Source organism: Vigna unguiculata, chromosome 5 (genome assembly GCF_004118075.2).
Source record: "Vigna unguiculata cultivar IT97K-499-35 chromosome 5, ASM411807v1, whole genome shotgun sequence".
In the NCBI taxonomy this organism is placed as follows: domain Eukaryota; kingdom Viridiplantae; phylum Streptophyta; class Magnoliopsida; order Fabales; family Fabaceae; genus Vigna; species Vigna unguiculata.
In genome coordinates, this window is record NC_040283.1 from 45,377,014 (window position 1) to 45,444,714 (window position 67,701).

At 32.5% G+C, this 67,701-nt stretch overlaps 14 protein-coding genes and 1 non-coding gene across 18 annotated transcripts in view; 8 read left to right on the forward strand and 7 right to left on the reverse strand.

Moving 5' to 3' along the window:
* Window positions 1–1,011: 1,011 nt before the first annotated feature.
* Window positions 1,012–2,080, reverse strand: LOC114183899. Its single transcript, XM_028071075.1, has 2 exons — window positions 1,530–2,080; window positions 1,012–1,428 (listed from the first exon to the last, which is right to left on the reverse strand). The coding sequence occupies exons 1-2, from the start codon at window positions 1,899–1,901 to the stop codon at window positions 1,252–1,254; spliced, it is 549 nt and encodes a 182-aa protein (XP_027926876.1). The 5' UTR covers window positions 1,902–2,080; the 3' UTR covers window positions 1,012–1,251.
* Window positions 2,081–3,586: 1,506 nt separating this feature from the next.
* Window positions 3,587–6,955, forward strand: LOC114183622 (dnaJ homolog subfamily B member 8). Of its 2 annotated transcripts, XM_028070704.1 has the most exons (5): window positions 3,587–4,018; window positions 5,313–5,472; window positions 5,967–5,999; window positions 6,206–6,300; window positions 6,448–6,955. In XM_028070704.1, exons 1-5 carry the CDS (start codon window positions 3,671–3,673, stop codon window positions 6,676–6,678), a joined length of 867 nt encoding a protein of 288 aa, XP_027926505.1. In that variant the 5' UTR covers window positions 3,587–3,670; the 3' UTR covers window positions 6,679–6,955. The 2 variants fall into 2 exon arrangements, with proteins under 2 accessions (XP_027926505.1, XP_027926506.1); XM_028070705.1 differs by lacking the exon at window positions 5,967–5,999 and having other exon boundaries at window positions 3,641–4,018.
* Window positions 6,956–7,558: 603 nt separating this feature from the next.
* On the reverse strand, window positions 7,559–12,382 carry LOC114184957 (protein TOC75-3, chloroplastic). Its single transcript, XM_028072382.1, has 7 exons — window positions 11,153–12,382; window positions 10,356–10,577; window positions 10,151–10,258; window positions 9,851–10,042; window positions 9,505–9,753; window positions 8,172–8,426; window positions 7,559–8,069 (listed from the first exon to the last, which is right to left on the reverse strand). The coding sequence occupies exons 1-7, from the start codon at window positions 12,272–12,274 to the stop codon at window positions 7,830–7,832; spliced, it is 2,388 nt and encodes a 795-aa protein (XP_027928183.1). The 5' UTR covers window positions 12,275–12,382; the 3' UTR covers window positions 7,559–7,829.
* A 4,600-nt stretch (window positions 12,383–16,982) lies between these two features.
* LOC114184202 (myb-like protein V) lies at window positions 16,983–19,585 on the forward strand. The gene is made up of 4 exons (XM_028071479.1): window positions 16,983–17,146; window positions 17,493–17,804; window positions 17,909–18,763; window positions 18,911–19,585. The coding sequence occupies exons 1-4, from the start codon at window positions 17,065–17,067 to the stop codon at window positions 18,952–18,954; spliced, it is 1,293 nt and encodes a 430-aa protein (XP_027927280.1). The 5' UTR covers window positions 16,983–17,064; the 3' UTR covers window positions 18,955–19,585.
* Window positions 19,586–19,749: 164 nt separating this feature from the next.
* Window positions 19,750–20,312, reverse strand: LOC114184203. The gene is made up of 2 exons (XM_028071480.1): window positions 20,101–20,312; window positions 19,750–19,994 (listed from the first exon to the last, which is right to left on the reverse strand). Exons 1-2 carry the CDS (start codon window positions 20,236–20,238, stop codon window positions 19,923–19,925), a joined length of 210 nt encoding a protein of 69 aa, XP_027927281.1. The 5' UTR covers window positions 20,239–20,312; the 3' UTR covers window positions 19,750–19,922.
* Window positions 20,313–24,103: 3,791 nt separating this feature from the next.
* LOC114185475 (transcription initiation factor IIA large subunit-like) lies at window positions 24,104–30,474 on the reverse strand. Its single transcript, XM_028073211.1, has 11 exons — window positions 30,084–30,474; window positions 29,627–29,797; window positions 29,367–29,519; window positions 27,737–27,788; window positions 27,605–27,663; window positions 27,285–27,410; window positions 25,812–25,955; window positions 25,041–25,104; window positions 24,765–24,934; window positions 24,560–24,643; window positions 24,104–24,476 (listed from the first exon to the last, which is right to left on the reverse strand). Exons 1-11 carry the CDS (start codon window positions 30,201–30,203, stop codon window positions 24,453–24,455), a joined length of 1,167 nt encoding a protein of 388 aa, XP_027929012.1. The 5' UTR covers window positions 30,204–30,474; the 3' UTR covers window positions 24,104–24,452.
* Window positions 30,475–32,572: 2,098 nt separating this feature from the next.
* LOC114183046 (protein CROWDED NUCLEI 1) lies at window positions 32,573–37,576 on the reverse strand. Its single transcript, XM_028069879.1, has 15 exons — window positions 37,447–37,576; window positions 37,233–37,320; window positions 37,064–37,110; window positions 36,825–36,914; window positions 36,665–36,718; window positions 36,374–36,451; window positions 36,210–36,278; window positions 35,962–36,123; window positions 35,750–35,876; window positions 35,303–35,340; window positions 34,756–34,845; window positions 34,539–34,643; window positions 33,402–33,551; window positions 33,044–33,153; window positions 32,573–32,929 (listed from the first exon to the last, which is right to left on the reverse strand). Exons 1-15 carry the CDS (start codon window positions 37,480–37,482, stop codon window positions 32,854–32,856), a joined length of 1,320 nt encoding a protein of 439 aa, XP_027925680.1. The 5' UTR covers window positions 37,483–37,576; the 3' UTR covers window positions 32,573–32,853.
* A 44-nt stretch (window positions 37,577–37,620) lies between these two features.
* On the forward strand, window positions 37,621–37,694 carry TRNAV-CAC. Its single transcript has one exon. It is a non-coding gene; the product is annotated as a tRNA-Val (tRNA).
* A 175-nt stretch (window positions 37,695–37,869) lies between these two features.
* LOC114183563 (elongin-C) lies at window positions 37,870–40,169 on the forward strand. The gene is made up of 4 exons (XM_028070633.1): window positions 37,870–38,105; window positions 38,195–38,300; window positions 39,739–39,858; window positions 39,943–40,169. Exons 1-3 carry the CDS (start codon window positions 37,994–37,996, stop codon window positions 39,815–39,817), a joined length of 297 nt encoding a protein of 98 aa, XP_027926434.1. The 5' UTR covers window positions 37,870–37,993; the 3' UTR covers window positions 39,818–39,858; window positions 39,943–40,169.
* Window positions 40,170–40,906: 737 nt separating this feature from the next.
* On the reverse strand, window positions 40,907–43,454 carry LOC114183738 (N-acetyl-alpha-D-glucosaminyl L-malate synthase). The gene has a single exon (XM_028070864.1). It carries the CDS (start codon window positions 42,931–42,933, stop codon window positions 41,476–41,478), a length of 1,458 nt encoding a protein of 485 aa, XP_027926665.1. The 5' UTR covers window positions 42,934–43,454; the 3' UTR covers window positions 40,907–41,475.
* A 1,802-nt stretch (window positions 43,455–45,256) lies between these two features.
* On the forward strand, window positions 45,257–47,910 carry LOC114183545. Its single transcript, XM_028070600.1, has 5 exons — window positions 45,257–45,507; window positions 45,607–45,774; window positions 45,882–46,149; window positions 46,960–47,076; window positions 47,443–47,910. Exons 1-5 carry the CDS (start codon window positions 45,403–45,405, stop codon window positions 47,556–47,558), a joined length of 774 nt encoding a protein of 257 aa, XP_027926401.1. The 5' UTR covers window positions 45,257–45,402; the 3' UTR covers window positions 47,559–47,910.
* Window positions 47,911–51,543: 3,633 nt separating this feature from the next.
* Window positions 51,544–52,454, forward strand: LOC114184773. Its single transcript, XM_028072083.1, has 3 exons — window positions 51,544–51,624; window positions 51,871–51,904; window positions 52,153–52,454. Exons 1-3 carry the CDS (start codon window positions 51,574–51,576, stop codon window positions 52,452–52,454), a joined length of 387 nt encoding a protein of 128 aa, XP_027927884.1. The 5' UTR covers window positions 51,544–51,573.
* A 5,952-nt stretch (window positions 52,455–58,406) lies between these two features.
* On the forward strand, window positions 58,407–63,000 carry LOC114185883. Of its 2 annotated transcripts, none has more exons than XM_028073823.1 (3): window positions 58,407–58,689; window positions 59,798–62,261; window positions 62,390–63,000. In XM_028073823.1, the coding sequence occupies exons 2-3, from the start codon at window positions 59,946–59,948 to the stop codon at window positions 62,687–62,689; spliced, it is 2,616 nt and encodes an 871-aa protein (XP_027929624.1). In that variant the 5' UTR covers window positions 58,407–58,689; window positions 59,798–59,945; the 3' UTR covers window positions 62,690–63,000. The 2 variants fall into 2 exon arrangements, with proteins under 2 accessions (XP_027929624.1, XP_027929625.1); XM_028073824.1 differs by having other exon boundaries at window positions 59,806–62,261.
* A 2,596-nt stretch (window positions 63,001–65,596) lies between these two features.
* Window positions 65,597–67,208, forward strand: LOC114185198 (mitochondrial import inner membrane translocase subunit TIM10-like). Of its 2 annotated transcripts, none has more exons than XM_028072784.1 (6): window positions 65,597–65,728; window positions 65,988–66,035; window positions 66,201–66,253; window positions 66,397–66,435; window positions 66,547–66,616; window positions 66,820–67,208. In XM_028072784.1, exons 2-6 carry the CDS (start codon window positions 65,994–65,996, stop codon window positions 66,961–66,963), a joined length of 348 nt encoding a protein of 115 aa, XP_027928585.1. In that variant the 5' UTR covers window positions 65,597–65,728; window positions 65,988–65,993; the 3' UTR covers window positions 66,964–67,208. The 2 variants fall into 2 exon arrangements, with proteins under 2 accessions (XP_027928585.1, XP_027928586.1); XM_028072785.1 differs by having other exon boundaries at window positions 66,956–67,208.
* Window positions 67,209–67,228: 20 nt separating this feature from the next.
* The window catches only part of LOC114185197 (protein DETOXIFICATION 42-like), a 4,674-nt gene continuing 4,201 nt past the window's right edge, over window positions 67,229–67,701 (reverse strand). The window contains exons 12-13 of the mRNA XM_028072783.1: window positions 67,572–67,693; window positions 67,229–67,495 (exon numbers count right to left, since the gene is read on the reverse strand). Coding sequence (XP_027928584.1) covers window positions 67,450–67,495; window positions 67,572–67,693 — 168 coding nt within the window. The 3' untranslated portion in view covers window positions 67,229–67,449. The remainder of the gene's footprint in view (window positions 67,496–67,571; window positions 67,694–67,701) is intronic.

Consider the following 67,701-nt stretch of genomic DNA (forward strand, 5'->3'; position numbering starts at 1 on the left):
CTTTTAGATAGACAATGTTAAAATGCAATCGTCATCCTTATACATTTGCCTGTGTCTCAGCATTTGATACCTTCAAATTAATATGTCAACGTAGCTAATATATATCATGTTCATATTACGATATTTATTAAATTTTAAATACCAAAATTACTAATTTTCTTTTGGAGATAATAAGTTCAATAAAGGTTAATTTTGAAGTCGGGAAAAATTTATTTAACCCCTAAAAGTACTAATAAGTATATATGCGATTCCAATTTATAACAAATGAATACAATACAAACATTTAATTGATAATTTAAAAATCTCTCCCTCTCCCTCTCTTTGTCGTACGTGTGAGATAAATTATTTTTAAACCACTAATCAGCCATATTTTTTTAATTTATAATTTGTGAGTGTTTTTCTTAGCTGTAAGTTCTAAAATATATAAACATTTTATTTTTTCAAAATTAAGTTTGTCAAAATAATTACATCAGAATTCATTACATCAATTTTAATGGTTTTCCAAACATGTTAACACTGGTCAACTGAAATAAAAGTTAACCTTAATAACTATAAACAATACAGTAAAACTATAAAAGGTATAAAAGAATATTCGGTAACAATATAATAAACACATAATTGTAAAATAATGTTACAACAAGTTGTAACAAAGGAATTTGCTAATCCCTATCTTCCATTTTTTTACAAAGACCTTTATAATATTACATTTTGAGTGTTTTAAAACAATTATACCTATAGGTCACTAAAGTTTTATTCCCAATCAAATAATTGAATGCATTAACAAAATTTATAAATGCATGATCACATACACTTATTCTGTTTTTATAAAGAATATAAGGTGACAAACCACACCTTATCCAACAGTTTTATATTTCTAGCCAAACATTTTTTTAATCTATTATTTGTCCAGTAATAGTATGATTAGGATATGACATCAAAATTTTGATGATTAATAGCTATAAAAACATGATAAACAAAAACATGTTTTGATGGTGTCTTCTGCTCTGGATCTTCATCGAATTAAATTCAAATAAAAGCCAATAATGAACAATAAGGACAAATGAAAGGCCAATCCAATCCAACATTTCCTATGTTGCAATGAATTTCTTTAACTAATAATCCGACAACATCGTAAATTACTCACTATCCACTGTTAAAACATGTCTGGTTTGAAAACAGTGAAAACTTAAAAAGGTGACAGTAAAATTGGATTTGAAAGCAAGGAAAGATGACCTGAAATTGGTTCTTATCTTAATCATCTTTCTCTTCATCCTCTTCCACAACCTTTTGCCCAAATCCTCTGGGTCCAGCTCTGGCTCTTCCCACCACCTTCTTTTTCTTCTTCTTCCCCTTTTTACTTGCTTCTTCCTTCTCAAACTTCTCCTTCTCTCTCTTCTGCAGGAAATCCACCACTGCTAGATAAATCACCTGCAAATGCAACACAAACACAGTACAAGCTTTCAGAACATGACTACCTCACTTCAAACAAATTAAGATTTTTTGGTTTTTTTTTGCAGAATTTTACTTACCCCAATAGTGATGGCGGATAGGCCAAGGAAAGCCAAAAAGAAAAGCGCGGATACGACAGTGGCCACCCCTTGATCGGTGGTTGGGTACAACTTCTCCACAGCAGCCGCCGTGGTTTCCGCCGTAGAGATAACATCTTCGGCGGCGGCGGCAGGAGGAGGAGGAAGAAGAATAATGGGTCGGAGTGGGTTGTGAAAAAGGATGGATTTTTTGAATGGGGTTGTGATGGGGAAGTTTGATGAGAGAGATGGAAGAGTGGTTGTTCTGAGAGGGTGGTATGAGTGCAGAGAAGAAGAAGAAGAAGAAGAAGAAGAAAGAAAGGTTGTAATGTGTGGGGAAGATGAGATTAAGGAAGATGCAAATCCTGTGGCCATTGCTGCAATTCTCACCACAGTCTCAGCCAATCACTTTTCTTTATCACACGTGGCACCGCTTTCTGATTATTGCTGGAAGGACTTCTCCAACGGGATTTTGAAGTTCTACTATCACTATAAGAGTCCTTTGTTATGGGCCCATTAACTCATGGTTCAAATTTTTTTCTTGTTTTTTATGTCTGGGCTTTTAATTTCTTCACCTCCAAAATTTCTTCGCGCACCTCTTCAAATTTTTAAAATAATATTTGTCCTTTAAAAAAGTGACTTTTGGATTATATTTTTTAGAAAGTTTCAGAAACAAGTTTTTGGAATTTTCAGAAGATAATTTAAAAGCAGAATATTTGGATTGAAATTTTTAAAGAATAGGAAACATGTGAAATATATTCTGAAACAAAATTTTCGAAATGAGATTTTCAGAAAAAATTCCAGAATTTGTATAATACCTTTTGGAATGATTTTTCCAAAATAAAGAAGATCTATAAAAAGTTTCTTTTAGAACATATGAAATATATTGTAGAAAGAACTTTTTAAAATAATTTTTCCTTTTTTTTTCCCATTTTTCTCTTCTTCTCCTGCAGTATTCTTCCATTCTTTTTCTTTCTCAGCTGTAATGATTTAGTGGCAGCACAGTGGTTGTGTGCACAATGACAAAGAATGTTTAAGTTATTTTTCCTTTTTTTTTTGGTTCAGTTAGCAATTGCGAGAGTGAAAGGAGCAATAGTATCTATAGCATGTTATACTCAAATATAGACCCAAACACATGAAAGCCCATTTACAAATGCAACAGACGTGTAAATTTTTTTTACATTATTCCCAAAATAAAAGGTATTATAATTTTGTTTAGTAAATTTGATATCTATTCAAGAATCAATCTTTGTGTATAATATAAGAAATAACATTCCCTACAATATTAAATGCCAGGGTAAAGCTATTAGGAAATACTTCAAATTGCAATTTATACGGGGTGATAATATACTCTCTCTTTTTTCACGTTGAATATTTTTTTCCCATATAATTCTATATTTTATTCATTATATGACATGGCTTGTAGATTTTTTATATCAAATCAATCTAATAGTCTGACTTTGATTATTTACCTGCTTTGATATATTTAATTATTTTTATCAGCCCTTACATTTCTTCAAGCAATTTTAAATAGAATGTGATATTTATTACTTATAGTTAAAATTAATATTTTCAAATATGAATTCAATTTTAACTCTTCAAAACAAAATGTATAATTAGAACACAATATTTACTCTTTATGTATATTTATTAATAATAAACACTAGTATGTGATACGATTAATTCATAAGGGGAATAGGCATATATATGTAAATAAATGCATTATATTAGATATAAAAAAAAGAAGAAAATATTGCATAAGATTGGATGAATATTACAAAATAATTTGAGTTGTTAATTGTTTATATTAATTTTTTTTTCAATGGATGTTGTTCGCTGCCATGAATAAAAATCGGTTAAATAATGTGTAATTTAGTGGAATAAAATGGCATCATGAAAATATTTTAAAATTTATAATTTTTAGACACCAAAATAAAATTCACCCTAAAAAATATTATGGATTTTCTAAATTTAGCGGGTAAATTAACAGAGACAGAGGTAATTAACAATGAAGATTTATTCATTTTTTTTTTTTGTGTGTTTGGTGTTAAAGGAGTTAAAAGAAGTTTGGGACATTGAGTGATAAGAGAGAGATGTTGGTGTTTGAAGAGGTTGATGGAGAATCCTATGAATGAGTCGAAGCAATGAGAGAACAAAGCTTTGGAGATAAGATGCATGGAATAACAGCAACTCTCTCTCTCACTGCAAACACTTTTCTTTGTTGTTCCCACAACACTCACCTTTCTCTCAGATCTCTTCAACCAAATTGTTGCATACCCACTTCTAAACTTAGCTATTCAAGTCGTTTTCACCATTTACAGTGGAAGCAGCAGAGAAAAGAAAGATGGGGCAATAGAATGATGGTGGTGAGAGCAAGGCGTGGCGAGTCGCCGTACGAAGTTTTGGGTGTGTCTCCATCCGCAACTGTCGGCGAAATCAAAAGGGCGTATCGGAAACTTGCTCTTAAGTATCATCCTGATGTCAATAAAGAGGTGATTACTTTGTTTAAATCTAATCAGTGTTGTTGTTCTCTCAACATTCTGTGGATTTGAAAATTAGTTTTGATAATGTTAAGGAGATTTGACAATTGTTGGTTTGTTATTCTGATTGAGTTAAGTTATCGAAAGTTAGGTGGAAAAGTAAATATTTTCCCCATATTTTATTATCTGTTGTGATAAAGAGACATAGACATTGCTTATAATTTGGGGAAGCTTTTGACAATTAGAGGTTTTTACCTTTATCAGGATGTTAATCGATTTGAATTTTTTTCTCTAATGTTTAGTTTCCGGGGTGGGGGGATCCTATTTTGTAGCTGAATACTTCACTTTGGATAAATTTAGGTTCTGTGGTTTTTATTCTCATTGTCTCTGGTGGAAGTTTTTGCCAAATTGTCCCATCAATTTTGACTTGTTTATGTCGTGCAAAATTGAAGAATTAACCAAAAATGGATAGGTACAGTTCCGTTGCAACATGCCAGATTCTCTTTACCGTGTATTCTGTATTGATGGTCTTCACAGCTTTTGCAAGATTTCAAATGTGGCGAGCAAAATTTTGGTGTTTGATCAAGTCACTGTTGTTTTGCACTCTCAATTTTATAAACATGGCCACTAGGTTGATTATATATGGCTTGTTGTTCTTCTGTGAAGAGAAAATTCACATAATCCGTTTGGCTGTTACAAGGTTTAAGTAATTTGTGTCCATGACTCTATTGCCATCAGAAATTGCATGTTTTCTCAGAATTCTGTAAATGGACATTTTCTGGTCTAGATCCACCGTTAATATGTTTCATGATTGTTCACTATCCTTCTCAGGAAAGAACATTCATCCCCTTTACATGTATATTAGTTCTCAAAAGCTGAAAAATACGTGGATCTATGATGATTAATAAACCAAATGTCACATACCAGATAGTGACAAAAAATCTATGATCCTCACTTATTGCACTTGTAATTGGTTCGCTGTCTTCCAATCTTTGTATTTTCACTCTTTTAGTTTGTTTTACTATTTTACTTTAAGTTCCAGGCTAAAGTTATGATAGTGGCAGTGTCCCTGCCCCCCAAAAAGGAAAAATATAAACTGGAAAAGAAAATGAACCATGATCTGGAGGAAGAAGTTGTGGTAAAAGTTTGTTGAATGCATTATGCTGAAAGCCCTTCAATAATGCAACTGTTCTATTTTGGATTGTATGTTAGTAATACTCGCATTGATTTGTGTATTAAGTAATAAATTCCCGGAAGATTGGAGTCTTTAGTGCTTACTTATGTATGTTAAAGTTTCTTTTCACAGGAAAAGGCACAGGAGAAATTTATGAGGATAAAACATGCATACAATACATTGCTAAATTCCAGTTCCCGCAAAAGATATGATTCTGGAAGTCAAGGTTATGATTTTTCTCAAGGAAGCCAAAGTAGGAGTGCACAACCTGAAGAAGAATTTTATGGACTAGGTAAAGATTGATAATCACATGAATCTTATTTGAGTATCTATCTACGAGACTTTACTTTTGAATACGTTCTTCATGCTTATTATTGCTGTTGCACATTGGCTTTGACACCATATCAAAGGATTATAGGTTTAGGATCAAGTAAGAGGGAAGAGGAAGAACAGCTGGAATCGAAGTACCAAACTGAAATATATTACTGATAGTATTTAATGTTTTGAATGATACATTAATTTAACAATCCTGTTTATATTATTAATTAGAGTGATTAGTGATCACTAGTACTACCTGATCAAGAACTAACCATAAGACTAAGTGCCTAAACAAATCCAAAAAGAAGTTGTAAGTTAATCCAAAAATTCTTAGGTATTAAATCGAATATTAAGACTTTTAAACATATGTAGTACTTATGTTTATTATGTGCTTCTTGTCCTATCATTTTATCAAGCTAGTTACTTTTTGGTTTAATCTTCTTATAGTCCTACATATTAATGATGCAGGTAATTTTTTGAGGGATGTTCAAATAACAATAGGTAGATATATACTCTCTGGTAGACATCATGGATCATGTTGGCCCTAAGTTTAGCCTGTATTCATTACAAATTCTCCCGGGCATTGGTTGCCCCATATAAATCTACCAACAAGGGGAAAGGGATGTGTGTCTCTAGTATATTGCAACATAATTTTGTAATTCCCTTCTCTTTAGTGTTTGAGACCTGTCTGATTTTGTTTTTTGCAGAGGACTTCTTTAAGGATCTTCAAGAAGAATTCAGGAATTGGGAAGCAAACGCTGCTTCAGAAGGAAAACCAAAGAGTCTGTGGGAGGAATTGGCGGTGAGGCTCCCTGTTTAAATCTTCATCTGTTTATTTCTTTTAATTATAATGTACATACTTTCTATATCACCTGATATAACATCGGTGAAAAAATCAATGTAATAGAGCCCAAGTAACCGATGTAGTATTCTAAATTTTCCCTTTCAGGAAATAGGAGAAGAATTTGTGGAGTTCCTTGAGAAAGAACTCAATATTACAGATCAGAATGATGATTACGAGACACCTCAGGGAGAAAATGCATCCAAATTTTCTGGGAGAGAGACGCCAAGCGGTAGTAGTAGTCCAGGTGAAGCTAGCAAAGGCAACAGAAGTGTTGAGGATAACCTTGAGGAAATAGAAGCCACTCTGGCTCAGTTGAAAAAAGAATTAGGCTTGTAGCATAAAAGGATTAGGTTCTTCCATTTTTGGTTTAAGGTGAATTGAGGTGAATTATTCTCTCTCTCTCTCTCTCTCTCTCTCTCTCTCTCTCTAGTTTCATTTATTTGGGTGGTTAGAGGAATTACACTAAAAGCTAAATCATGGATGTATTGGGTTTGTAAAGGGATTATTCAATTCATAACTAAAATATCTATACAAACTATTTGGATTTTTAGGAACAATAACATCTACAAAAGGAGAGAAAAATGAAGACTTAGTGTGTCCTGGATTTTCACGAGCTCCGGTTCATTTTCTACATACATAGCAAGCATTGTAATACTAATGATTTACAATATGATTATAAACCGTGGTTTGAACTTAATAAACAACCGATTTATCGTACTGATATTTTCATATCTATGTGAAGAAAACAGCAGATTAGAATCTTTGGTTGAATGTACTGTATTAGATAAGACAAGGACTGAAAGTATTTCAAAGAAATGGAATAAGACGAATGTTAAAATTTCGTCTTAAGTAGTTCTGGCATTTGTGAAAAAGATTTGTAAACAGCCCAATAAAAAAGATTGGTACCACTAAAAATAGAGAAAAGAAATATATAAAGAAAATTATCAAGAATGGTTTAGCATAAGGTTTTTATGACAAATCAAGGACTCCAACGAGAGAATGGACTCGATTTGTTTATGTACAGGACATAATTATAAAATAATGAAACTACTTATACATCTATCTTGCTTCAACAAAAATCTAAATATAATACAAATAAAAGATCAACGTTTTTTAGTGAAGTGGGAGTACAAGTTAAAACCACAAGAAAAATCCTCCAAAACCTATATTAAAGAAAAAGACAACCTTTTAACCTCAAATAACTTGACAATCATACTTAGCAAGAGATAAAATTTATTTAAGAGAATATTAGGATCCATTTTTTTTCTCACGGACTGTGCATTGATGACTAGCCGGAAAAATAAAATCCAATTCATCGCCACGGTAATAATTACGCAGAAGCCTCTACCAATTTTAGGAGAAACAAACAAAAACACCGAGTATACTGGTCTAGTACACGTAAGTTGTGAGTATCTATAGCCTCCAAACCCCACTAACCAAAAGAAGAATGCCGACTGTGCAATATACTAATGTCACTACTTTGCACCTCAGAACCTCTCTCCGAAACGGAAAAATAATGCACCAGTTCCTGAGTTGTGATCAACGGCATATTCTGCTCTCACTAGACCAAGTTTGACACCAAGACCATAAGACGAACCATGACCAAGTCGCCTATAAACTTCGGTGGGATTCCCTTTCACACCCTTTGAACTTCCTAGGTCGTTGCCGTGTTCTGCAAATGCATACACATGCGTACTTTTAACAGGTATCCGTAACTCAGCTGCAAGCTGCAGAAATAAACAGATAAGATGGTTAAACATGATCTCTAAGTAACAAAACTAAAATCAACTTTGAGAATCATAAAATGGGTCCAGTCTTCTGGTTCCTACCTCGAGGATGTTTCTGGCCGCTCCAATCTCACCCATGTTGTATCCCCTTACAGAATAGGGACCCCCCAGAGTAAAGGCATCATAGCTGGGGAGATCACCTACACAACCACCATAGTGGCCGTGGAGAACAAGAACTGGTGGCGGTGGTTTACCGGCCCCTTCTTCCACGGACATCAACTGGACGAATCGTGTCACTGTTAGCTGATGACGATTAAAGAACGGGAATTGACTGCCAATGCCAAGGCCTTGATCCACCTGTAGTTTGCATATATTTAAGAATGCATTATCAGAAAACATAGCCATAACATATTCAAAAATTCAGAAAACACCAATGTATTGTCCTCAAAGGTACAGCAATTTAGTAGGCTTGCACTAGGAGGTTTGGCTGAAAATGTGTTATGGATGGAACTCAATGGCATTGATTTATCCACATATCCAACACCAAATTACGGGGATAAGGCTTAGTTGTTGGTTAAAACAACTGCTTTCAGGGCAGAAAATGACAGCCCCCTAATAACTCTAGCCTCGGTATCATCCTCTAACATAGATTGCACTAATAGATTAGGTATACTTGAAAAAAAAGCTTGGAACATCTTTAATCCATCTGTGCTTTCACTTATTAATAGTAAGACAAGTTTACTTCCATGAAAACGTGCCAGTGTGGTGTTCCCAGGGCCAAAGGGAATAAATTATAGAGGCCAAATCATACTTATAGAATAGAAAATATCTAAGCTAAAATTTTGAAATACATTTACATTTGAAATACATTTACACACACTATGGCACCTGCATAGAAATTATAGGCTCTGCACCCCTGCTTGATGCACATTCCATCCTTGTCTTCAAACTTTTAGGATATTCTTTCCCCACCAAAGTCAAGCTCAGACTTGGCGAAACAAAATGCCAAGAGCATCTTCACACACACATATATAAATGGGAAGGGATCTACTAATTTAATAACTTTTTATTGGATAATTGAATCATATATTATATTAAGATTATTTAAGATTATTAAGAAAAATATAAACCATAGAACAAAATCTTATATCAATCTAAAATTATTTAATACTCCATTGATATACCTCAATTTGACAATATATACTTAAAAATAAAAATAAAAAGAAGATTCACCTGACTACTTAAATTGTCTAATTTTGACAAAATTTGACAAACACACAGGGTAATATAAAGTTATAACTTAATGGTTGGATCGATATAAATCATGTTTTCTATAAAGAAATATAATTTTTTGAAAGTTTCTAAATATCACAAAACTGATAGGAACGTATAATTTATCCATGTACATAATTACAAAGGCACTGAGTGTAGTCACCTGGAACATATTTCTGTCTCCAACAACAGTTCCATTCACAAAACGTGTGTTATCGCGTGTGATATTTGCCTGTAAAAATGCCATGCGATCAATGCCAGTACCACTGAGAGTGGTTGGAGGTCCATCAGCACTAATTCCTCCACTAGGTAATACTCTTTGACCATTTGAACATATATGACTACTTTCATCACGTGTCGTTATCTCTTCCATTACAAGTCCATAGGTGAATTTACTCTGACGTGTGAAATTCTGCATGGCGCACAAAACAAAATAATTAGTTAAAATTACCAATGACCCAAAAGGCCAACCCAAAGTTCATTTAGTTGAAAAGACCAAATGAAATTACCTCCGTGATATTAGCTTTAACACCGGTACGATCAACCCAAATTGGGGGCACTTCATCCACACCTGGTCCCCCAGTAAACACAGGACTCAGCTTTCGGCTATTGAAGCAGCTCACACGGAGAGTACGGTTACGTGGATAGTACACACCATCCAAATATGGATGCACATACTCTAGCTTAAATGCAAGATCATCCTGAAGCAGAATAAATGGGGCATATTGTGATACCGATGCCAATATCACTAAGCAACTATTGGCAGGATCAAATTAAGGAACTCATAGGACAAGCTCAAGGATACCTACCTGGGGATTCAAGAAGTTACTAGTTGTTATAGAACCATTAACAGATCTATTCAGTCCTTGCAGATTCCTATGTTCAAAACTAACAGTACCACCTGGCTGAAGTGAAGCCTACACAAATTTGAATAGAAAATAAACAAATTAATTAGACACAAATAATTCATCACTCGTTAAAGAGAATTGATATTTGTTAGACAGAAATAAATACCAGGGTGGGATGCCCTCCTCGTCCGGGGACAATACTCCACTCAGTACTGACTTCAGCCGACTTCTGTTCTAACTCCTTTAACTTAATTTCAACAATTATACCTCCTTCATTTTTCTCATCAGGCCTTGGATTCACCTCAATATTTGAAAACAAAGCAAGGGAGTTCACATTTCTTAAAGCTTGCTTCCCGGCTTCAATGTTGAAAGTGAAACCTGGGCGTAGCTGTGAATCCAACACAAACATTCATGAAGTTAGTAACACAAATCAATGAACAGATAAAACAACACAAAAACCAAACATAAGGAATAATATCATAACAAACTAGTAAACACATAATACGCTAATTATTAGAATTTGTGCTTAAAACTTGACCTCTGAAAACCAACTTCTAATGGAAGGGTCACCCCTCACTTGTATACTTTAATATAGCCACATGGCTAGTCAATGTGCAATTTTCAACACCCCTTCAAGTTGAGGATTAACAGCTCGATAGGCCCAGCAACAATAGCTAGAATAGACTTTATATTCCATATTAGAATTTGGGTTCAGGTGTATCAAGATCTTATGAAACTGCTTTTTGAAGTGAAGATTATTCCCTACACATACACTTTGATTGGTATATAACTAGTTGAAATGAAATCTCCAACACTATATCATGTACAAGAAGATAATCATGTAAAGTAGCTCTTGATCACACTAAACACATCAATTGCACAGATAACAAGCATTCATAACCTACCCCAATTAACCAGAAAACTCCAATACAACACAGCCTACACGTATCCTACAATATATACCTGCCGAGGAAGCTCTCTTTGTATCACTGGCACTTGAGTGTTCCCTTCAACAACATTGCCAAGCTTATCCTGGAACTGAATATCCAATTTGGTGATATCCCCTTCAACAACCTCGCAAACAACTTCCTTGGTGTTAAGATTCCCAAAATTAACCACCTGAGCACACGCATAGCCTTCATCATGGTACCACTTTTGCACTCGGTCCCTGATCCTCTGCAGCAACCTAGCACTGACCATGCCTTGTCTCTTGAGCATTTCAAGAATCTCATCGTGCACATGCCTCGGCAAGAGACACGGCCTCGCCCTGTCGATTCTCCTCTTGTATTCCCTCTCCTGACTCAAATAGTACTCCAATCTCTCTTTATCAGTCATATCAGAATCCATCTCAATAGGCTTTGTCTGCTGCATCAACCCCACATTGATGCAGCGAAACCCATCCGCAGACTGCCACGTGCTCTCGCTGAACGAAATGGTAACCCCTATTGTTCCATCAGGGTTGGTTTTCCCTTCCAAATCAACCTTCTCAAACATGCCAGAAGTTGCGAGAGTCTCCAACTCCTTCTGAAGCTGCGCCTTCGTGTAAACCCCACCAGGCCTCAGCGAAACCATCTCGAAGAACGAGTCCTCGGAGCCCACTTTCACTTTCCTGTTCCGATCGAAGAACATGATCTCGGAAACCTTGTACTTCTTGAACCCACTCATTTTGTTCAACTGGACCACGATGTTCGCGGGCAAGCCGTGCGAATCCCATTCCTGAGACTGAGATTCGTCGGCAATAGCAGCGAACATTCTAGACAAGAACCCTCCGTTTTCTCCGCCGCCGCCTCCATTTCCGCCGAACCATCCTCCATCTCCACCAGCTCCGCCGCCGCCGCCGCTGTTTCCTCCGCCTGCGAGGGGGTTAGAGAGGAAGGGGGTGAGAGGTGTGCAGTGGAGGAGAATGGAGGCTGCGGAGGAGATGGCGATGGCTTTGAAGAGCGGCGGAGGAGGCGCCGAGGGATTTGAATCGTTGGGTTTGGAAGGTAACAGGTTGCATTTGACGGAAGAAGATCGAGAAAGTTTGGTGCGGCGAGAGGGTAGAATGGCTGTGCTGAGGTTGTTAGAGGCAGCGAAGGACGACATTGTTGAGCTTAAGGTTGCAGATTGGATAAGAGAGAGAAATGGAGTGAGGAAGAAGGGTTTTTGATGGGTTTGGTTTTTTATGTTTTCCTTTCTCTTCCTTTCCCCTATGTTATATGTATCTCTCCATCACCACCATTTTACAATTTAGTGATACAAAAACAATATAAATTATATAAATAAAAAGGTACAATATTTAAAAATACACAAACATACCAAACCGGTATTTATCAAGGGATGGCAACACAGGCTTTTCGTTATCTTATATTCATCTTCATTTCCTATTTGGATTTCTTAACTCAATTTTTAAATCAATTTTTAGTCTTCTTATAATCCACTTCTTCACCATATCACTAGAAAAAGGAAAAATGAAAAATGAAAAAAACTACTATTAAAGAAATAAGACAAAAATGAAAAATGAAAAATTTACCATTAAAAAAGTCCAAGGAATATTTTCTATATCCTTGTAAATTTTGTCTCTTATTTATAGATATGAAGGAACTATTTCACTATTTTTCAATTTTTTTTATTATTTGTTAAAATCATTATGATAGTGGAATTATTATTAGAAACAAGAATTATGGACTAACATTATTGACGAAAAACAAAATTTCATTTTATTTATTAGAATATCTAAAAATATTTATTATTATTAATTTTTTAGTAAAATAACAAAATTTTAAACATAAAAAAATAATAAGAAGTTATAAATAAATTAATGTTATTAAAGAATAATAAAATTTCTCTTTTGTCCTCTCATTTCCTCGACGATTTCATGAAAAAGCATATTTATTTGGACACTCGTATTTTTCTTTCTATTTGAAATAATTATTTAAATGTATCCTGTCCATTCTTTAAAATAATTATTTTTTTTCTATTTGATTTTAGAATCAAAACTTTATTTTAATAGAATATAGAATATGAAAATCTAAAAAATACTTTTTTTAAAAAAATAATATGAAATTGAATAGTTAAATTAAAGCTATTAAATCCCATTTATCTAAATAATTTGATAAAACGTAGAAGCACTCATAAACTTTAAATTAATATGTATAGAAAATTTTTCTTTTATTCTTTCTCTATTTAAAATTGGAATTTTGTATCCCACTTATTCTTAACCCATTTTGATCAAAGATCCAAAAGACATATATTCAAATAGTAGCCTAGTTGAATGGTTGTCAAATAATAAAATTATTTTAGCAAAACAAAATTTCTTTTTAAATAAAATAAAAATTAATAATAAGAGAATAAAGAAGATAAGTTTTTTATATTAATTAGTAAATAAAAAGTTATATTATTTAAAACTTAGATGATTGAAAGTATTAAAGATTCTCATATGAAAAGAAAGTATATAATAAATAGAATATTAAAACAAAGTAAAAATATTTAATTGATATACATCATCTCAACATAACTATGCACAAAGGTTAGAATAAGAAAAAAAAAATCTTAACAGATATAAATGATTTTGATGGTATCATGATGGGTATGACAACGAAAAGATATGTACATTCACATCATCATCATCTTTATCTCCCTACCTAATTAAAAAAAAGTTGGATATTATCATGTCCATACTTTGTTAATACAAATTCTTTTTGTCAAAATGGAACACATTCAAACAATATTTATGAAAACAAATTTATCTATCCTCTCTAATTTAGGTCAATAGATGGTTCACTAAAAATAAAAAATACATATTTATAAATATGATGCATATATAAATGAAAAATATAAGAAATAAAAACAACAATTTTTCATAATAGCTGACACTACCTTTTATAGATCAATAACTTTAAACAAGTGAGATGACGACATAAAAAACATATCAATAGATTTGAATTTAACTGTTACTGCAAATTTTGTTAACTAATATATATATATATATATATATATATATATATATATATATATATATATATATATATTTAACTTAGTATCATATTCTGAAGCCAATTCTATCTAGCCCATAAATTGTTATTGACAATCTCCAAGCAACCAATTATAGTTATTATTTCACAACAATTTTAGCACAATAATTCAATATGCAAATCTTAATGAATCCCTCTCTACATAAAAATTTAGAGAGTAAAAGCAAAGATGTACTAATAAAGGAAGAATAAACTTTATGAATTTGTCGATAAACATGTAATAGCGAACTTGATTGCATACTTTTATTAATAAACTTATTTTATATTAAATGAGTGCACATCTTCTCATACATTAATTTTGACACAAATATTAAATGAATGTTGTATCTTTCAATACACATTCTCCAATCTCTACCAACCAAAAATGTTTTATAAGAACATGCATTTTTTGCATAACAAATAGGTGTATGTTTTTATCTTAACAATTTTACAAATGTCTTAAGCACAACTTTACATCTTCAAACAAACGTCTTTAGACTCCCTCACTCTTCTCATACACCCACCTCTTTTCATCCTTCCAATAAACTTTGTGTGTTATGTGTTGATGCTACATAACCATATCAACACTATTATATCACAATCTCATGTCCCTTTTCTCTCAACCTCATTGAAAAAATAAAATTAAAAGATGAATGAATGAAAAATTAAAAGTCATTTTGAATTACCAAGACATTTTGTAATATTTTGAAAAATAATATTTTTAATTATGTAAATTATATATATATATATATATATATATATATATATATATATATATACTAGTGAATACACAGGCGCTGTCATGCTGTGTGTTCGCATTTTTTAATTTTCAAGAAATTTAAGTTAAGATCAATAACAAATATATAATTTTTAAAATAGTTGTTAAATATAAAATTAAAAAAAATATGTAAAAAAAAATTTAAATAATGATTTAAGACGAATAGATTTCTAGAAAAATGATTAAAATTAAATTATTTATAAAATAATTAATTTTTAAAATAACTAAGGATAAAATGAGTATTATGAAATGTGGACACAAAAAAATGAATTCTCTTTATTATTACTAACGAACACACAGGCGCACATGTATATTCACATTTTTTAATTTTCAAGAAATTTAAAATCAATAACAAATAACAAATATATAATTTTTAAAATAGTTGTTAAAAAAATTAAATAATGATTTAAATAATAATTAAAAAAAATAAGATATGTAAAAATAAAATTTAAATAATGATTTAAGACAAAAGATATTTGTAAAAAAAGATTAAAAAGTAAATTATTTATAAAATAATTAATTTTTAAAATAATTAAGGGTAAAACAGGTATTATGAAATGTGGACACAAAAAGAGGAATCACTTTTATTGTTATAGATAGATATAGATATATATAATAATTTAATATATAATTAAATATTTCGTTGTAAATTTTTTAAGTAAATATTTTAAAATGGTCAATCTTTTAGTGTTTGATAATTTTTATTTTTTTTTCATCGTCCAACATTTTGACTTTTTCAGAATCTATTATTTATATTGATTTCATATTTTTTTGTTATCTAACTTTTATATTTTTAGATAGTTTAATCAACAACTTTTACATTGTTCAACATGTTTATTATTTAGGAATCTACTATTTACGTTTTTTTACATTGTGTAATCAATATTTTATTTAAAATTAATTTTTATTTCTTAATTTTGATTAACTCAGACTTAGTATATTATTTAAAATAATTATATATAATATATCTTTTTAAAATATTAATAACATAAATACATTTTCATCATGAAACAAATTAAAAGATTATTATTTATTTGTATACAATATAATATTTATATTAAATTTAATTATCCTTGAAATTTAAAATTAATTTAATAATTATACATAATTTTTAAAACCAATGCATTGCACGATTAGAAATACTATTACTAATATTAGCGTAAACACAGGCGCTATCGCGCATGTGTGTATGCATTTTTTGAATTATATTTATAATTGATGGTATTATAATGTTATTAAGTTAATGAACAAAATAAAAGTATATTTATAAAAATTAAAGTGAACTGTATGAAGAAAATATGAGAAAAATAACTGTTAGATGAATAGTAGGAGAAAAAAGAAAAAGGAGATAAGTAAATAGTTTTATAAAAACTTGTAAAATTAACGTTAATTTTTAAAAATTTAATAAATAATTAAATTGTAAAGGGTAAAGTTGAAATTGTGAAATGTGGACACAAAAGAGGGAATCCCTTTTATATATAGTTATAGATGATATTGTAATGTTATTAAGTTAATGAACAAAATAAAAGTATATTTATAAAAATTAAAGTGAAAAGTATGAAGAAAATATGAAAAAAATAACTGTTGATGAATAGTAAGAGAAAAAAAAAGAAGGAGATAAGTAAATCGTTTTATAAAAATTTGTAAAATTAACCGTTAATTTTTAAAAATTTAATAAATAATTAAATTGTAAAGGGTAAAGTTGGAATTATGAAATGTAGACATAAAAGAGGGAATCCCCTCTGTGTATAGTTATAGATAAGGCTAGACTAAAGGAAAAAATTTGATGACTAGGATAGGGTTAATCTTGAGGCACGAAATTTTTTTATCATCTTGACCTGGTCAACTTACTATATCAGGTATGCGATAATTTGAGGGGATTAGCAGAAAGAAAAATGACTAGTAGTCTCCACCTGTAGAAAATGAGCCCTAAAAAATATGTCCCATGGCGTGCAAGAACCGCGGAACCAATTGATTTACCACTCTTCATTCTGTGTTAAATTTCTGCCTATTATTTATTAACCATAGATGAACAATTATAAAAGCAGAGTTATTAAAAAATCCGAGGGAAATTGCAATACAGGGAAGGAAAAAAGTCAGAGAAAATGCCTGAACGTACCTACAAACATATTGATATTGCAAGAAGTCCTACCAGCAGCATCGCTAGCGTGGAACATTTCCTCCGAAGTAATCTTTAATTTCTCAACATTCAAGAATATATCATGGCTTTAGACATAGCTTAATCATGTTACATAAGCTAGTTACTAACAAAAGGGCATGTCACTGCCATGAAGCAATTGAATTTTAAACCATGCATTTGTTAAGCTGGTAATTAGGAAAAAATGCGATATCAAAGAAAATAAACCAGATATTGGATTCTTTCACATATCATAAACTCTATCAAATGCTTGTTATTTTTCTCCTCCTCACACATGCAAATGTACATTTTTTTTTTCTCTTTCTCTCTTCTTTGATTTCAATGGTGTGGAAGGATTTGTTTCCAAAATCACATTCTAAGTTCCCGTGATTCCAGGTGCAGGAGGGGATTCTTCTAGGATGTCACCAACCTGCTCTTCCCCTTCCTCTCCTATGAGGCCTCAGGACTCGGAAGACGACCAGGGCCTCTATCAGAAGAAATCAGTCCTCACCAAAGTGAAACAAAAGGCTAGGAAATTGTGTAACAGCCTCAGCAAGAAAAGAATAGAGGACGAGAATGTCACACCCTCTAATGGTGCTAGGTTTGTAGATGAAGAGGATGTTAGGTTTGCAGATGAAGAGGAGGAGGAGGAAGATGTTGAAGAAGAAGAAGAAAAAGAAGAAGATGCTGAATACCTTGGAGCTCCTAGTAATTAATACACATCATTGAACAAATTATTATTTCTCCTCGCCCCTTTGTTTATTATTCATTTTCACAAGGACTTAATATAACTCGTGAATTTTACATTTCAGTGTATGAATCAGCGCAGGCACCTGAGACATACAAAGAAAATGCAAGGCAACATCCAAGGGCAAATCCAGTAATCTCTGAGAAGCACGTTTTGAACAACGCTATCAAACTAGGAATGCAGGAAGATCAAGAAAAGACAAGTGCTGATGTCAATCCTAAATTCACTTCAATGACTCAACCTGATACTACAACAATAGCAGCATCTTCAACCAACGCTTCTGCAACCTTAGCTCAGAAAATGATACCTGCCTATGCTGAAGGGTCACTTGCAGCCAACAGCATCCCGTCCCAAAATTCATCTGTTTCATCATCTCGGCTGCAACATTCATTTTCCTCACCTGCTTCAAAGAGTAGGAAGAATACGAGCCAAAACGTTGCTCCAGTCAATGATTATTTGAAGAACACGTCTGGAAAAGAGTATGATGTCCAAATTGAGTCTCCAGAGCAAGATTTGTCATCTTCATCTGCTTCAAAGAGTGGGAATATTACACAGAAGACTTTTTCACTCAAAGATTCAATGAACAGGTCTGAACAAGGGAATGATGCCACAAATATGATTCCATTTCAAAAATCATCATCCTTCTCAGCTGCTTCAATGAGTGGGAAAAACACAAGCCAAAAGAGTGTTTCGGCCAAAGATTATTCAACGCGCAAGTCAAGGCTACGGGATGATGAAAAAACTACGTCTCACCTTCAGGTGACATCTGGAGAAAATGATCCAAGCAGAACTTCTAGTAATGCAGGCATGATGGACAAGGTGAGAGGAGCTGTAAATTCATTTCTCGGGAATGAGGAGCCATCAGAAGAATATGGAGTCAAAATTCCTACTACACGCACTTCATCACAAACTCAACAAGGTAAAAACTATCATTACATATGCACCTTTCTGCCATATATCCTATATATCATATCTGTTTGATACTATCATCTTTTTTTCATGCAAAGCTCTTTTTTCACTACATAAAATCTATAATATTCATGTGATATTGTAGTATATTTTGCAGTTGTTGAGGATGAGAACCGTGGGAGAATTCTACAGACAAATTAAGTCCTCCAAGGATGGCCTTCATGCAACTTTGTATATGACAACACGCTTTCTTTTTTGCCATGTTGTGTATGTATATAATAATAACCAGACCCGAAAAGTCATTTCCAATGTTTTGTAAAATTCAATATATGGAATAAACTGTGTACCATTTATCCACAGAAATGAGTGCAATGTGCACCGTGTATACTTTTACTAATTTATAGAAGGATTCATCAGAAAAACAGTGTATTGTCATTGCAACTTTGGCTGATTTTATGGCTTAGTGTTTGGTGGTATATGATCTCTGAAGAATAGAATTTTCTTTTAACGGTAATGTAATTGTTTTTTTATCAGTGTCTCTGAAGAATAGAATAAAAAAGAAAGAAAACACTGCACAAATTTACGATACTGAAGTCCTTTTACTGTCGCTTTTGTTACTAAGTTAAGACAACAAGGTGCTGCCTATAGAATGGTAAGAACTTCTCAGTCTCATATTTGAGTTTTCGAGTGTGTTTTGTATGGAATATTATAATCATTGGAATAAAACAAGATAAATTTATTATTTCATATTTGAATTTTTTACCAGCTATGCATAAGTCAAATAAACGGCCTCTTTATGTTTCTGAAAACATCTCAGACTTATAAGAGTTGGTGTGTGCATAAATTAATTGGTTAAATGAACTATAATTTTTGAATTTTTTTCCTGCAGTACTATTTCTTAACGATTCATCCAAGTTAATTGAAACCTCAAAGCAGATTATAAAATCAAAGAAAGTTATTCAGAATTGAAAATAATAAAATTTCGAAGCAGGAACAAAAGACGATAATAATAGCATTAGAATCTAAATCAGTAAGAATAACTACCAAAATATATTAAGAACCACAGATTACAAAACAGTTTATAAAAGTAGAGATGGAGTAGGATGTTTGGGGGTTACAAATTGGTTTTGGAGTGAAAAATGGATTAAGTGACGAGAAACAAGCTTCCGTCAGGAGTTGTTGGCAGTGGTAGGAATAGGAGCGGGAGCAGATTCAGAACATGCTTTCAGGACAGCTTCATTCTTCAAAACGAATTCAGAAGAAAAAAAGAGAAATGTGATTATCGAGAAAAGAGAAGAAGAAGAAGGAAAGAAACCCTAAAAAGGAAGAATAGAGAGCGATGAGAACCTGCCAAACGCGGAGGAGTCGCTTCTTGGCGTTGGCCTTCCGGGTGGTGGTGAGTTTAATTCTCTTCCAAACGAGTCCACCGGAGTCATGCTTCTTCACGATCTCCATCACGCGCGTCCCCCACAATGCACCGCCCATAACTGACTCTTCTTTCGATTCCAAATGTTCTTTCTGCTGCGTAACCACCACCTCCACCTTCAACCCCCTTTTCTGATCTTCACTTTGGGCCCAACCTTCTCATTTCTCTTTTTTTCTCTTTGGGCTTTCTTTCTCTCTACCCATTTTCTATTGGACTTTCAATTTCCATTCCCACATTTTACTGTTTTCACTCCTCTATGTTTCTTTATATTCTAATAATCTAATATTACCTAATTATGCAAAATATATTTTAAACATGTTCGGAATTTTTTTTCATAAATACATATAGTGAAAGAAACAAGAAAGCTAAAGTAAATAACTTCTTTCAAAAGTTAAAAGTAAATAATGTCCAATACAATATATAAAAGTTTTCCCAGTTATCTAAATCTTTTAACTTATTTGTAGGGAAGTTTGTTTATTTATTTTTTGTCTACTAAAAGAGTGTAAAGAGAAAATTCCCCGTAGCATACTCTCATTTATAAAAGAAAAAAAGTACAAAAAAATAACATTTTCGTCTAAATATTTAATTAATTCATTATTAAAGATTTATATTCATATTAGATTACTACTATACATCAAAATATAAAATAAAATATGTTAATCTGCAGTGATTTTTTATGTTTTAAAGTGAACATAATATAACATTATTTATTTTTGTTTTAAACCTGACTAATATTATTTTAAATTCAAGTATCATTTCACAATTGTGAGATTGAGAGTATAAGAAATAAGAGTTAACGAGTGACTTTGAAGAAAAGAGTGATTGAGTTTAAAAAATAAGAAATACAAAAAAGTAGAGTTAATTAAGAATAAATTATGATTTTTTTAGAAAATGTCACTTCATAATATTATAACTTTTAACAATAGTATGACATTTAATAAATTGTCAATTATAAATAACATACTTAATATAAAATAAAATTCGACAATTCTATAAGTTTGATACTATATTATAAAAAAAATTAAAATTATCAAATCAAATTGTCACATTTAATTTAACATAATTTTTTATAGTATACTATTCTAGCATTTCTAAATTGCAATACGTTATAGATCTCATTTTTATAGAGCTTTCTTTGTACTCATCACATATAACCTTTTGCTTTCTTAAATTAATTATATCTACGTCCAAAGAATAGAGTTTTTATAAGAATGAATACTATATAAACAAGGAACAATTAAATGTTAAGGTGAACAATTTAAAGATAAGTTTCTTTAACAAATTTATATACGTCTTTCATATCTAATATCTCATTTATAAGTATAATGAATCACAATTTAAATCAAAAAATGAAATAAATTTAATCTCTTAAACTTAATTATACAATGGATCATAAATGCATGCAAATACGTAAATGAAAATGTGTTGATATATATAAGTCATTAAGACAACTAAATCTTATTAGTTATAATATTGTTGAAAATGTTATAACATACATGTATAAATAATTGCTGTAATGTTTCTATATTGGGATCTTGTTTCTCAATATTCTTCTCCTCCTTACTCTGCGGAGGAAAACATTGAACAACAAACTAAAAAACAAAGATTTGAACAAAGGAATAAAGGGACATGTGCTCCTACAAAAGCTACAAACCATCCAAAAGTAGTATCGTTTTGTTGCTGAGTTGTTTATGAGGCTAAGCTTTATCTTCTTCTCCTTCGTTCCTTTTAAATCTCTACAAGTGCACAAGTAAAAACTTGCATGACACTAATTCATACACGTTGTTGTTGATATCATTATTGTCCAGAGCAAAGAGGAATAAACTTATAGAGCTCATCATTACACTCGTTCCTAGTTGCAACTTGAGACAAATTAGAAAGCTCATACATTGATGGAAATGGAATGCCAAAGCTTGATGAGAAGAAGAAGAGGAGAAGGCTGCACTACGAGGCTTCAAAAGCATGCACCTGCATCTCTTGACATTGATAAGGTTTACTGTGATCGACCCTCTAACCCTTTTGGAGAGGTTTCAAAGGCCATTCCATTGTTATCTCCACTTACATTTTCCCATCAATCCATTTATGAAGACATCACTGCTCATGTTGGAACACCAGAGAATAGTGAGAAGAACAATGGCAGTGGTGGCATGAATGAGAATAGGACTTTGTGCACTGGGTGGGAGCATCCAGCTATGGCTTCATTTCCCCATGCTTCATCGTCATCTTTTTGTAGCTTCTTCCAAAAGCAATGTGTTTTCGTGAATCATGCCTAGTGAATTATGTATTCACCATTTTTCTTTGTGTTATTTCTTGTTTATAAAAATAGGTGTGAGGGGAAGGTAACTCCTGCACTTCACTGTCCTTAGTTTTTAGGAAAGTAATAATGATCTTACTTAGCATCATCTTGGGGTTCAATTAGAGATTATGCATTATTTTTCAACTCAAATGTATTCCATTTAAGTGCAAACACATGCAGTTATTGTTAAAGTTAGGTAAGAAGTGTTTACTTATTCTGTAGTCTTTACCATTTTCATTCTTTTGTAATTGTTAGGGTGAAGAAAAACAAAACTACATCAAGATATATTTACAATATTATATTCATGCTGACAATAATTTTTTGTGAGGCCTTTTGCACATCTTTGTCTCTCAGATTACTAGTTTTTAATCTACATTTTTTTTAAATTCCAACTACTCTTGTTCCTTGTGACATTCTTCTCCTTTTAGTTCTTATTGTTATCGTTGCAAAAGAGTTTAAATAACTTTTAAATGTGGTCTGTTAAATATTGAGTGACTTGTCATGTCTCAATGGATGATAAAATCTTAAAGAACAAATTACAGAAAATTTAAAAATTACAAACTTTTGTGTTCAGATAAAGAACGAAAATAAGAAAGTCGAAAAGAAAAGAAAAGTAAAAAAATTGTATTGTTTGAATGAAAGAATATAATAAAGTGAGAAAAAAACCACAAGTAATATATTTATAAAATGACTAAATTATTTTTATTGTCATAAATTAATATTAATTAAATGTTAAGTTATAATTTTATTTTTATTATTATTTTCATACTTTTATCTTTATTATTTTATTATATATAATTATATTGCACTATTATTATTATATATGTTTGATTTTTCATGGGTAGTCGGCGAATAGTGTATATATATATATATATATATATATATATATATATATATATATATATATATATATATGTACGTACGGTAGTTCTATATGGTATTTTTATTATTATAAAAAGTGTTCTTGATGCTACCATTTTAATTCACTATGCAATAAAATTATCTCCATTTCTATAATAACATACGGACTCACTTGAACAAGAAGAATTTTGCAAATCATGCTTTTTCTTATGGAATGACCGTAACTAAAATGGTTGACATATTGTATTTTGTAAGATTTCTTCTAATTTTCGTACGAGAAAAATGATGGTACGGTTATTACAGATATCATTTATACATGCTTATTTTGTGTTTGTTTGGAAGAGGAGTGAAATAAAAAGAAAGAAAGAAAAAAGATTGGTAGAAATCGGGAAAAAAAATTGTTTTATTTAGATGTTAGATATAGGAAGTGGAGCAACTTTTCTGTACTTATTTCGATGAATGAAAAAATGAAACAAAATAACTTGTATACAAAAATGTTAAAACATTTTTTTTAATAGAATAGTTGTAATTCAATTAAGCCCACGATGTACTATAACAAGCACACAACATCCTTATACCAAGAAAATCAGTTACAAACTAAGTCGTTCTTTAATCCAGAAGAGCATATATATATATATATATATATATATATATATATATATATGACAACGTTGTAGAAAACAATATTGTGAACCTTAATATACCAATGTTAGATTTTCCTTTCTTCTACTGTCTAAAGTTTCATATGTCTTTAGCACGCACCCCGATTTTAGTGTTCAAAAGCTAAGCCTGAGATAACCACAATCCAAAATTAACAATCACTATCATACAAAGGATTCTTAAATTAACCAAAGCGCCCAAGTATACAGAACTAGAGGAACCACATACTACAAATGGTGGGGTTCAAGGAAATGCCCGAGTCTCTAATATCAGGTAAAGGCCAAAAAATTGCTCATTCTCTATGTACAGGAGGCCAACATGGAAACAACAGTCTCGAAAGGGTAAAAGGATTTTTCTCTTCCTGAATGTTTCACCTAATTATAATCAAGGAAAGATCTTGAAACACTTGATGACATTTCCGAATCATGGTTCAAGAAAGCACCATCTCCAACAAAATCAGAATTCAAACTCTCCTGTCGCCTGCAGAGATGTATGACAGTTTGATAAATTAAATTGGAAAAGTAGAAAATAACATGACTTGTTCTCCTTCATCAGTGACAAACCTTGTTGAAGAGAATGTCCTTATTATTTATATGCATGATACCATCCTTTAATGTGCATTTCCACCTGCTCTTGGTACGAGTCACCTAAATGTTTGTCAAGATAGACCATATTAGAAAGAATAATCATCCAACCCTGAACCACACTAGCTGCATCATATCACAAATCCCTTTACTTCTAGTTCACAGAGTGTAGGGAAGTTGTTACCTTATCAAACTGAGCCAAAACAAGATGATGTGTATTTTGATCATCTACTTGTTCTATGTCATCCAATTCATCATCATCTTCTTCATTTAATGGAGGTTCATCATCATCGTCATCATAATCATTTCCCGCTTCATTCTGAGCCACAAGAGCAGGGGTGCTAGCTGGCACTTCTAATAATTAATAAAGGAAAAATAATCAGCAACAGTAACAGATAAAAAATATATAAGCCGTAAAAATTTTCACAATATACTTAATACATTCATGTAATGGAATTACCAGAAGGAGCTGGTGTATTAGAAATGTTGTAGTCTTCACTGAACACTCCTTCATAGTTGTATATCTGCCACAGGATGAAATAAAGCAAGATGATAGAACACAAGACATGGTGGAGGAAGTGCCAAATGAAGCATAATGAAATTTAGAACATGGAAAAATTAGTAACTGCAGAGTTAAGTGGTGTTTTACAGTCCATCCAATCAATTGGAGTCTTTAAGAACCAAAGGTATCATTAAGCTTGGGTATAGCAGCTAGGCAAATCGATCCCCATTATTAAATGAGCAACTAATTCATGCTCCAAATTATATACATGTTAGTATATTACAAAATACATCTTGTTCAAATTGCAAACACTTTAAGAATTAAAAAAATAACAATCCCTTACATTCCTTGTAAAGTAATATGGAATTACAGCTTCACTCATCCTGCTTTATTAATTTTAAATACGGAAAGAAGTAGCTCATAAACAGACATCCGTATAAATGGGAGTACAAGTACTCAAAACTCTGATTTTTCTTACTACACATAACTTACTGAAATGATCTCCAAGGTTCCATTTCTTTCATAGTTTTCCAAGGAAAGAATAACTCAAATTATGAATAAGAACTCATTAAATATAAATAAAGTGGCTATTGAAACACTGACCTTGAACGTGGTTATTAATTGCAAAATTAGAAAGCTCGGGTCTCTCTATCTACCAAGAACTAAAAGCGGGTGTTTTTCCCAAAAATGTAAGGGACAGAAGGAGACGGGACAAATAATACTACTCACATTTGGAGTAGAAAGCACATCATCATCAAATGGAATTGGTCCATCAAGTTGAGGAATGCTAGAAGTCAACCTCTCCAAATCTGCTGGCATTTTCCCTTTGGAAACAGTGTGATGTGAATTAATGGAGATGTTCTCCCCATTTACCTGGAAGAGTGATCTCTAAGGATTAGTAACTGAATATCCTTTTCCCATCAACCAAGCAAGTCAATGAATTATTAACACAGATAACATGCACGCTCATGCACTGTAAAAAGCAACAGAAAAATGTATATTCAGTCAAAGAGTGGAAAGGACAAGAAGCTGACAATTTAAATTTCTCAGTAACGAGAAAAATGTCAAAACTGCAGATCATTGTGACAGCAAAGCATTATTACTTTCATCCTGAAAGTTGAGATGACAGTAAAACAATTCTGAAAATAGAAATTTAAGACAATTTTTTATCAGATTTCTGAAGTTAGTAAACACTAGAACATTGTCAAGCAGCTCCCAGGCGGACTGGTGGTAACTAAATTCACTCAACCTAGAATATCTACATCTACATGGAAATCGGAATCTATGTTCTTGAAGAGCTGAATAATTGGCCTCATAATAAAGTGCCACAAAAAACTGTAAAATTACAACGGAAGACTGAAAATAAGATATCAAATTTCCAAGATAAACACTATCTCATGAATAGGTTTACAGCAAGAAATATAGACAAAATCAATTATAAAGTATAACTACAATTGAAGACCCTAGCAAAGAAAAATAGTTTATACTGATCTTACAATAGTCCAATGCACAAGAAAGAGATTCAAGCAGGAAATTGACAAAAAGAATACACAAATAACAAGAGTTACAAAAATAAATAGCAAGGAGAAATATACTGCATCATTGTGGAAAATCAATTCTAAGGTAGAAATGTACAGAACAAAAAAGGAACATAATTCTAAAGACTTGGCCCGATATTAAACCATTCATACAGCTGACAAAAAAAAAAAAACGATTTATTACTTTTCTTTTATTGTGGGGGCAAAGTTTTGGGATGTGGGCCTTCATAGTTTTGATGTAGTTGAATGGATTATTCATTTGTATTCATGGTAAACTGTCACAATACTCAAATGTGTTTAAAAATATCTGTGCATAATCTACATTTTTTCAAAATTGACAGATGCAGTGTAGGTTCCCCCCTCCCTCCTTAATCCCTCATTCTATTCCTGACCAATTGGTAACCAATGTTTGAGAAAGAGCATATACTCTCATAAAAAACAATACACTTTCAAGGGATTGGAATGACAAGTGCCAAAAATAACAAAAGAATTATAAAACTAGAATATCCTTGCTCCAATCCAGTAAAAAATCAGGGTCATTTACAATGGAAACAAAAATGATAAAGATAAGAAATTAAATTATTAACATCATTACAGTGCCACTTACAAACAATGAACAAACATCTGATATATATGCTGCTGACCAATAAGAAAACAAGAATACCTCAATTTCAAAAACTCCAAGAGCAGCATCCCCAGCTCCATCTTGTTGAGGTATATATCCACCAGCATTATATTGAGAAGTCAAATCATTACGTTTTCTCTTTCCTGATGACATAGTGAAGAAGTCCTGGATTTTTTTAAAGCATCAGCAATATCTAAACGTGAAGGAAGTTCAGGCTTGACATTCTAAACAAATACCTATAATGTGTTTTGCAACAACAGTAGCGCAATGTGCAGAGTTTACAAGGTACGACCATGATGAGGTTAAAATTTTGACAACAGAGAAAGCATTATTCTATCTGACCTAACTAGCTCACTTACCTGTGTCAGAGGTTGATTAGAAGTTCCTCTGTCTGCCTCATCACGCCCTTCCACATAAGCTACAGTAATACACACCATTAACTGCAAAGTTGTTTGACTAAACATTTTAACCTGAATTTAAATGGCACTCACCAACATTGACATCAAGTGAGGGTCTCTGGTTCATCCAAGGAGAAGGAGGTTGCTGTAGAAGTGTTAATAAATATAATATTTAATATACACCTTAAAAAAGCCCATGAAAATGATTTAAACAAAATAGTTTAGTCACTTGAGAGATTTAAACACGGTTATAAGTAGCACACTATAGCAGTGAAGAACAACTACTAAGTTTGAATAGTAGTGCATTTTAAATAATGCCCACAATTGCATCCAAAGAAGCGGACATCATTTGAGTACCTATTTTTTCCCCCTCAAAACAGCATAATTTTCAGTGTTTCTAAAGGTGAAAGTTTGCATGCCTCCTTTAAGAATTTTAAAAATTCCTATTTTGATGCTGGTTCCCACATAGTAGTCAAATGCGTACTATAACTAAACATGAGTAGTACTACACTCCACCAGCTACTTCTGTGTAACCTGTTGCAGATTAGTCTTTTTGCAGTGGTTGTAGCAATGCAGATTGTGGCTACTTTGGGGTGAAATCACAACCATCTATGCCAGTATTCCCCTTGTGACAGAATGGTGCCATTTGATGCTATATTACTGACACAATATTAGATTTCCACCCCATTTCTATTTAAGAGGAACAGAAACCTTATTCCCACCTATCTTCCATACCCTGCTGATTCAGTGAGAATTTAGATCTCAGACTAACTATAAATATAGCTAATGAAGTCCTTATTAAACTTGAGTAGTCTTCATCTTGCAAGTCACTTTTATTGGATTGAGTTAAGCTCTAAAGCCAAAATTTTAAGATTGTATCTGCGTACATTATATTTGTCTATATTTTAAATGTATATTCCTAAAAGTGAATATTCCTAAGAGTGAAGGGGTATTATTGGGCTACAACAGTTGTCCATACTCGAAATGTCTTTGGGCGATATGGCACAACAGATATCGCCGATGTAGTCTTTTTAAGACTTGAGTAATTCTTAACTTACAAGTCAAACAAGTTCTGTGGGATAAACCCAAATTACAAGTGAGGTACCCTAATCCATCTATTGAAGAACACCACCACCACCCCCTCCCCCCTTCCCTTGTTTCTTTAGTTAGATTCTCAACATTACAAAGCATTTTCAAGCCATTTACCTGCAAGGACGGTGATGTTCCAGCCAACTCTTTGTAATAATAGGTCTTTCATTCACTTTTCTGTGCTTCCAGTCACTAGTTTTCTAAGATCCACAGTTTAATTTTTATTCTAACTGGACATTGTTTTCTGAATAACAACCACTCTTGTTTTTTTATGATGACTTGTATTTGAAATTTGAAGTCTTTTAAACCTTTTTTGTTTCCTTGACTTCAATTACTGCTTACTTACATATTGCCAAAACATGTGACCTTTTATTTAATTATGAATATGCCATGAATTCTGATTAATTTTATAAATACTTTAGCATTTATGCGTATGGTATAAATAAATTATTCAATTTGCATCTTAGAATAGTGGCAATGCGCTACACTGCTATAGTGTTTTCAGAGTTGGCCACGGCGTATCACTGCTTGAGATTGATAACTATGGAACAAATGAAAATAGGTAATTTGACATGATAAATTGAAAAATACTTATATGATATAGAATGGGGTCAGTTAACAATTCAAGCATTACCATATATGGAGCAGGCCTTCCTCCTTTTCCATCAGCATTTCCTCTGTTGTCATTTGCGGAAGAGGGATAGTCACTTGGTCCAGTAGGAATGTTATAATTTGAGTTATCCCCAGTTCCAGGTAAAGGGGTTTGAATTGGCGTTTGCAACGGAGTCTGCACATTCAAAAGTGCATATGGGCAATCCAATAATTTTAACTCATTAAAGAATATTAAAAAACATCACTGGATGAACTTATAACTACGATGTGGATCAAACTCACAGGGGGGAAAAGCATCTCAGCAGTAGGAGTCTCATACTCCTCGGTCCCCTCATACGGCATGTTAAGATCATGAACAGGAGTAATAGGACCACCGGGAGTTGGCTTAGCCGCAGTGGACCTTTCTATGGGACCTAGCACAGCGCCAGCTTGCATCATCTTTGATTCCCACATCTAAGCCAATTACAAAACAAAAAACAAAAAACTGACAAACATATTTAACACTGTAGTAATGGTAGTAATAATAATAACAATAATAAAATAATAAAATAAATAACATCAAGACGATCCGAATCAACAAACCAGCCGACACAGAAAAGATTTCCAAACTAAATCAATAGCCATTTGAAATAGATGTATAAACATAACTAATCCGATTTATTTACTGATTATAGGAATTTAAAAGAAAATAAATCCTGGAAATATGAAAACAGAAGAGGTGGAAATGATATTTAATTACAGCTTGAAGCTCCTTGAGAACTTCCTCGCCGGGACCGCCGTTGCTGACGAACTCGTCACGGACCTTGACCATGACATCCTCAATTACATCGATGTAGACCTGGCTGGTGGAAGCCGCCATCAAGAACGAACCGTATCTTTAGAAGAGTTTCCGAGTGTCTCCAATAATTGTTCTTTCACGAACGATTTGAGAAAAGTTCAATGGAAGGGACAGAGAGGAATCATGAAAAATTGCAGGCTAGGGTTTGTGAGGAGGGTGAAGAGTGAGAACTGAGCGGCGAAGAGAGAGAAGGGACGGACCAGAGAGAGAATAAAGAGAGGAATATAAATAGGTTTGCATCCGATTTTAAACACAGCTCCCACGTGTCAATGTCTGCTTCTTCTTTATCTTTCCGTTACTCCAACACTGCATATGATCCTCTAAGTTTTTAAGACAAACTGCACATAGTCAAGTCCTAAATCTCACCGTTAATATTAAAAAATAAATTTAATTATTAATTTATTATGAAAATTTCAATTGCATGGATGAGATTTATCCTGTTCCCCATCACCAAATTTTTCCTATTATCAAATTTCTAATTTATTGATACATAGGTTTTTTATTCTTTAAAACAATAAAACATTATTTAGCTACAATTTTTGTAAAGTCAAATATGGTTGAAGGTTGAACCTCTATTAGTAAATTATTTTTAATTTTTTTTATATGTGTGAAACCATTATTCTAAATTTAATGATTTTTTTTTTGTGTTTTTTTTTTTGAAACTTTTATTTCATACCACATTGGGTCGGGAGGCGAACGAGACTAACGTGACTTTTGATAGAAGTTCGTGATCACCAGCAATTGCATCCACAACATGAATATCTGGTATTAGTATTTATTTTATTTCACAACTTTTTGTCTAAAAAGTTAAAGATAGGTGTCTAAATATCTGAACTTCAAGACAAAATTAAATAACATTTATTCAGACTATCAACATGAAGAGAGAACAACCTTAACCTTGCACTAAGAGTGTATCAATTTGACCAGAATTCCCAATTCATGGCTTGTTACCTATTATCTTCAAAACTTAACAGTACAAACAGAAACTTTTATCTGCTCACCTACCTAAGTATTGAACATCTTCCATCAGTATTGGTTATTTCTTTAGCATGGACAATCTTTACATTGAAAATTGATGTAGTCCTATTCCTTGATATGGATAAAATGTGCATAACAGTACAGAGGACCTAACAGTTATGTCGTTTTTTATGGGTAAATTGTAAATAAATGTACAATAATAAATAGTAATATATAAATAGTGATATATAAGTCAGCAAAGGATCACAATTGAAATACCTATGGGAACAACACATAAAACACAAAAAGCCTAATATAGACAAACGTGATAACTCAAGATCCGATACTTAAAATATATAGAGTATTTTTACCTGTGTCTAAGCTTTTAGCTTGTGTAAAAGGTTGATATGACTCTAATATCTCATGTAATTATATGAGAAAGAAAAATATCTGTTATGCATGTTAATTGGTCTTAGAACGTAGTTAATTATTTAGTATTATCCTAAAAATACTTTTACATTTCTTTAAATACTTCAATAAAAAATTCATGATTTAACATGTGACTGACTTGAAAAAATAATTATTAATATTAAAATAAAAATCAGACATTTTATTAAAGGCTTAAAAGTTATCCGTCATCGGATTAAGGAGATATGTTCTTATATAATGTTTTCTCCTCTGTGAAGTAATATTTCCATCACCATACACATTTTCTCTCCTTTCCTCCTCTCCTTTCAACCTACCTCACTTTTTCCTTTGTCGTTGTTGACTCCCACTGCAACCCCACTTCCGCAAGTTATTTTCAAATTTCAAAAACTAGCATCAAAAGAAAAGAATGCAAAAAGTAAAGCAATAAAAAATATCAATTTATATAGCGAGCATTTATTATAAGAGCTCCATTGACCCGGTACTTCAACCTACGACAGAGAGCAGAAAAAAAAAAATGTAATGATAAAGTAGTTTAACGAGACAGAGACAAAGAAGGGGGAGATATGGAGTCGACAAGGTCAGCAAAAAAGCAAAAATCCAGGTAGAGCAGTTGAAGAACAAATAAGAGGTGAAGTGACGCAGAAAAAGAAAAACTGAACTTTACCATCATGTCAAATATCGCCCCAATCACCAGAAATCATCTTTAGAGGGTGAAAAAGATCAAATGTGAATGAGTCTAGAATTAAAAATTAATACATCTAAAGGTTCAAAACTGTGGTTAGTTTCAAAAGTGAATGAACTAATTAAGTCAAGACTCTAATGTGATTTTATTTTTCAATTTAGTAATTTATGGTATCAAGCTTGTGAACAATTTCTCCAAGATCAAAATACAAGATGTGATTTTAGTGAGTCTGTTATAGATGCAAATCTACCAGGAAATTTATTCATTGCAACTTTCCATCAAAATTTGGTTTGCACAAAACTATCATCAAAATCATACTCGATTAACAAAAGAAAAAGGAGGTGTTTGTTTTCGCAAATTAATATTAGCATAAAGAATGACAAGTCTCACAAATTCACATCTATGTTACAAGGGCTTCTTGAGCGGTGTGGTAATAAACAGCACAAGACCCATAACCACCAGTTACTGAAACATCTTGTTTCACTTTTACTAAACTAAATATCAAATGGTAAAAAATAATTCTGCAGGCTTTGCAAAATCATGTCTTCCAACAAGGGTTTCACAATCACAATCGGAATATCATCATGCAACTGCTCATCACCATCATTGTACTGCTAACGTGTTGTCTTGCTTCATTTTTATGAGATTGCTTTCAATGTTGCGCAGCACTGGCCTATAGCTGCAGGGTAGTTTTTCATATAAATGAACAAGGTAAGAAATCAATGGCTAGAATGAATGAATGAATGTGTGGCTTTCGATACCACCGGAAAAATACAGAAAGAGAGAATCTTACAATCGTGTAAGACCATCATATGCTTGTTTGACTTGTTCGAGCTGAGCAGAAAGCTGCATGACTTCTGCCGATAGTGCCTCTGCTCTCCTCTGTTCCTTCACAAGTTGGCCCTGCCAAGCAAACAAAAAAATGCAAATTTTTGAAGGCATGAACACCGATTTTAAAAAGTATAGAGAACGTACAGACCTCAATCAAATCCCCTGGAAATTTCTCAGAAGAAAAATCAGAAAATTTGGATGCATCTCATTTTAAAAGCAAACAACATTTGACCAATAAGATTTGAATTTGATCAAGCAAGTCAATGACATGAATTGACAACAAAGAGGGACAAATATGTCATGCGCACAGTGTAACTAACCTTCATAGATGTCATCTCTTCTGTTGATGCCAAGGAAGGCATCTCATGTGCTCCGTTTTTAGAAGAGTCTGGCAAGCCCCTAGCCTGTTCGTCTCTCAAATTATCTAGAATCCCACGAAGCTCTTCATTTTGCTTAAGACACTCCATCACCTGAAGAATCATAGGTCAATACAGGTGATAATAAGACCTTTTCAGTCTAGAACACTATCGTGTTTGTTCATAAATTTATAATGCAAACTTCTAAATAAAAAAACTCAGATATAACAATAGTTGAATTTAATATCATCAATCAAAAACTAAAATTTATCTAACCACCATTCAAATCTCGGCCAAAGCTGAACGTACAGGAAAATCAAGACAACCAAGAGAAAACCAGTTCTCAATGTCCATTTAAGCATATTTTTAATCTCTCTAAATATGACTAATTGATAATAGTCCTCCAATTCTTTTATTGATTTTGATCCTATTAAGATTTACAAGTGATGTAGCATACATCTAGTCACGTCAGGCTAGCAACCATTCTAGAGTCATGTCAGCAATAAATAGTGATAGGAACCATTTTTAAAATAAATAGTTTTGCAAAGATTAATTGTTGGCATTTATTAGGATTAAAACCAAATCAAGTCACATTTATAGGGAATTAAAACATATATTCAATCCTATAAAAATGAAATTACTTTCCCAGAGATAACTATAACTATAACTATAACTATAACTATAACTATAACTATATATATATATATATATATATATATATATATATATATATATAACTGAGATACTTAGAAGTTATAAAAGTAAAAGGAGGTTTTGTATATATTGTCAAGTAAACCAAGATTTGCACCACACATAAAATTGTTCAGCCCTGGCATATTAATAACTAGTAAGACATTAACACAGATTTCAGTAATACAGAACCTTTGTACCAAATTTCTCCGCCAGAGCACAAATTCGAAGTCAAGATTTATTAAATGAATTTCATTAGTCTAAACTCAAAAGATGTACAGATTCCTGACTTCGAAAACTTTAGAAAAAAAAAATCCTGTAAATAATGCTGTACAGCCGAGACCTTACATGATTAAACCACACCAGTAACCATAAATTATATTCGCTCAAACCCCTGATGTTGATTGTTACCTGGTTTTCCCATCTCATAGATGCTTGAATTGCCTCTTGGTATGAATTTGAAATGTTGGAATTTTCCTCAAAAAGCCTCTCAATTTCTGTAGATTGTGAGTCAATCTGCCGTCAAGATGACAAACCAATCACTCCATGAGATGCCATATACAAAGCAATGTTGGTTTTCTTTTAGTAAGAGAACGTATACATCAAAATTTAGATAAAGAGACTTCACCTCCATCAGAAGTTTCTGCCTGCTGCTTTCCAATCTTTCAATGGCTAAAGCCATATCATGCAACCGGATATCAAGTTTTTGCTTGTCTTCCTGAGATTTATGAAATTCGAAAAAAATTTACGCAAAGAAAATTAGACATCAGTAAAAAGGCTGGATGATCATTAGACAACAAATACATTGGTTTGCAAAATGGGGTTGGGGTTAACAGTTTAGGTCATTCATCATCAACTGCCAAAACAGCCATGTTACGCATATTTTGGCCATTACTTTTATTCTTAGAAGAAATGAAAGTGATTTCTGCTCTCCCCACGAAGATACAAGTAAAAGTCAAAAGCTCCCTATTCATCACTCACATCCTATTTTCCATATTATAAATCATGCATAACTTTAACTAGACAACAGCCAACACAGATACTAGTAATTTTGCTAATAACTGGTCAATGGTTTGAATGAAATAGTAACTTAAATTTATGGCCAATAATTCGATAAGCTAACCAATAGAAAAATTGATAATTCACTGAATAAATAATAAAGAAGTTTTTCTCACCAAAGAAAATGCTTTGGGAGCAGCTGTATCTGAGACTTCTGCAAAATATACATATCAAGGTCAATGCCGCGTTAAAGTACACCAATTCCACAAGATGAAATATCAGGTTAAATGTATGTGAACAGGTATTGAAGCTGAACAGAGTCCATAAACATCATTGCTACAAAAATAGCCACTTAATAGTACGATAAAGAGTTTGTGGGATAAATAGATGGGTAGATGCTAGTAATAATCAACAAATAGTTGAAAGATAATTGCTTCCACCAATCTTTTCTACAATTTTGAAGAGCTTGAATTCATGCATATGCCATCAAGAATAAGGATACTAGGAAGTTATAAGGCATCAAAGAAGTGCAACTGATTATATAATGGATTGTTGGCATGCTTAGTTTCATTCAGCCAATACAAACTTAATATAAATTATGCAAAAGTTTTCATTGGCATAACCTGGAGCCTCTATAGGTATTGACTTAAGTTTCTCTTCCAACTCCTGATTTTGAGATATCAATGAGGCACTGCAGGCCTGCTCTTTTGCTAATTGTTCCTGCTCCTGGTGCCTCAACAGTGATTCTCGCTATAAAATTTAATCACCATGAGACAAAAGGAAAAGAAATTAAAGAAAAGATTCGAAAATGCCAATGACATAATCATAACACCACCTGCAGTTCCAGTTTTAAACCATCTAGCTCCTTTTGTAGTCTTTGAATTTGAATATGATCTGGTGGATTACCAAATGATGGAATTGTGCTAACTGTATTAGTCATAGATTGTTGCTGAATTAAGTTCAATTCTGCTCTTAATGCTGCTGCATCTTCCTCAGCCTAGACCAATATAGTAAAAAACATTCTAAGTTAGAAAAGAAAAATGGTTCTTCATCAAAGTGTTTTTGTAAAATCAAGTCCCATACACGATATTGCTCATCTTCTGCTTCCTTAAGACGTTTCTTCAGGGTACGAAGTTGTGCTGAAAGGTCCTCCTGCACTAATATGTAAGGTTTAATCGGAATTGTGGAAGATTAGAAACAAGGTGAAGCAGTCCACAAGGCATGAATAAGCGTTTGAATATAGTTACCCGCGCAACAACTGCAGCATCTTTTTCCATTGCAACATCTTTCAGAGCCTTACGTAGAGATGGCACTGTGTTTTGCTCCTGCATGAATCCAAGTGAGATTTAAAATTAAGGTACATAAATTTTAAAACTATTCCAACACCAATCTCCATACATGAAGTGCTGTAGTAATTAGCTCTAAACTATGTTCTTGCTAACTTGGGGTTCATGCGTTCGAGAGACAATATATTCTTCTTCACTAACAAAATTGTAACTCAAACTAAAAGAATTCATTATCACGTTCTTTTAGTTTACCAGATCATTCAACTGCTTGCGCATTGCACCATTATCAGTTTCCATCGTTTGAAGCTGCGATAATAGACACAAATACAATCAGCCTAGGCTGTTCTTTTTCTTGGATAGACTTGCAAATAAAGAAATAAACAGCACGTATGCATTCAGAATGAATCTTCACCTTCAAAGTTATTTTCTTGTTTTCTTCCTCCAACTGCGTGTTCTTGTTTTGCAGACCTTTCAGTTGAGACAATAGAGCACTAAAATCTGTCTGTGAAAAGAGAGTACGCCAAAAATCAATGCAGTTGCAATTCAGAAAACTTGCGTCTCTCAAAAATTAATTCGTATAGATGGTGATTAATCGTTGATCCATAGACAATATAATGAACGACATGATTAATAATACAACAAAGATTTTACCTCAGAGAGCCTATTACCGCTCTCGGCCTTGTTCATTCCCGCAAGCTCTGAAGGAAAGTAAAATTAGTTTCGAATTGCAAACAAGAAAAAACGCACATAGAAATGGAGTAATAATAAATTAAAAATATATATGTACAAGAGATTCATAATATTGGAGGAAAATTCTGACCGGAGGTGCTGGGAACCTTGGTTAGATCTGCTCCCGAAGAGGTTTTGCTCAATCTCTCCGCCGCTCTCTTTTGGCGAATTTCCTCCAACTGTGGATGCGATCAATTATCCGATTCAATAACAAAAAAACCACGACGATAAATGAACAACGATCGAATACAGAAAAAAAATGAAACGAGAAGTGGAGAAATGGATATAGGTTGCTAGGAATGTACCGTTCGTCGACCAAGAGATGCATGACGCGCCTCCATTGTTACCGATGGGATGGGAACGGAATGTTCGTCTGCGAATTCCCCCTCCCCCGCCGAGACGCAAGAGTTTTATAATTTTACGCTGTCCGTTAACTTGTATATTATAATGTGTTTTTATGTTAGTCGATTATCAATTGTGTCTGGGTGGTGTAGTTGGTTATCACGCTAGTCTCACACATTAGAGGTCCCCGGTTCGAACCCGGGCTCAGACAAAATTATATTTTAGTTTTTAGTGGTTTCGTTTATTTAAAAAAATTCAGATTTACTTTATTTTTTTGTTTTCAAAAGTTATTTTCAACGACAAAAATATTTTCAGATTTTTGTATTTGTAGAAAACTTCATAATTGGGCTTTAGTCTGTAATTAAGGTCCAAAAAGCAGGCCCGTTCAAAAAGGCCTGGATCAAAGCCCTTCCTACCAGAAAACTTGAGTTTGAAAAATGCGAACTTTTACGTTCCGACCATAATCGATTTGTTAGTTAAACGCAAGGTGAAGGAGGCGAGAATCAGAAGATGAAGAAGGAAGACACGGTGAAACTGATCAGTGCGGAGGGTTTTGAATTTGTGGTCGACAAAGAAGCTGCAATGGTTTCACAGACCATACATAACATGCTTACTTCTCCAGGTTTGATATTATGTTATATTAATATCCCCTTTTCACTGCAATTAGGGTTCCAAATTTCATTATAAACACAATGATGGTTTCTTTCACAGGGAGTTTCGCTGAGAGGCAGCACGGCGAAGTCACCTTTCCCGAGATCAGTACCACCATTCTGGAGAAGATTTGCCAGTACTTCTATTGGCATCTCCAATTTGCCAGGTTTTCCTTTCTCTCCCTTCGCTATTGCAACATTGCCGAATACAATGTTTCTTTCGTTTTTTACTAGTTATTTGTGTGTGTAATGAATATGACTTTTGGTGTATAAAAAGCCTTAAGTGTATTTTCAGATATTCACAACTCATGATAGGTTGTATTGGGAGCAACCTATTACCTTGAAATGCAATAGTGATGCTAGTGAATTTCCGCCAATAACGGAATGGGTAATGGGTCTGCGGAAGTTCTACTTACTACCAATTAGCTTCAAAATAGATCCATGGTTCTTGAATTTGCGGATAATTTTTTTTAGTTCTTGGTTCTCAGTGAAAAAGAATTTTCTTGAGTACTGAAGTGCAGCGTAATGACATCGCCTTGATGAAATCGTGTAAATTGTGACAAAGATCTAGTATTTAGCATGTTCAATAACCACATTTCTAGTTAGTCTGTGCATAAACAATACATAGTCCGTTCAATTTTTATTTCTGCATATCATTATGAGGTAATTTTGTGTCAGCAGAAAAGGTTGGATCATTTAGAACAGGGAGGAAGATGACTATAGTTAGTTGAATTATTTGATTATACAAAGTGATCCTGGATTTTTCTTTGTTGTAAAGGACTGAATTTGTTTTTTTTTTTTTTTTCATATTTGGATGGAAGCTTTTATGTTACGGAGCACGAACTTTGGTGGGATTTAGTGCTCCAGTCAAACATATGGTTTTAATTGATTTGGTCTGTCTTGGAATCTAGTCTGTGTCACACTTTCATGATCGTAAAGTCTATAATAGGCCTTGCATTGTACAAAATTCTTTTATTATGTTACCTTCTTCCATCATGCATATCAATCTTTGCTCATTTCTGAGTTCCCTTTTTCTGTTGTGTAGTATAGCTGCATATTTTTCACACACGACCAATGAATTTTTAAATGGTTTAAATATTTACATCAGAGAAGGCTCAGGGGGAGGATGACCTCTGTATTGTGTACCTTTTTGAGTGTTTTATGAAAAGAAGAAGTAATGGAACGAATTGATTATAACAACTACAAGTTGGACTACATTTGAGTGAAAAGTAATTAAAGAACCAAAATCACACTTTGTGGGAGACCAAAGATGAGAATTAATTATAGTTTATCCGAGGGTGAAACGCTGACATTGATTGTTGAACTAGTACATTCTCGCTTTTCTATATTTTAAAATAGTCATGCATTATTTATAATTTTGAAATTATTTGAAATATTATTACATAGTTTTACCAATTTAAGTGGCTGCCCACTCATTTAGTAAAATATCAGTAGATTGCTATGATGGGATGAGTATGATGATAGTTTTTATGTGTTGAAAGTATTATTTTACTTTGGGGAACTTTGATCGAAATCTCTCATTTTTATCTCGTGTATGTCTATGAAAATAGCTGTATTATTGACTTGAGATGTTGCTCTTACTAGTGGAAAGGAAACGGAATTTCCCATTGAACCTGAGTTAACTCTAGAGCTAATGATGGCTGCTAATTACCTCCATACATAAGCATTTTACTTCACCAACGGTGATAGTTCTTCGTCCTCATTGTAAGCCTTTATTATTCTCCTGGAGTCTAACAAATAATAGTAGTATTTTTGTCATGTTGAATTTTGCTGTCTTTGTTCTTGCAGATGGAATTATTACTTGGTTAGGCATTCAAAGAGCGTATTATAATTAGCCATTTGGAACTGTGTCTTTTCTGGAACTAAGTACATATGTAATTTGTATAATCTACTGATTGTTAGACTCAGTTTGCATGACTCTGATGTACGAGTGGCTCTAAGATGCCTTCTATTGATGTTGCTGTATAAATGAACTTGTTAAAAAGTTACTAACATCAAAATGCTGTTTTAAAGTCCATTATAACTACACCAATGTAGACATTGTTATTCGAACAAGGCAAATAAATTCGCTCAGTTCCGAGGTATGGTTGAAAATGAAATGGATATATAGAAATATGAGTGAGTTGAAAAAACAGAGTTTGTGGGTAGAAAATGAAAATTCTATTTCGTTTATTTAGATGGTAAAAATAAAAAAAATTTCACTATTTTCTAATTTTCTTTTTCCCTGTACAAATTTCAAGTAAGGAAATTACATTTTCTGAATCCAGCATGAACTTTTCCTTCATTCTGTGTTTTCATTTCCATCTCTACTTTGCTCTGTTAGCTAATATTTCTCCAATGCCTCCTGCTGTGTCCCATAAGTTAGCAGTAATCACCAGCCGCTTGGGTTTCTTTAGTAAGACAGCAAGAAGGTCAGCTTTATGTGATAGCGATAGTCTCTTTGACTAAATACAAAACCTCACTTGCAATTGATATGTCTTTTTTCAAGCAGTAACTTGGTTCTTTTATCTTAAAATCAAATGGAGAATTAATTTTGAAATAAATGAGATTTTATTATTGATATTTTGTAATTAGTTAATCACTTATTAAATAATCAGAAATATATTTACTACTTTTTAAAATATTATTCTTAAATAGAGTTGCTTTTTTACCATCTCTTAAAATCTAATCAAAATCTAAAACAAATGAACCAGGAATCCAGTCAATTCTCTAAGCGTCTTGGGTTGGGACCTACAATAAAGAGTCGTTGGACCCAAGCTCTTTTATGGCATTACTATATTTTGTTCGATTTTTCAAATTCTCCAAAATACATATTAATAATAATAAGTACTAATGATAGTATAAAGTACATTTCGATCACATTCATCAATCAGAATCTAGAAAAGAAATATCAAGACTTGGTCCATATAATTTGAAGTTTTTAAAACAGAAATGGGGGTAAATACACAGTATGTTACTGTGGAGTCCTCCTGGTGAGAGATGTTATTTAGAATAGATTGCATAAAATTTTAGATGCAATGATAGCGTTGTGTTTCACAAGTTGTGGCAATGTGCTTAGATAGGGTACCGTGCAAGGATCAGCATTACGAAAGGTAGTAGACTTTCGTTGTCGCAGTTACTTGTGACCTAAGGAAACGCTTGTCGCCTAGGCTTAACTATGAAACTGCCTTAAGAATTAAGATATCATGTAAGCATGTGCGAGGACGGTGGTAGCTTAGTAGTTAATGATTATTTTCTTTGACTTCACAAAAACACTCATCTGTAGCAACAAGCTTCTCCTTTTGTTTTTTTCTCCAACATTTTGATACTAATTTAGTAACCTCATGGTTGGTATTCACAGAAATGGTCCTCATGCATTGCACCAGATATGCAAAGAAAAAGTCTCTCATAAGCAGCCACCATCTTTGTGGCGGTGAACAGTTGCAAACCTCTTTGCATGGCAACCTTACCTTTCTTGTTCAGAACATCTCTTCCACTGATCCATAACTCATATATAGCCCTCTTCAGATCACTCACCGTTGGTGAAAATGTGTAACCCATTTCGTTGCCTACAATCACAGAACCTGCAATGCTTGCAAGCCTAGTAGCCATCACTGGCTTCCCACTCAGCATAGCTTCTAGCAAAGTGTGATCCAAACCTTGTGCTCTTAAAGTGGGGTTTACAAAAACGTCAATAGCATTATAGAAACATGCCAATTCAACTTGTTCCAAAGGTCCCAAAACCAATATATTTGCCCCAAGATCTCTGTATCTTCCACCCCAAGGACCATCTCCTGCAACCACAACCATGCTACTCTCTTGGAAAGTGCTGTTTTCTGCAATTATCTGCTTCAAAGCTTCAAACATCAAAGGGTGCCCCTTGTCCTTGACTAACCTCCCAGCCAGTCCTATCACTAATGACTTTGAATCAAGAATTCCGTGCCTCTTCTTGAATTCATTCCCCTTTGAAACATCTGATCTGAAAACCTGTTGGTCCACGCCATTCAGAATAATATGGACCCTTTCTTCCGGAATCATGTAGACCCTCTTTAGGATATCACCTGCATGATCACTAGTGGCAACGTGATGAGCATAATTCGGGAAGAACTTAACCTCTTCGACAACCTTTGCAGCTCTTTCAGACAAAGCCTTTGTCTGAGGCTCCTGGGGTGTTCTGAGCAGTTCTTGAATGATGTCAGAATGAAACGTCTCGTATGCAATCCCATGCCAAGTGACCGCCAAATTACTAACATATCGAGATCTTGTGTACCTAAGTCCCACACTCTCCGTGTGGACAACGTCAAACGGTTTACCAGATGAGTTTTGTGCTTGAAACTGCTCCCAAACTGAAGCTTGGTCGAGGTAACCACCTGGTGTAGGTTTGGAGAAGTGAAAGTGTAAGTTGTTGTTGGAATAGTTGGTTGGAGAAGAGTCTGTGGAAGTGGTGAATACGTGAAGATCATGGCCTCTTTTAGCAAGGGCAAGGTGGAGCGTGAGAGCGTGGCGTTCAAGCCCACCTGCACGAGACTGGTGTGGCCATTTCCTGACAAAAAGTGCGATCTTAAGAAACTTTGAAGGTGGCTCTGAAGAGAACACAAGGTGGTTCCATGCTAAGGGATATGAAAGGAGGTTGATTGGTTTGTTCTGCTTTTGTGCAATTACTTGGTATGGTGAATGACACTGGCTGCAACAGTGGCTCCAAGAGAGAGATAAGATTATGGAGATTATGGAAAGGATTATGACAACGTAACAGAAATACTGAAAACTGAATATAGAACTTCGATCCTTTGCCATGGACATTTGATTTCAGGAAAGGAACGTTAAGTATCAGATGAGAAAGAGACAAGATTAGCATGATTAGTTTTAAGCACGAGCACAGGGGACAAGAAAGTAGAAACCAAGAAACCTGTCACATGGTGCCAAAGGTTGTAGACTTCTGATACTTTAGCGAGTGATGAACCTGATTAAGCTTGCTTCAATAGCACTTTTGCTTGATGAAAAAGTACCTCCTGTTAAGGTGTTTTTAACCTATAATATTAGTAAGTTTTAATTTTTATTTCTATAAAAAATGGCTTAACTAGAAGTATATTATAAACTACAACCGTCAAAATAGGTTGGAACTCGCAAATCAATTTGGTTCATTACGGGTTCGAGTCTGAGAGTTAGGTTGAAATTTTCTTACAAATTTCAATACAGGTTGATTTTTGACCCGACCCACCTAGAACTTGATTCACCCAGATTGAACTCATGGTGAGCCAATGGCTCACCAACCCACAAATAAAGGGTCACACAAGTATTTTTTGTTAAAGTTGAGCTTTGCATTTGGGTCAGGTTAGGTTATTTTTTTAGCCATCACATAGATAATTTGTATTTTTGTGATTTTGGTTTGTATTTGGATTGTATTAAAGTTTATTTAGATTTTAACTAAATTATAATTTAGTTTTGATTGAAAAAAAATAAAAAATTTGTATTTTTTCTAATTAAGTAAACCCGTGAACTAATCCGTTTAACCCACCAATCCGTGGTAAGCCAGACCAAGTTCGAATTCTTTTGTTTTGACTCACTAAATGATTAACATGTGGTGGATCAAACCGAACCGAGCTGGATTACCCGTTTTGACAACTTTATTATAAACACTTATCAATTAGTAATGTCATCAATAGCTTTTGACACTTTTTTTTTATCTAAAGTTAGCGCAATTCATGTATATGCCATGAGAAATGGAACATGGGAAGATATACATATACAATACAAGGTGACGAAATTTTATTCATATATCAAATAAACTAAGGTTCCGTGTGTCAATCTCAAGTTACACAACTTCATACATTCATATGCATAAACGTGAAACTCTATAAATTTTCTTTCTCTAATTTTTATTTAATAAAAAAATTCATTTTCATATTTAGATTCATAAGACAATATATGACGAGTTAAGGAAAATAGAACATTCTATTTATTTATTTATTTTGTGATCAAAGTGTTTACTATTGCACACACCCGACCATTCTTTGTACTAACTTAAACGTCATTCTTATTAACACTTAAATTACTTAAAAATAGCGAGTGGCTATTTTTGTTATCGTTTTTTGACTTAATAAACTTTTTAAATAGGCTTTATTTAAAGTTATCTTGAATTTATGATAGACAACATAAAACCTAACGAAAATATTATATTTTGGTGTGCGTATGTGATTCATGAGTAGAGTCTATAATTGGAGTAATGAAGAAGCGTGAGAAACATTTCCAAGTGCATAAATAGACCTGAGTCTGGTCAGCTCAAGTTATCAATAACTGGAGTAGTAGGTGTGACTCATGCTCTCTTCCCTATTCTAATCTTCATCCTCCAAACTAACCCTTTTTTCACTCTAAATTTACCTACTCTGATCATACCATTTCTGCTACCCTCCCATATATTAATTCTTACATCATCTCTGATTTTCCCACACCACAAACTATGCAACTGTGTGAATATCATGTCATTCTCATATCTAATCCTAAGATTTTTAGTGTTTGTTGTTTAGACTGTGACTAAAACAAAATATCACTAAATAACTTCAAAACAAAGTTTTTGTTTAACAACATTCTATACAACTTATCTGTATGGAGGAAGTGTTTTTGCAATACCCTTTATTTATCCCTCCCTCATCATTGATTCAAAGTCCGTTTTTAATTGGGTTCAACATCAATCATTGATTGGCCTTTTGACTTTGAAGGAGCAGGGAACACCAAATTTAGTAGCTAACTAATAGAAATACACAGACATTATTTGAGCTCATTAATAGCTTGCATGTGTGAGTGACTTCATCACTACAGAACAGTAACAGAAGGAACACACAAAACCAAACTTTTGAGTGATCTTGGAAAGAAAATTCGTGTGCAGGCATGAATATTAAGATTTTTGTGTAGTAATGACTTTAATAATATAATATTTATATGATTTAATAATTTGTAACATTATTTTGAAACATTAGCTAATGAAACAGAGTGGTGGTGGAGACAGAGGTTAGAGCAGTTAGAATGTTTTGGGAGGAACTAATACTGAGTCCAACAAATGGCAGTTGAGTTGTAGAGATAGGTAAATGACAGTGTATGGTCCAACTACTTAACCGAACTCTGCGCATAAAAACCCTCCCATCACAAGCACTGGGCCCACCCTCTCTTCCTCTCCCATTCATCATCCAACTTTCTCATTTTCTTCTCTTTTCATTTAAATCCCTTTCTCTTCTTCTCTTTCTCTCATTCTTCTTCTTCATCTTCCAACCCACCATGCCTCTTCACTCTCTCCCCGACGACAACCACCACGATTTCGTCGCCGAGTTAACTCACCGCATGGCTCGCTTCTTGCTTTCCGACGACGACACTCTCCATTCGGTACTATTCTATTTAACCACACTTCCGTTTCATTAATACTAATAACAACAATAATAAAAAAAAACAACTTTTTCTTCTTCTTCTTCTTCTTGGGTCAAGTCACCAGACTCCATAAGTGGAAGTGCAGAAGGTTGCTCTCAGGAACCATCACCCTCTGCAGCACCTGAAGAGCGTTCGCGGAAGAACAACTACGGGAAGCTTCAAAGCTTCAATATTGGACTCTATTCTCACCAATCTCTCGTTCAGGAACAGATTCGAGCCATTGAAGTAAGTAAGACCAGACTTTGTGCTACTGATTAATACTATTAGCTTTATAATTCAAACTGTTTAACTAATTAATTGAGTTTTTTGATGTTGTTTTTTGTGTTTAACAGCTGTCAGGGGTGAAGCAAGACCAGGTGGCCGTGTCCGCGTCCGCGAAACAGAAACCCGCTCCGCGTCGGAAAAACCTAGGACAGACATACGAGCCCAAGAAAGGAAACGTACGGAGGGCCACCCGGCCGCCGCGGCCCGGCCCACAACACCAAGGCGGTGCTGGCATGCGGGCCTTGTTTCTTGACGGGCCCGGTTCTAGGGGTGGGACCGGCGTTTTCTTGCCGCGTGCGGGAGCCCCTACCCCGTCGGAATCTACTAACAAACAAGGTGAAAACCTGCATAGTTTTCGTTCAGTTGATTCAATAATTTGCTTATTCCGCACTGTTTTTTCTTGCTGTCATGTTTCTTTCCTTGCTGTTTAAGCTGTTAGGTAGTGAAATTCTGAAATGGAAAGAACCATGCCACTTGTTGCAAGTTGCAATGTTTTTTTTTTCTTTTTTGTTGTGTCACGTCTTACCTTGTATCATTTCGCTGCTACAATATGTTTTTTTTTTCTTTCCTTTTCCTCTTCCTCTGTTCCAAAGTTCTATGAATCCGCTGTCTGGTCTCGCCTCCCAACAATAATATTAAATAAAAAATTGCCTTTAGTTTAGTCTCCAACCTCCCACTTTGCTTGCGAACCTTAGCTGATGCTGACCATTATTCTTTTTTATGGTGTTTGAATTTTAACACGAATCTTCTGTGATCATCCATCATCACATGCCGCACCTGCTCCTCCACCCTTCTGGATCCGTGATTTTTTCCTCTTGTCAAAACCAAGAAAATATAACACACCCTTTTCAAATTAATCAAAAAAATGCCCTCACATTTCTTTCCACTGATTTGATGCCACTAATACACAAAATAATTATCTTTGTTATGCAGCCACCGAAAAAAGCCAACAGTGTTTAAATTTATGTTGAGTTTTTTTTTTTTTTTTACTTTAAAAAAAAACATTTAAGAGAGTTGGTGACCAAATTCGGGGATTCTGATTTCTTCACGTTGACAAATCCGTGACAAACTTTATTGTGATGAACCAAGATGAACTTGTTGCACGTCGTACATTGAAAATGATTTAAATTACGTGCAATGTGTCAGGTAAAGGTTGCTCCACGGTTCTTATACCTGCCAGAGTTCTTCAGGCTCTGCAACTCCACTTCGACCAAATGGCTGCCACGTCTGGGCCCAAAGCTGGTGCCTTTCATCCTCTTCATGGTACTCAACTTTCAACAACCTTCAATTTTCTTTTTCTTTTATTTTATTTTTATGGAGTGAAATAAAGAATATATAAAATTGTTATCCAGCATGATTATGTCACGAAATAATAATGTGGCGAACTGATTAATAAATTCCCATTCATGGGAAGTGACAGAATGAGTGGTACAATTTTGAATTTTGGAGCAAGAGCAGTCTCCAAAAGTCCATACTCACCACCAGCAAGTTGCAATTTGTCCCGGTTATTAACTATGATGTTTTTTTTTTGTTATAAACTATGAATATAAATCACAATACTCATATCATGTCGTGATGTACTTATATTTGGGTGAATCTCATTTTGTATTGTATGATTAAAATTTGCAGATGTTGTAGTAAGTGACAGGGATGGCATGTATTCACTTCAGAATCATGAGCAGTCTCAGAAAGCAGCAACAAGTATCCAAAATGAAACGATTCTGCCACAAGAATGGGCGTATTGAGGAATGCAGAAGCAGATGGAATTAATTTCCTGCTACTCCTGTTTCTACACATACATACAGAATAATTTTAGTAATAAATAATAATAATAATAATAATAATAATAATAATTCCCATCAGATCGGATGAATATACAGAGGGAAGAATCTTGCAGGTAGCAGAGTACGAGGAACATGGATGAATATAGTGATTTAATAATGTCTTGTTTTGTATTTTGCTTCCCCTGGGTATAAGTTTGCATAGTGGTGACAGAATATGAATAACTATAAATAAATAAAATCTAGCTCGGTCTCTTTGTATGCAAAAACTATAAAGAAGAACAGAGGATGTCTTTTAAAATCCTTTGTAACACTTCACTTTGTTTCTCCCTTATTCCTTTCTCCTTCTGCGTAATGTTAGATTCTCTAAACTGATACAAAATTTAATCAGGTTTGTTTGCTGTTTAAAAATATAAGAAAAAAATATGAATTTATTTTTTTTATTTTAACGATTTTTAAATGAAGGTGATGATGGTAGTAGCCCCAGTCAGCACCCACTTTCTTAGTGAGGAACCAATCTGAATTGTAGATTCCAGAATTTGCAAAACACGTCAACCCAAAACGACAAAACTTATTTTCACTTCTTCTTTATATCTATCTTTTTTACTAATCAACGCGGGAAGAGGATAACGACGAAAACAAATATTCCAGTTAAAGACTAATCCATGAAATATCTCTGATGGTAAGAAAATCAGAGATGATAGTTTAATAAATAATAAAGTTACCCTGAGTTTTTCTTATCTTCCTCGAACACCCAAAGGTCAAGTGAGTCTAATAAATGGTAATATAATGTATAATGGAGTGTGGTGTGTGTCTGCAATCTCAGGATTAGTGACCTAGCAAACTGAAACAGTAACCGTTGGATGCGCAAATGGGTTTGTGAGGTGAGTGATTCCTTATCATTCATTTTGTCAAACATCTTCTGTGCCTCAAAATATTTGTAACTTCTAATGTCACTGTTACCCTCTCTTTTCAATCAACTATATAATTTACAGATTTTGAATAAAGTCATGTCCTACTTATAATTTCTTCTTTGATCGTTTCAATAATTAATTATCATATTTCTCTATTATGAGAAAATATTCTAAAGAAAAACAATTTAAGATTTGAAATCCTTATCCAGACCTAGGAACCAATATTTATTAATACAGATTACAGAGAAAAGAAAATATCAAGAAAATTTATAAACCTTAATACTTTTACTCATATTTAAGAAACAATAATGACATCATATTAAGAGTAACTTTTTCAAACAATAATGACACTTAAATTTTTATGCGAAATAAAAGTACATCTTACATTGTCTTAAATTAGAAAGCGATTGAGATAAATTATTGAAGGTTAATGAGACATTGTCTCCAGTGCCAGTGATATTTACAAATATTTTGGAATGTTAAAATTTTATTTATAAATACATAAAACTTTTTAGGAAATTAAATATATTATAATTAAAATAATATTTAGATTTTTATTTATATATTAATTTTTAAATATGTAAAAAAAAAATTGACAAGAATGTTTCCTTCAACTATTATAAATTTAGGAGAGCGCAAGAAGAAAAAAAATTAAAGGAGGAGAGTGAAAGTTGAAGTTGTTCAGATGAAGATAAAGAAAATAAAATAAAAAGAAATAAGAAAAGAAATATGAAATATTATTAATGATTTTATTGATACCAGTGTAAATATATGTGTTACCCACATCTGTGTTTCCTTTTTTTATTATAACTAATTAATTTAATTTTAAAATAGTTAAATTTAAATAAAAAATTATTTAAAAAGGTAAAAATGCTAAGATAATTATTTTATTTAAAAGCCGTTAAATTTAAATCAACAATAACTTAAATGGTAAATTTGATAAACAAATTATTTTAATTTAAAAAATTGTTGCTTAAACAATAAAAATTTAAAAAATAGTTAAATTTAAGTTTACACTAACAAATAAAAAATAATAAAATAAATATTGTAATTTTAAAAACCAGTTAATTAAAGGTAAAATTTGTTAAAAAGTACTCTACAGCAAAAGAAATAACTCTTTATATAATTATATTAATAATAATTTTTAAAAAATTATAGAATGGTATATTTAATAAATCGATCAAATTCCCCTTATTGATATAAATTAATTTAATGAAATATTACATTATAATTGTTTTTTTTTTATTATTATTTATATTATTATTTTATAACTTGCTTATTTTATTGTATGAAATGAGGAACATTTACGCAATATGGTATGCTCCATTAAGAGAATAAATCAGTTATTTATTCTTTTCTTTAAAATAGATAATTCTTAAAATTAAAAATATGCAAATAATCTCTCATATATATTATAAATCGTACAAGATAATACTTCAAGTATTAAAAAAGTATAATAAATCCTTCTATTAATTATTACTTTATTTTATTTAATTTAACAAGTTTTTTCTTGTGGGATACTTTTTGTCAATTATAACTCAAATATAGATCAAAGAATATATTTAATATGTAGGATTGGTTTTTATTGTTATAATTAACGTTTGATGTGTGTTTTTTGGTAAAGAAATATCCTTTCTTTTAATCTCACCCCAACTTATCGTAAATAACATTATTAGGAATAATTAATATTAAGATATATGGTTGATTTCGAATTTCGTATTTTTTATACTCAAAATATGTTTTAGAAGATTATCATAAAAAATAAATTTAAATTGACTTTGATTTCAACTCTTAACAATACAGTACCATTAATACAGTATTAGAATAAACTTTCCATTAAAATCTAAAATGAAATGAGAATTTATTTTCAACTTTTAAATTTTTTTGGGAAAACCAGAGTTTATCTCTGGAACTTGTTTTTCATCCTCCACAAACATATCAAAATTATTATTTTATTGTTTAAAAAAAATAAAAGAATTTTAAATAAACTAGTAATACACAATTGTGTTTATGAAAGACTTTATAGTACTTTTTCTTTTGTTAACTCACTATTCAAAATTTTCATATTATATAAGATTTTTTTAAAATTTATTGAAAAAATCATAAAAAAATACTTTTTTTGTCATTTTTTTTTAAATTTTAATTGATAGGTAATTTTTTCGTGGATAATTCTTTTCTACAAAATTATAAAATTTGTAAGTATTTTGTACAAAATTTGTTGCGAAAAGTGTTTTATACAAAATATTTTATAAAAAAAAAATAATTTAAAACAAAATTAACATGAAATATAATTTTTTTTTTTTAACAGTAACTTGAATAATTGATTCCCATACTTTTCGAGTACAAGACAATTCTTTAAGGAAAAATGAAAATTTACGGCTTTGAACCCTTATCATACATTTAGACAACAATAATGATATATAGAAAATGTAGGGCAATTTACTGAAAAAAGAAATTAGGACTTTAAACTCTTATTCGTATTTAAATAACAATTCTGCTAGTTTGTTGTAGGAAAGGAAAGCAATTTTTTTTTGTCTGAATGAAGACATGATGTGAAATAACAGACAATAGTAGTTAAACAATTGTAATTCACTAAAAATATTAACAAATTGCGAGAGAAGAAAAATAAAAGTCAATTATGTATCTTTTTTAATAAATACTTTTTAAATTAAAAACGTACGAATAGTCTCTCAAATATTATAAAATAAATAATGTTATATAATGCTTCAAGTATTAAAAAAATAAAAAAAAAACTCATAAATGTTCGTAAAATAAATTAACTTGAAAATACTACCCGACAGTTGCTATATTTTTACTACTCATGAAAGAATTACACAATAGAAATAATAATATGTAGGATATTAAATTAACGATTTTTCCTGAAAAGATATGAAGAAGTACACAATAGAAATTATATATATATATATATATATATATATATATATATATATAAGTACCGTGCGTACGCACGGCATAAGACTAGTTATAATTTGAAATCTCAAATTGTTGCTATAAATAAGGAGTTTTACCAATTCTCAACTCTTAGCATCTCCATAGCAGAAAAGATGAGTGAAGAACAACGTAACCTGAGGGAGCCTTCCAAGTCACCATCGACGGTAAGTTCTTCACTTCTCTTCAATTTCAGTTAGGTCAAATTCATCATGTCCACCATCAACAAAATTCAATCCTCTTATCTCCAATCTTCGCGTTCTTGATTATTAAAAGAAGTCAAAATATCTTGCATGCAAGGTTTTTCCAATTTTTCATTTCTTGATTGATGGTATGGAAAAGATACCAGTAGTTTATTTCTTGAACTTCTCCACACGCCAATCTTTATTGATATTTACATTGTTTTTCCACAGACTGAAACTGATGAACTCGAGTATACTGATCCTGGTATGTATCGTGATTAAGGTTAAAGGTCTTTGAAATTGCTTACTGAACCTTCTTTTTGGGATTAACTTATTATGTTCTTGAATTGTTTGATAAAATTCTTTTAATTCTTGCCTTCTTTCCCTTTAGTTTCGAAAGTTTCATTTCCCATTGTGAAACGTTTTCCTTCACTTATGACAGAAAAATTATGCAGAGGAAGTGTTTGTTTGCATGCACGTTTTGTTGTTTTACAAGTGATTATGAAAATGCAGATGTGAAATCTGTTGGTGACCTTTCTGCCACCTCACCCGTTGCAAAGAATGAAGAGAAGGAAAGTGAAGATGGAAACACTGATCAGTATTCTGGTGGTGGAATTCGTGGTGAGGGACCCAGTGGTGTGAATTCTGCCCACAATGACACCGATGTTGAGATTGACGCGGTTAATGATAGCGATAAGGAGAAGAGTGAACCTTCTGTTGATCAAGTTTCTTCGTCTTCGTCTAACAGTGCCGCTAATGAACCTGAGGATGGACAAGTAGTTAACTCACCAACAAAAAGACGAAAGACTCAGTAACTATGTAAAAAATACTTAGACACATTATTTCTCTTTCTCATTGATCATGGAATTGCAATTGCAGTTTCATTGTGTCTATTGATTTTTTTTTTTCCTTTTCAATACAATGCACATTGTACATGCATCAATGATGATGCGTCGTGTTTTGGTCGACGCTGTATGTTGTGAAAGTATCCAAACATGTTTAAAATATGTTTTGCATGATTAGCTAATATTAGATTATTAGAATAAAAGGGGGAAAAAGAAGCACAGAGGAGTGAGAACAGTAAAATGTGGGAATGGAAATTGAAATCCAATAGAAAATGGGTAGAGTAAGAAAGCCCAAAGAGAATTGAGAAGGTTGGGCCCAGAGTGAATATCAGGAAAGGGGTTGTTACACAATGCCTTACTAGCTTTTTTTCCTTGAATTTGTTAATACACTTTTTCTTAACATGACGAGATCAGAGGAATGTCTTCTTAATCCTAATTGAATTACATCTATTCTATTAAAAAAATAATTTTTAACGTATATTTTTGTATACAATTTATTTTGTTTATTTTTTTTCATTCATCGAAATAAGTATAGAAAAGTTTCTTCACTTCCTATTTCTAACATCCAAATAACACAATTTTTTTTTTTTCGATTTCTGCTAATCTATTTCATTTCTTTATTTATTTCACTCCTCTTCCAAACAAACAGAAATAAGCATGCATAAATGATATCTGTAAATGTATATATGATCGTACCATCAGAAAATTAAAAGTAATCCTAAAAAATACAATATGCCAACCATTTTAGTTCTACGGTCATTTGATAAGAAAAAACATTTGCAAAATTGCTTAAGTGATTCCGTATGTCATCATAGAAATAGAGATAATCTTATTGAGTAGTGAATTAAAATGGTACCAACAAGAACACATTTTAGAATAGGAAAATTATTGGTTAAGAAAGTTATTTTGACAAAGTTTTGACAATATCTACGTGGTAACGACTCATTAAAAAAACAAAAGTATAGTATAACTTGAAAAAAAGAGTTTATCAAAATTTGTAAATAACAACTTTGTCAAATTATCATTTTGATAAAACAAAACATATACAATAATAATAGCGTAATATAATTATATATAACAAAATAGTAATAAAATAAATTACAACTTAATATTTAATTAAAATAAATTTGTGACATTAAAATAGTTTAGTCATTTTATAATTTCTTTTTCTTTTTCTCTCACTTTCTATTATCTTTTCTTTCATCCAAATAATCAAAAACTTTTTCAATGTTTTTTCTTTTTGACTTTCTTATTTCCACTCTTTATCCGAACACAAAAGTTTGTAACATCTATACTTTTTTGTATTTTGTCCTTTAAGATTTTATTGGCCATTGAAACATGGCAAGTCACTCAATATTTGTCAGATCACATTTAAAGGTTGTTTAAGTCTTTTTGCAACAATAACAATAAAAACTAAAAGCACCAGAAAAAAAATAATATGAATGTCATAATGAACAAGAGTGATTGAAATTAAAAAAATGTAAATTTAAAACTGGTAATCTAAGAAACAAAGATATGGAAAAAGCATCATGAAAAAGTATTGTCAACATGAATATAGTAAATATATCTTGATGTAGTTTTGTTTTTTCTTCACCCCTACAATTACAGAAGAATGACAATGGTAAAGACTACAAAATAAGTAAACACTTCTTACCTAACTTCAACACTAACTCCATGCATTTGCAGTTAAATGAAATATGTTATAATTGAAAAATAATGCATAATCTCTAAGTGAACCCCAAGATGATGCCAAGTAAGACCATTATTACTTTCCTAAAAGCTAATGACAGTGAAGTGCATCAGTTACCTTCCCTTCACAACTATTTTTATGAACAATAAATAACATCAAGAAACCCTTAATTACAATAATTTTTTTATATGTACATTATAACATCTTCAACAATATTATAACTAATAAGATTTAACTGTCTTAATGGCCTAAATATATGAACACATTTTTGTTTAAATATTTTTGTCACTTAGCTATCAATAATGGGAAATTTGAAAAAAAATAACCCACTAATAGTCGCTGCATAATAATCATGCGCTATGTGTTCAATAGAAATTCCACCATAAATCATTTCCACGATACGCCGATAATAATTGAAATGAAGACATTGCAATTGTAATTTCATTGCGTTCGTGTCAATTGATTTTTTTTCAATACGCACATGTCTCAATGATGCTTCCCTTTTGTTTTTCTAAACAATGTTTATTGTTTTGCTTTAGGAATAATTGGTTCATAATTTCACAGAGTATTAGGAATTTTTTAGATTGAAATATTTCATCTCAATGTTATAATATCAAAATAAAGTATATTAAATAAATTAATTATTATATTCATGAAATAAATTAAACTTAAACCTATCTTTTAATATGAAATTTGAATTTATTTTAAGTAAATTTATTAGATTTATAGTATCACTTGTTATTATATAATCATGAACTACCATAAATATATAGGCTCTCACCTATAATAAAAAAAATGGTTAAATATATTTTTGGTCCCTTAACTTTCAATAAATTTTAGAATTAGTCCATTTCGAAACTTTGGACCAATTTAGTCATTCATCTTTCAAAATATGTGGATTTAGTCCTTTTAATCAAATTTTGTTAAGTTTATTTGATATTTCAAGCACGTTTTATAATAGTATTTGACTTAATATTAAAGCAAAAATGTGTCCACAGTATAAACAACTCAAATACAATCATAAAATACGTACAAAACATTAAGTAAACCTAACAAAATCTGATTAAATGGACTAAATCCACGTATTTCTTACAGATAAAAGACTAAATTAGTCTAAAATTTCAAAATAGACTAATTCCAAAATTCACTAAAAATTAAGCAATCAAAAACATATTTAACCCATAAAAAAACATCTTATAACTTATCTTTGTAAGAATAGATTAAATTTAAATTCCCTACCTAATAATTACATTCATATTTATATAAAAATAAACTAAAATAAAACATCGTATGTCTCGTCTTTTGTTCTAAGATTATGACTTTTCCTATGTCCTGGACTAACAACTAAGTACCCTATTTTTTTCTGTTTCGAATTTGACCAGAGTTAAGAATTCATACATTATGATCTGATTCCTGACCTAGGAATAGTTTTATCTTTATGATGTCATTCATGTGCAATGCAATATTTAAAACTAAGTTTTGGTTTTCATTTTAAAAAAAACTTAATTATGGCCTACTAATCATGATCATGATCTGATTATTTGTTGGAAAAGTAATTGGTTTATTTGTGCAAGGGATCGCAGACAGCATCATTAGGTCTGATTTTTAATTGTGGTGTTTTGATTTAAGGTGATTAATAATGAAGTCTTTATTATATTTCTTGCCACTTCACAACCACGAGTGGAATTGGTCAAACTTTTATTTTAAAACAAAAAATTATAGATAAGGTTTAATTTGAAAACACGTTTATAAAATTAATATATTAAGCGCATAGTATAATGAAGCATGACAAAGGAAATTAAACTTATAACCATTTTTTTTGTGTGTGAATATCACTTTGTCTTAAAAATTATAATATTACGGTAGTAAATATTCGCTTAAATCTACATTTTAATTTGAGAGTTTTGAGAGTTTAATGTGGACTTAATTAAAATATGAATTTATAAAATTTTAATAGTTAATTATATTACAATATAAAATATTATGGATGTTTGAAATTTTTAGAGATCGTGAAAATATGAGAATATAAGATATATGATAAATATAAGAGATATTGAATTTTTTTTATTTTATTTGATTCATCTACTATTTATATATATAAATGTGAAATGAATTAATAAAATGAGTGTATTTATTTATTAATTTAAATATTCGTTATTAAATCTTCAGTTTTAGAGAACTCCAACCAATATCTTTATTAATGTTTCTTTAAACAACTGCATTTAATATTTAAACTTTTAAAAATAAAGATTAATATAGTTTATATATATATACATATATATATATATATATATATATATATATATATATATATATATTTACTAGTATTATATAATGTAAAGTGCTATTTGAATTTTATATCAATTTTTGTTTCTAGAAAATCGGTTAAGTGTAACATTAAGTTTATATAATAAAACATAAAACTAAGAGTGACTTTTTTATAATATATGAATTGATTTTATTATTAAACTTTTAAAATAATGTTTGTCAAATTTTGAAATTTAAATTTTCTCACAAAGTATAAAATGATTTTATTTGATTATATTAAAAGATTTAATGATTGAATTATGTATGAATAAGTTATTTATTTTATTTTCATATTAGTATTAAATTATAAATTACTCAAAAATGTAATAAAAAGTCTGTTTAGTATTGTCATTAATCTTAAATTTTAATATTTGTTTGAACTGGTGAAAATATCCCTTGTTGTATCAGGAGTTTTCTTTAAGTAAACGTTACGATGAACACTTGGTTTTAGGGTTAATGTTGCAGAAAAATACAATACATAATCATATGACACTTAACCTAAATCTCCTATGATATCAAGCTGATTTAAGTCTTAGATAAATATTAGAAAGTGATGCCACACTAATGATTTTGGTAGTTAGTTTCTATATATTATATATATAGGGATAAATATATTTTTAGCTCTTCAGTAAATTTTGAAATTAGTCAATTTTAAAATTTTGGACTAATTTAGTTCTTCATTTTTTGAAATATGTAGATTTAGTCATTTTAATCAAATTTTGTTAAATGTATTTGATATTTTAAGTATGTTTTATAATAATATTTGACTTAACATTAAAACAAAAATGTGTCAAACCGTATAAACAACTCAAACATAATCCTCAAATGCGTAGGAATCATCAAATAAACCTAACAATATTTGATTAAAAAGATTAAATCCACGCATGCATTTCGAAAGATGAAGGACTAAATTTATTTAAAATTTTAAAATTGACTAGTTCTAAAATTCAGTGAAAATTAAAGAACCAAAAACATATTTAACCCATAAATATATAAATAATAAATTAAATATTTCTTATTCATAATAATTTTGTTCATAACATACACTAAAACATTAAAAGCAGTAAGTAAATTTCTCATCAATATTAAATCTCAGTAATTTACCCTTCCAACTCTAACAACTTAAAAAATTGTATCAAATAAATTTCATAATAAATAACCCACATCAGTGCATACCCACTTGCTGCCAAGAGTGCTTAAAACATAACAACTCCAATAACACAGTTGATGAATGAATACATATGAAAGAAAAACATAACAAATACATAATTGTAAAATCAAAGAGTGTAGAAAATACTCAAAACCCAGGTTATTCATAATTGTAAAAATATATTGCAGTAATATTTAATACGAGTCTGAAAAATTAATCTATTTAATTTTATTTATAGAAATTTTGTCAAATTTATAAAAAATAATTTATGAACAAATAATTTTCTTAAAAAAAAAACTATTTTAAATTCTTCAACCTTAAAAGGTACCGAAAAGAAAAAGTGAATACGGAAAGATTAAAATCCTTTAAGAACGGTGTTGAAGTGGGTTACCGCAGAAAGTGGAATCCACCTTTGGCATTGGAGCTGAAACGACAAAGAAAAGGATAAAAGCGACCCCAATAACCATTGTTTCGGCTCCTGCAACATGATTGATTGATCTTACCAAACACGGCACAACACGACAATTCCTAATTTCGGTTCATTTGCATTCTCCACAAAGCCCAGTCCAAGCCCAATTCAAACTGGGTCCCTCAAAGCCCACCAACTCATACTTCACTTTCCACAAGAATCACTCGTGGGGCCCGGAATATGCCCTGCATCTATTGTATGCAACCCACCATCACCGTTGGATCACCCACTTCCGTTTCAGCCGTCTGATGAAAAATCATGTGGCCCCCACCCTGCTTCACTATCTACTCACTCACCCCTCTTTGACTCTCTATCACTGCGCACACAGATACACACAAGCCAGAAAGTGAGAACCCAACCAAACGCTCCTTCTCTCTTCCTCTTTCCTACCCGCATTGGAGTTTGCAATTGCGTTGTTCGAGAACGACGTGTTTTTTCTCGCGTTTTGGGTTACTCGCCTTGCGTTTCCGCTCTCCGCTGCGCCTGCGACGTCGTTTCGGCAGCACCGACACTCCTTGCTTCTTCTCCAAGCTATACGATTCTCCTGTTTCTCTGCATTTCCCGATTCTTCTTCACTCTCGCTTCTCTGGTATGTTTTCGATTAGAGTTTTACTAGTTTTATTTTTTGTTTAATTTATAACTGGTGTTTATTCTAATCTCGTGAATGCACGTGCGTAAAGTAACCGAGGGTTTTGAGTTCGTCACTTTTAGTATTTTTCAGCAATCGTGCTGTCCCGGCGATAATGTTGCGTGGAAAGAGAAGTAAAAAAGTGTTTTATTCAAATAAAGGTGTTGCATTACCTTTATGTTTTTGTTTCCTTTTTGTGGTGGTGACCGATTTACCAAATTCCAAACGAGACCTCGGTGTTTGAAATTCGAACGGCAATAATGAAATGTTGGACAGTACCGTTTAATTTGGGGTATAGACTGTGATACTGCTCGTCGTTTGTTGTATGATGCCTTATCTTTTGGATTTTGAGGATGGGTTTGCATGGACCACTTAATTTTGTTTTCTAGCTTCGGCTCTTTTTGATTTCTGTTTTGCCCCTCTTGTTTGATTTTATATCTCACTTTTAAGTTTTGCGCATTAATTCTTTAACCAACACATTGTTTTCTTTAGTTCTCATATATTATTCAAGCTGTAATAGTACAACTTCCCTGGTTTTTCTATCTTGGGCAGTTGAACTATGTGGACTTTAATCATCACATTCAATTGTATAGCTATCAAATTGATTAAGAAGGGTTGAAAGCTTGAATTCTCCCTTGCAACTTTTTATCCTTACTTTCTATCTGAACTAAACAAGGTGATCTGTAAAAGGAGGGGAGAAATTGTAGGAGACCCTTATTCTTAAAGGCTAATCATACCTTTTTTCAAGGAACGATTATCAATCTAATAAGTTGTTTGCAATTGTACTGGCTCTTCCATGTGAGTTAACATGATTGGGTTTATAATTGGCAGGTTTTGTTTTTGGTAGTTTTGTCTTCAATGCAGTTGGGTAGGTGGTATTTTATATATGACAACTCATGCTATTGTGATTTTTGCATTTGGTTGTCATGGTTACTAAAAGGTGGAAATAAAAATAATGTGGTCGTAAAAGCTACACTTGGTTATTATATATTTGTTTGTTCTCGATAGCGATTTTTCATTTATCATGAAATTTCTGTTTCTGTAAGTTTGATTTGTGATTATAATTCAGTTGTGCAGCTGCAGAAAAGAACACTAGTATTTTTCAAACTGCACTCTGTGGACAAGAAGAAGTTGGTAAGTAGTTTTCAAGCCACAGCCCAGACAGTTTATTCATCTGATGCCAGGTCAGAGTGAAATTGTGGAAAGCATCCATCAGCATGAATAGAAAAATTAATGACAAGTTGAAACAGGAGAAAACATTGTCATATGCTGATTTTCATCATGAAATTACCAAAACTGAGGAAGACGCTCACTCTTTAAAACCATACAGAAATCAGCAAAAACAATCAGCTTACAAAATGGGAAGTGAGGAAGATGAGCTGGTTAGGTACATGTCAAATTTACCAGGTTATCTTGAGAAAGGAGAAAAAATTCCTGAAAAAGTTTTGAATGTTGGGGTGCTTGATTGGGCTAGTCTAAAACAATGGCAGTACAGCCATAAACAGTTTCCCTTAAGTAGCCGAAGCTCGACATCTACAAGTAATAGATCATCATCTGTTTCGACAGAGGGATTATCTGGTAATTCTAGCAAAGGTCTTAGTTGTTCTCCTTCTCATCAAAGAATATCTCGTCCGTCACTGCAATCTCACTTCAGGACAACTACAATGAAAGAGTACTCTGTATCTGACAAAAATTCTGGAGGAAGTTTTGGAACTTGTCAGAATCTTAAAGGTGGCAGCATTAATGTTGATACACACAGCGAGTATGCTCGAGTTGGCGACCATCTTTCCCAGAACCATTCTGCTAATATGCCCAAAGGATGTGAGAGGAGACAACAAAATCCACTCATTATTAAGGAAAGTGATATCTTTCCAAATGCTGGAATGTGTGAGGCAGCATCACGTACTAAGCTTGAAATGAGCGCTGAAGATGATGATCCAGAGAAGAAAGTGGAGAATTTCAGACAACCAAATACCGATGCTTCTGAACACGTTATGCATGGGAAAAGCAAATCGATTGTTCTCATTTTACCAAGAGACAACCCCAAGAATAAGCATCGGAAAGTTCCTGATATTCAAAGCTCATTGAGTCAAAAACTAGCGAGTCCAGCTAAAACAAGATATTCAGAAAAACCTAAGGAACTTCCTTCTAGATATCCAAATTCCAATATTTCTTCCACGTGTCCTCAGCCAGACAAAATTAGTGGAGGCCATTCTCAGCCGAAGTGGTCAGTTTCCAGTTCCGTAGAACCAGAAGATAATAAAATTCCTGCTTCTACTTTAGCAGTACCCGAACTGGTCAGAACCGGAATAAGTCCATCCAGATCTAAAAAGGCTGAGGAAAAGAAACACAACACTGGTGCATCTTCATCTTCAAATGGGCCTCTCAAGGGAATAGATCAGAAAGTAACTGCAGAGAAATCAAGAAGTTCTTCACCTTTTCGGCGATTTAGCTTCAGCATTGGCTTTACTGGTAAAGGTCCTGGCTGTAAAGAGGTTGCACACGTGCCACATCAGGGTTCTGTAGCAGCACTTAAATCTAGTTCGGAAAATGCGAGAGGTTATGCCAGCTCAAAAAATTCAGGCAATGATAAACCTGGCGTTGCTTCCAAAAGCAGGTCTAGTAGCCCTTTAAGGCGATTACTGGATCCACTGCTAAAACCAAAGACAGGTCATCGCTCAATGGAGTTTACTGATAAAGATTCGGTGTTAACAAATAAGAATTGTATGCCAGGTGATGGGGAAATTTCTACGGAGAAAAAAGAAGTGGTCAGGGGCCAGAGGGTTGGGTGTACCACGATTAGTACAGTTAATTTATCAAAGAACAAAAAGAATGGGCCATCAACATTTCAAGCTCTTCTAAGAATTGCCGTGAAGAATGGTCAGCCCCTTTTCACATTTGCTGTTGATAATAATAGCAACATCCTTGCTGCCACTGTGAAGAACTTGGCTGTCTCAGAGGAAGACGAATGTGACCGTATCTATACCTTTTTTACCTTTAGAGAGGGTAAAAAGAAGAGCGGAAGTTGGATGAATCAAGCTAGCAAAACTAAAGGTCCTGATTATATTCACCATGCTGTTGCCCAGATGAAGGTTTCTGGTTCACAGCATTACGCATCACCAAGACAGAATTGCGTGGACTCCAATTCCAATAAGGAGTTTGTTTTGTTTTCTGTAAAGCTAAAGCAGGGAGATGCACAGGTCACTGACTACGAACCAAATGACGAGCTTGCTGCCATTGTTGTCAAATCACCCAAGGCTATCGATTTTATCAATTATGCACATCAGAGTAGTCGCCAGAATGACACTCAGGATCTACATGTTACAGTTGTGCTCCCAACTGGGGTTCATAGTCTTCCAAGTAATGGTGGACCTTCATCACTGATTGAGCGCTGGAGAACAGGTGGATCGTGTGACTGTGGTGGTTGGGATATGGCTTGTAAACTTAAGATTCTGGCAAATGAAAGTGAAACTTATAGAGAACCAAGGATTTCGAAAGCTTGTTTCCCACACCCCTTTGAGCTTTTCCTCCAGGTACTGTGTTGATTAATTTAAGTTTGCTATTTTTCTAATCTTTTTGTTTATTAATATTGTTAAGTTATAACCGCCTGTAGATATGATCAGAAGTGAATTTTTGTAATAACCATCTATGTTAACTACAGGGGAATGACCAGGACCAAGAAAACCAGCCTGCTTTCAGTTTTTCTCCCTTCAAGGCTGGAGTATATTCTGTAACTTTTGATTCTTCATTCTCACTTTTGCAAGCATTCTCTATCTGCATAGCATTAGTGGATGGCTTGATCTCATATGAACTTTCTGGATCAAGAAACTACATCGAAGGAAAAAATCCGAGGGAAACTGGGTTGGTGCAAACAGATGAACTAAAGGCTTTTGGCAAATTGGAGGACGTTCCTGCTACTTACGTTGCTTATCCTCCCCACTCTCCAGTTGGTAGAGTCTAAAATTAAATTAACACGAAGTCGTGTCTGATTTCTTCATGTACAATGTGGGTAACCAGCGAAGATATTAGTGTGTTACTCATATCTGCTACATATCGGTAGAAAGTCAAGTTCATGACAAGATCATAAATCTTCCTTTTGAAACATGAATCAATTGAAGTGTGAATAGTAGAGTAAATTGTATTTTAGCTTCTGGTAGTTTATGCATATTCATTATCTCTATTACTTGGCCAACCCGCCAAATAAATTATGTATCTGGAGGCGTATCATTAATGGGTAAACGACCACACCCAATATTATGCCATTTCAAGCAATATTCTGTGCTACAAAACCCCATTTCCTCAGAATGACTCCACCGGTAAAAGATCCTATGCTTTTTTTTTCATTTCATCTCAGCTCATAGTTAATTTTAAATTCTAGTTAGTTGTATATATATAAAAGAACGATGGGATTTGAAAACTGGACACCGAAGTTGTTTTGAATGGGGGGATTTATGTTCATAAAGAAAAATTGTGGGTGGGATTGTTATTTGTGCTGCTCAATCTCACTTCGAAAGTTGCTTGCTCATTATATGAATGATTAGCTTTCTCGTTGCAACTTTTTAACGATGTAGTAATAGTTTCACAGTGAACCTAAAAGTGGACCTGTTTTAATTGTAGAACTTTAACTAGAAAGTTGGGTTTCTTTTTTTCTTTTCTTTGGATTTACTATCTATTTATAGATTTCAAATCTGTTGTCACATGGGGTCCTGCTTTATAAGTGGGAATTTCATATGTTGTTGTCTATTGTACTAAGATATCACTATCTACGTTATATACTATTTTTAAGGGATTCATGCTTAATTACCCCATGTATATGAAAAGGCTTAATTAATGGTCTCGGGAATCCGACACAAAACATTTACTGACTAATATTTTTTTTATACGATGTCATTTATATCATATATACTTATTAATACCGACTAACATTTTTTATATGTGTGGCCAATTTATACTTATCAATAAAGATGGTTTATGTAATTGTATTATAACTGTTTTTTTTTATACATTTACTTATTATAAATCATTTCATTGTTTTACTCCTTAGATTTTGTAATTATTTTTTTAAAATTTAATTAACTGTCTACAATAGAAAATTACATAATAAAATTATTAAAATGTTTATTTTATTTTTTTTAATAATTGCGATAATTTTTTTATTATCGTAATAAAAAAATGGATACATGGACGCATGTGTTTCCATCAATTATTTATAAATTCGTTTAATCCCAATTTGATCAGTCTTAAATCAAAAATATCCTATCTTTTATAAAGTCCTCAATAACAACTATAGTCCCTTTGTACAGTAAACAATTAGGGCTAGGTTCAATATTTAATCTGTGGTTTTCTGAGGATACAAGGGGTAAGTCTTATATTTTTTTTATGTGATTTTAATGTTTAGGATTCTCATAAACGTGGAATGTTCTTGGGTTCAAACACACTGATTTATTATGTTCAGTACTTTTTTGAAAATGGAATTTCGATTACGGTTCGGTCTCTTTGAAGTCTCATGCTTTTTGTTTTGGTGACCCAAAACTGTATAGAAAGTTTGTGAAAGCCTTTTATAAGTTAGAAATAAGATGCAGCTCTTTCAAATTTTCTTTTCGACTTCAATAGTTTTTACATAATTACATTCACAGATAAAGAAGTTGGCCTGGAGCGTTTTCAATTTAAGTACTTTTTTTAATGATATCTTATTCTATTTTAAATAATTTCATCATTTTATACATTTTTTCAAATTTACTTTTGAATTTTCGTTTAAGAGTGATGTTTTATAAAATTCATATCTTTATCAAAATTTAGTACGTAACATTTTGTGAGTTTTGTTAGTTAAATAAAAGATTATGAAAACTAAAATGGAAAGTTTCACAATATCAACATGGCTTAAATATACATTTGGTCCCTATTTTTGTCAAAATTATTCAATTTAGTTCTTATTTTTGTTGTGTTTCAATTTGGTCATCATTTGTGTAAAATCGTATTCAATCGAGTCCTTTTGACAAACGGTGTTAAAATTGTTATAGGCACAGTGACACGGTATAACGGTTTGGGTTACATGTTTGGAATATATGATGGTACACGTTGGCACAGTTAAAAAGAAATTAGAGAAAAAAGTTTGGATTACGTAAAAAGATAAAACATGGTAAAGTGAAAAAAATGAAAAAGTTTGAATTGAGAGTTTACTGCAGCAAGAGTTCGAGAGGAAATTGGGCATTCGAGAGTTAGAGAGTTCGTTGAGTGAAAAATTGAAATTGGGCATTCGAGAGGTCGAGAGATAGGGAAAAATTAGGGTTGGTGAGAAAGGGGGAAATTAGGGTTCTTGGGTGGTGGAGTTTCTTGTTCATCAATTAGGGTTCGCGAAGAGGAGAATTTGCGCTTGGAGAGTGATTTGCGATTGAAGCTTCGAGATTGCGCTTGGAACCACGAATATGAGACCAACCGCAACTTGGTTGCCCCAGGAGGAAGACGAATGGTGACGAGACATACCTCTCAAACACGAATCCCGAATCACCAACTGGATTGTGCACAAGTTTCTTGCTCGACACAATTTTGCTTGAAACCTCTCAAACCTTAATTTCTTCCCCAAATCAATTTCACTAACTTTTAAACCTACAACGGCCGTAAAATTTCACTATGCCAACGTCACTGCCAAAAATTTGACACGTAACCCAAACAGTTTCACCGTGTCACTTTCCGTTAACAATTTTAACATCGTTTGCCAAAAGAACTCGATTGAATGCGATTTTACAAAAATGAGGACCAAATTGAACAAACAACGAAAATAGGGACCAAATTGAATAATTTTGACAAAAATAGGGACCAAATGTATATTTAAGCCTATAAAACTTAAGGTATAGTTTACACTATTGCCTCCTTTAGGAATTTTCTCTCCTGAAACCCGGTCTCCTTCGATAGCTAGTACCGCCATTTGAGTCTTTGTGTTGCTTCGCACTTTCTCTCAACGATCCAACAATTCAACGGCACTGTTTTGTGAATTCATATTGTACGTTTCTCTTTTACATCCTTTTTATTTTGCTTTAAAAGCTAAACTAGGAATAATTGACATTTTATTTGTAAATTATTGTTGCAAACTTGCAAATAGAAATACTGAAAATCTACATGGTGATGTCTTTCATCTTATGTAATAGTAGCACTTGTGAGTTAGGTGGTTCATCCCTTTTAGTTCAAAATATTCAGAAAAATTTATGTTTTCTTGTACTCCTGAATTTCCGTTGTCTCAATTTATCATCTGATTTTTTTAGGGTAAAATGGATGCCAACTTGTCACCGGCTGGTTTAGATAAAGAACAGGTGGGTGCTTTTCTCTTCCTTGAATTTTTCGAAAACTGATCTTGATGTTGTTAATTTGAAACACCAATATGATTTCATATTTAAATTTTATCTTTTTGCTGTTCTTTTATCATTTAGTTTCATGTGTTTGTATGTGTTTCAATAATTCACGTGGTAATGGAGCAGATATTTGGAATAGCTGAAAAGGAGATGGAATATAGGGTCGAACTATTCAACAAGTAGGTTCCTTCTCTAGCTTGCCTTAATAGTGTTTGCCTTTGTTCGCAAGTATACCGTAGAATCGGACTGCATTTTTTTTTTCGAGTAGATTTCTTGGTGGCATATCTCAATTGCCTAATCTTTTGTTGTTTTTAATCTTCAGGATCACCCACAGCTGTTTCAATAAATGCGTTGACAATAGGTAGGAAAACTCTTTCTGATTGTGTGAACTGCTTGAGCATGCTTGATGAGTTTCAAATGGAGATTAGTTTCTCATAGAGACGATAATATGTTTGTCACATTATTTTTCCAGGTACAAGGAATCTGAGCTAAATATGGGTGAAAATAGTTGCACTGATCGCTGTGTTTCAAAATACTGGCAGGTAAGATTTTTACGAATTTTACTTTTATATGTATCACTGCCACATTTTGAGTTCTCTATTATTGGTTATTCTTTTCTCATCAAATTCAATATTATGCTTTAGTTTCTCAGAAATCTTAATGGGGTTTTAGTACTTGGTTAGATGTGTGCTCCTCATTTAAAATTTCTGTTTGGACTTTAATATTCATGATAATTTTGCACAAGGCAAGGCAAATTAAGTATAGATGGATCATGGAAGCTCTGATTTCAATATGGCTTTTGCTTTTGAAATCATGGGAGACTGCAAATGTTGAGTGTAGTGATTGTCTTATTGTCTTGGCAGTTTTCTTGTGTTTGTTAGGTGACTAATCTAATTGGTCAGCTGCTTGGTTCTGGGAAGCATCCGATGTAATGCAAGAGTAGGGTTATGTTTCCAGTTAGCTACATCTACCATAGTAATAGTTGCTTCCAAGGAAGCGTTAATTTAATACTGTGTAAGGTCTTTATTTTTGTTCATGACTATTCTGAGGTCAATTTTGTTAAGAGAGGAATTGATGATTAGCTTTTGAGGTTGTTCCCTGCAATGAAAAGGAACCAGTGATCGTTCCCTGCAATCTTACATTTTTACGTTGTATTTGTTGCAAACAAAAGCTTGATTCTATATTTCATTTCATATACATACGAGACTATGAGTACAGAGACTTTCTCTGTACATATTATGAAGCAGAGATAGATTTTTCAACCAGTGCCTATTCTTTCAGAAGAATTTGCATGCGATTAAAAAAGCCAATGAAAGCCTCTCACTTAAACCTAATTAGCAACTACCACTGCAACCTATAGGCTTGTGTGCAGTTATTATGAGCTCCTTAGGAACTCCCAAGGTCCTGATCCTGTTCCAATCCTGCATCAACATATTTCATTCATCAGTCAAATAGAAGGAAAACATTAGAAATAAAAACCCTTGAAATTACCATTACCTCAAGAAGCCAGCAAATGCTCTAAGACCCATATATATGGTCAAAGCAACCCAAATACCAATGAAACCACCCGCGGATGATAAAATAAGGAGACAAATAATGCTTAGAATTGCCACCACAACCTGAGAGT

Coding starts and splice junctions, on each gene's coding strand:
- LOC114185198 (XM_028072784.1), top strand. CDS start 65,994: ATGGATGCCAACTTGTCACCGGCTGGTTTAGATAAAGAACAG. Junction 66,436..66,546: donor AATAAATGCGTTGACAATAG/GTAGGAAAACTC, acceptor TTATTTTTCCAG/GTACAAGGAATCTGAGCTAA. Junction 66,617..66,819: donor GTGTTTCAAAATACTGGCAG/GTAAGATTTTTA, acceptor ATTTTGCACAAG/GCAAGGCAAATTAAGTATAG.
- LOC114183622 (XM_028070704.1), top strand. CDS start 3,671: ATGAGAGAACAAAGCTTTGGAGATAAGATGCATGGAATAACAGCAACT. Junction 6,000..6,205: donor GGATGTTCAAATAACAATAG/GTAGATATATAC, acceptor TGTTTTTTGCAG/AGGACTTCTTTAAGGATCTT. Junction 6,301..6,447: donor GTCTGTGGGAGGAATTGGCG/GTGAGGCTCCCT, acceptor TTTCCCTTTCAG/GAAATAGGAGAAGAATTTGT.
- LOC114183545 (XM_028070600.1), top strand. CDS start 45,403: ATGCCTCTTCACTCTCTCCCCGACGACAACCACCACGATTTCGTCGCC. Junction 45,508..45,606: donor ACGACGACACTCTCCATTCG/GTACTATTCTAT, acceptor TCTTGGGTCAAG/TCACCAGACTCCATAAGTGG. Junction 45,775..45,881: donor AACAGATTCGAGCCATTGAA/GTAAGTAAGACC, acceptor TGTGTTTAACAG/CTGTCAGGGGTGAAGCAAGA.
- LOC114185883 (XM_028073823.1), top strand. CDS start 59,946: ATGAATAGAAAAATTAATGACAAGTTGAAACAGGAGAAAACATTGTCA. Junction 62,262..62,389: donor CCTTTGAGCTTTTCCTCCAG/GTACTGTGTTGA, acceptor TGTTAACTACAG/GGGAATGACCAGGACCAAGA.
- LOC114185475 (XM_028073211.1), bottom strand. CDS start 30,203: ATGGCGGCTTCCACCAGCCAGGTCTACATCGATGTAATTGAGGATGTC. Junction 27,411..27,604: donor CTAATCAACCTCTGACACAG/GTAAGTGAGCTA, acceptor AAAAAAATCCAG/GACTTCTTCACTATGTCATC. Junction 25,105..25,811: donor ATGTGCTTTCTACTCCAAAT/GTGAGTAGTATT, acceptor ATCCTGTGGCAG/ATATACAACTATGAAGGAGT.
- LOC114184203 (XM_028071480.1), bottom strand. CDS start 20,238: ATGGGCGGTGCATTGTGGGGGACGCGCGTGATGGAGATCGTGAAGAAG. Junction 19,995..20,100: donor GACTCCTCCGCGTTTGGCAG/GTTCTCATCGCT, acceptor TTCGTTTTGAAG/AATGAAGCTGTCCTGAAAGC.
- LOC114184957 (XM_028072382.1), bottom strand. CDS start 12,274: ATGTCGTCCTTCGCTGCCTCTAACAACCTCAGCACAGCCATTCTACCC. Junction 10,578..11,152: donor AAAGAGAGCTTCCTCGGCAG/GTATATATTGTA, acceptor TTGGATTCACAG/CTACGCCCAGGTTTCACTTT. Junction 8,427..9,504: donor GAGACAGAAATATGTTCCAG/GTGACTACACTC, acceptor TGCAAACTACAG/GTGGATCAAGGCCTTGGCAT.
- LOC114183738 (XM_028070864.1), bottom strand. CDS start 42,933: ATGTCCATGGCAAAGGATCGAAGTTCTATATTCAGTTTTCAGTATTTC.
- LOC114183899 (XM_028071075.1), bottom strand. CDS start 1,901: ATGGCCACAGGATTTGCATCTTCCTTAATCTCATCTTCCCCACACATT. Junction 1,429..1,529: donor TATCCGCCATCACTATTGGG/GTAAGTAAAATT, acceptor TTGCATTTGCAG/GTGATTTATCTAGCAGTGGT.
- LOC114183046 (XM_028069879.1), bottom strand. CDS start 37,482: ATGGAGGCGCGTCATGCATCTCTTGGTCGACGAACG. Junction 36,124..36,209: donor CAGAAGATGAGCAATATCGT/GTATGGGACTTG, acceptor ATATTGGTCTAG/GCTGAGGAAGATGCAGCAGC. Junction 33,154..33,401: donor AAGAGATGACATCTATGAAG/GTTAGTTACACT, acceptor TTTGCTTGGCAG/GGCCAACTTGTGAAGGAACA.
- LOC114184773 (XM_028072083.1), top strand. CDS start 51,574: ATGAGTGAAGAACAACGTAACCTGAGGGAGCCTTCCAAGTCACCATCG. Junction 51,625..51,870: donor CTTCCAAGTCACCATCGACG/GTAAGTTCTTCA, acceptor GTTTTTCCACAG/ACTGAAACTGATGAACTCGA. Junction 51,905..52,152: donor ACTCGAGTATACTGATCCTG/GTATGTATCGTG, acceptor ATGAAAATGCAG/ATGTGAAATCTGTTGGTGAC.
- LOC114184202 (XM_028071479.1), top strand. CDS start 17,065: ATGCCTGAACGTACCTACAAACATATTGATATTGCAAGAAGTCCTACC. Junction 17,805..17,908: donor TGAATACCTTGGAGCTCCTA/GTAATTAATACA, acceptor TTTACATTTCAG/TGTATGAATCAGCGCAGGCA. Junction 18,764..18,910: donor TTCATCACAAACTCAACAAG/GTAAAAACTATC, acceptor TATATTTTGCAG/TTGTTGAGGATGAGAACCGT.
- LOC114183563 (XM_028070633.1), top strand. CDS start 37,994: ATGAAGAAGGAAGACACGGTGAAACTGATCAGTGCGGAGGGTTTTGAA. Junction 38,106..38,194: donor TAACATGCTTACTTCTCCAG/GTTTGATATTAT, acceptor TTTCTTTCACAG/GGAGTTTCGCTGAGAGGCAG. Junction 38,301..39,738: donor TGGCATCTCCAATTTGCCAG/GTTTTCCTTTCT, acceptor TGCTCTTACTAG/TGGAAAGGAAACGGAATTTC.